Raw genomic sequence first — 72089 nt, 5'->3', positions numbered from 1 at the left:
GGGTGTAGCAAAAAGCCATTAAGTCAGATTAACCTTCATTTAACTGTCTGTGTCCTCTCTGATAAAATGGAGTCTGAATTGGAGAAACTGCAACTGGAGATTAAAGGAGCATTGTACAAACTGACTATCGAACAGCTGATTAAATTATGCAATACACTGCAGATTTCAGGACCAGGGAAAGAACATGTAACTGGTAAAACTCGCAGTCAAGTGATTTCACATGTAATAAAGTATCTTGAACGGGAAGAATTGGCCAACCTAGAGGATGAGGGTATGTCAGACCTTCTCAGTGTACACGACATAATAGATAAAATCAATACGGCAACTGACGGAAGTGAATATGAAATCTCCAGCCAAACTGAGTTACAGGAAAACCCACAGAAAGAGGTAGAGGCATTAAGGCTTTCGTTGAAAGAAAAAGAGAACGCAATGTATGACCTAATGAAAACAAGCACGAACCCCCCTGCCAGTTCCAGCAAGCCAGAGAAAAATATGGCCTCAGCATCCCTTAATGGCTCCATGTGGCGCAAAGATTTTAAGATATCTGACCAGATAGGTGAGCCAGGGCAAAAAGATAAGCTAACATTTTCTAGCCTGGCCAAACAAATTGAAACTGGGCTCAGCAAAGACTATCCAGAGTCAGAGATTATTGATGCTGTAATCCGTGCTATCACACCAGGTCTGCAGTTACGAAGTTACCTTGAAGGGAAAGACAAATTAACACTGCCTGCCCTTTGTAGGATCCTCAGGTGTCATTACCAGGAGAGAGGCGCAACAGAGTTATATAAACGACTCACTTCTGAGGTTCAAAATAGTAAAGAGACCCATCAAAACTTCCTGCTCAGGGCAATGGATTTGAGACAAAAAATCCTGTTTGCTTCTCAGGAAGCTGATTCAAGTCTAAAATATGACCCAGTATTAGTCCAGAGTCTGTTTATGCATACAGTCCTAACTGGCCTCCAGAGTGACAATATTAAAGGTGACCTACAGCCCTACCTCCTCCAGACAGATACCTCAGATGAGCTGCTGTTGGAGAAATTGAACATTTCATGTGCCAATGAAAAAGAGAGGCAGGACAAAAAGAAACATGCTGCCCCATCAAGTGTAACTAATGTGAATACTGTACAGTCAAGTGAAGTTCCGATGGAAAAGAAAACCGCCACCTCACAAAGTTCAGCTATACTTCCCCCTGATCTGCTTGCAGAAATCAAAGAAATGCGCTCTGACATGGTGCTATTGAAAGACTTGAAAACTGAGATCTGTCAAATCAGGGAAACCATACAAAGACCCACAACTGCACCGCCACAGTGCCTCTCACCAAGCAGAGAACCAGCAATTGTACCCTCCCCTTACCCAGTGTTTTCACCCTCACAATCCTCACCTTATAATGCTGATTCAAATGACATGCCATTTTACCACCAGCAGGCACCAACGGCAGTGCAGGAATATCGACCAGCATTCAGCCCTGGGCGGATGAGAGAGACAGCCCAGTTCCAGCAGAGGTTTGCACCACAGAGGTTTTACCCAGCACGACGCCCTCAGCCAAGGTGTCTCTCCTGTACTCAAGCAGGTGAGGAGTACTGTCAGCACTGCTTTAGATGTGGAAGCAGTGAACACTTCAGAGCAGGTTGTAAAGCACAGAGACCAGTGGAGCCCGCTCGGAGAATCCCTTTAAACTAAGAGGGGTTGCCCCCTTGGGACATGGAGCAACCAGTGATATCGATAAGTCCCAGTTTTGTGCAGGCTGTAAAGAAGAGAAAGGATGTAGGGAATTAAAATGTTGTTCAGTTTGTAAAATCACTCTATACTGTTCAAAAGAGTGTCAGGGAAACCATTGGCCCACACACAAAAGACTTTGTAAGCCATATGCATGTTCAGTTATCAAGAAGCAGGCAACTCAGTCACAAGATAAAGTAAAGTGCAAGGAAAAGCTGGGTCCAGAGAACATACCTACTGTAAGTGAGTTAGTGGGAAAGAAGTGTGTCATCTGGTGTTTCCTGCACAAACAGAAAACCCAGGCACTTTGGGATACAGGTTCCCAAGTTTGTGCTATTGATGAGGTATGGAAAAACAGCCATTTACCTGATGTTCCTCTCAGAGACGTATCAGAGCTAGTTGACCCTCTTGACCCTTTGCAAATCGAAGCAGCCAATGGAACAGAAATGCCGTATGTTGGATGGCTCGAAGTGTCCTTTAAACTAACTGCTGGTAACGATGAGCTGAGAATACCCATGTTAGTGTTAAAAGGCAAACAACAACAATGTCCTATTATTGGCTTCAATGTCATCGAGCGTCTTGTCCTAGATAATCTACTAGGTCAAACGAAGCATGTGGATAAAGACAACCTTGTGATGGCAGTAAGGATGGCTTTTCCTCATCTCAGGAAAAGGAAAGCCAAAATATTTATTAATGCTGTGAGTGTAGGACAGACATGTGACTATAATGTGAAAACAGCCAATGAGAGAGTCAGTGTGCCTAAACGTACCTCCATCCAAATTGAGTGTCGAGTACAGGCCCCAGTTTTCAGAGAGGATAAGACTTTTATCTTTGAACCTGATGATAACCCACGTTGGCCTGAAGGACTAGAGTTTTGTGAAACGCTTGTGTCAGTAGAGGCAGGGATGACCCCAAAAATTATTGTCACTGTGCAAAACCCTACAAGTCATGACATTATTCTGTCAGGAAGGACTGTTATTGGAACTGTACAGTCAGCCGGGTCAGTGTATCCTGCAAACATATTTAAAACAGACAACCTACCAACCGCATCCATTCACCATGTCCAGGCTCAAAATTCTATTGGAAGTACCCCTACCGAAGAACAATGGGAACCTCCTGTTGATTTGACTCACCTTAATGAACACCAGAGGCAGACAGTCAGTCAGATGTTAAAAGAAGAGTCAGAGTCATTCTCCAGGTCTGATAATGACATAGGCTGTGCAGAGAATTTTCAATTGGACATTTCACTAAAAGACAGTGATCCAGTGTCAAGAACTTACCTCTCTGTTCCAAAACCTTTATATAGAGAGATGAAAGACTATTTACAGGACTTGATAGCACAAAGGTGGGTTGAAAAGTCGACCTCTTCCTACTCCTCTCCAGTTGTTTGTGTCAGAAAAAAAGATGTTACTATGCGCTTATGCATTGACTACAGGGAGCTCAACAAGAAAACCCATCCAGAACGCCACCCCATCCCCAGAGTGCAGGACATTATGGACACCCTTGGAGGAAACACCCTCTTTTCACTGCTGGATCAGGGTAAGGCGTACCACCAGGGATTCATGGCAAAGGGAAGTAGACATTTAACAGCTTTTGTTACCCCATGGGGCCTATATGAGTGGGTTCGGATCCCGTTTGGACTCATGAATGCACCTGCAGCATTCCAACGTTGCATGGAACAGTGCTTAGAAGGCTTAAGGGATGAAATCTGTGTGCCATATCTCGATGATGTTCTTGTGTTTAGCAGAACGTTTGAGGATCATGTCAGTGACGTCAGAAAGGTGCTGCAACGGCTGAGGGAGCATGGGATTAAACTGAAACCCAGAAAATGTGACCTGTTTAAGACAGAAGTGCGGTACCTTGGGAGAATTGTGTCTGCTGAGGGAAACAGAATGGACCCTGCTGATACTGCTGCGGTAAGAGCCCTAAAAGATAAGCAACCAGGTACTGTTGGCCAGTTGAGAGCAATTTTAGGACTGTTGAGTTATTACCGGCAGTATATCAAGGATTTTTCACGTATTGCCAGCCCTTTGTATGACCTGCTCAAAGCACCTGTTGAGATTGAGACCCTGAAAAATAAAAAGAGAAAGTGGCGAACAAAACGAAACAGTAGAGGAGTTCCATCCAACACAGCAATTGAGTGGTCTGATGTGCATCAAACCATATTGGAACGGTTGATAGAATGTCTTATTCAGCCCCCTGTTCTAGGTTTCCCAGAATATTCCCAGCTGTTCATCCTCCATACTGACGCTTCCAATCAGGGGCTAGGGGCGGTATTGTATCAAAGACAGAATGGAAAGCTAAGTGTGATTGCTTATGGGTCCCGTACTTTGACTGCGGCAGAAAAGAATTATCATTTGCACTCAGGCAAGTTAGAGTTTCTAGCCCTAAAGTGGGCGATCACAGAGAAATTTCGCGACTACTTATACTATGACCAATTCTTCACTGTCTACAGTGACAATAATCCACTCACCTATGTGCTGTCCACTGCTAGACTGAATGCAACAGGCTGCCGCTGGGTAGCAGAGCTGGCCGACTTCCATTTCACAATAAAATATCGCCCTGGTAAAGAAAATATTGATGCAGATAGTTTGTCCAGAATGCCTTTGGATGAGGAGACGTTTATGAAAGAGTGTTCAGAGGAAATGTCGTATGATGTGATTGGAGCAGCGACACAAGCAGTGGAAAGTCAGGATGAGTCAAGCGTATCTTGGTCCATGGGTATCTCAGCTGAATGTGAAACGTTAACTACAGACACATTACTCCGTCCACTAACATCAGGACAAGTTAAAAATGACCAGAGGAATGACCCCACTGTGGGACCCGTGGTTCAGTTCAAATTGACAGGAGATAAACCATCAGGTCACAAACTAAGACAGCTCAGCCCACAGATTACAAGCCTTCTTAGAGAGTGGGACAAACTGGACATGAATGAAAACGGGGTATCGTACAGGAAAACAACAAGTAGAAAACAACTGGTTCTTCCAGAAAAATATAAAAGTACTGTGTTAAAGGAACTTCACGATGAAATGGGCCACCAAGGTGTAGACAGGACTACGTCACTGATCCGAGACCGGTTTTACTGGCCCTATATGCAAAAAGACATAGAAGACTATGTCACAAGGAAGTGTGCATGTCTCAAACACAAGAAGCCAAGCCGTGAGACCAGAGCCCCGATGACGAGCATTGTCACCACTCAACCATTCGAACTTGTCTCAGTAGATTTCTTGCATCTTGACAAGTGTAAAGGTGGCTATGAATATATTCTTGTAATCATTGACCACTTTACACGTTTTGCCCAGGCATACGCCACAACTTCAAAATCAGGAAAAACAGCAGCAGACAAAATATTTAATGACTATACACTGAGATTTGGCTTCCCCACAAGAATACACCACGATCAAGGTGGTGAATTTGAAAACCAACTGTTCACACAACTGAAAAAGTACTGTGGAGTTGCTGGGTCAAGAACTACTCCCTACCACCCCCAAGGGAATGGACAGGTAGAGCAGTTTAACCGAACACTACGTCAAATGTTAAAGACCCTTACAGAGAGACAAAACAATAACTGGAAAGACTCCCTAAACAAACTGACCTTTGCATACAATTGTACTCGCAGTGAAGTGACAGGATTTTCCCCCTTTTACTTACTGTACGGACGCTCCCCACGGTTGCCAGTTGACATGTTATTCAACTTGACCTCAGAACAAGGAAACTGTAATCACCATCACTACATGGAAAAGTGGAAGGAGGGCATGGAAGAAGCCTATGAGATCACAAGAGAGAATGCTCACAAAGCTACGATTAGAAGTAAGAAACATTATGACAGTAAAACTAAAAGCTCAGTGTTACAGCCTGGAGATTGTGTTTTAATCAGGAACATGACACCTCGTGGGGGTACAGGAAAATTGAGGAACCATTGGGAGGATATTATCCACACAGTTGTGCGCCAAGTGAATCCAGATATTCCCGTTTATGAACTCAGACCTGAGAAAGGAAAAGGGAGATCAAGGGTTTTACATCGTAACCTTCTCCTCCCATGTGACCACCTGCCCCTTGAAACGACAGTGCAGCCAAGAGCAAGGAAAAGGAATGTGAAGCAAATAGAGGAAGCAGAGCAGTCAGACGAAGAGGATGATGGAGAGGAGTATTATCCAGTGTCACTTCAGCAGCAATCTGAGCTTTGCTCACCTAAGACAATGAACCCTGTGTGTAGTACACCTCCGGAGATCGAATGCACACAGGCTAAGGAAAACATGCCACCTGAGCCAGATAGAGAACAAGTAACGACAAACCAAATGGAAACCTCACTGGAGGGAGAGGACAGTTTTGTTGAGGATATGTCTTTAGAGGAAGCTGTCCCCTTGCTTGTTTCAAGTGGTGAGATGCTTCAGCGACCCAGACGACAGCACAGACGGCCGAGAGTTTTCACGTATGATAAGCTTGGATCACCAACCTGCCAAAACATTAGGACATTACAAAAACCAAATTGGAGGGTTCCGTGGACATACATTGCACAGCCACATCACTTACAATACTTATGTTACTAAGCGCATGAAAGATAGAAACTGAACTGAGTAAATGCATACACATTACACTCAAAATGGACAGTTCAGCACAGAATATACATTCAAATGGACTGTTGAACAAAAGGTGGACTGTGGTTACACCCTACACTCACATTCATATGACACTGTTGCAGTGAATCACACCACACTCGTGGACCTTTGTAAAAGGGAAGTGTAATTTACTTAAACATGTTGCACAAACAGAACTGTTAACACGGCAGTCATGTGCCTAAGTGGACATGAAATAGAGACCAAAACAGGGAACAAAGACATTGAAAGATATTGGGTACTTACCTGTGCTTGAAGGAATGTATGAAAAGAGTTCCAGTCTGTAATATTGCACTATATAAGATACGATGTAGCAGAAGTGTTCATCTGAAATAACCGTACATTGTGTGTTGATTAATAGAGTATGGTTTAAACTTTATTTTTTTATTTTTTGCACTAAAGGTCAAAGGTTACATTCGGATGTTGGGGACAACATCAATTTTGAGGGGGAGTATGTGACAAGTGTTTCTAACTCATCTAATTTACAATAGGTTTACTATAGTCTGTTATATTAATGGTTATATTAGAATACATTTTAAGGTTGTCAAAGTTAAAAACTGTACTAAGGTTGTCACTGTTAAAAACTAGACGAGTAATATTGAGAAGTGGAATGTAGATAATTCTGATCCTTCTATTGGTTGATTATTCGTCGACCTATTGGTAATGCCTCAGGGCTTCTGTAGGGGGATTGCATGCGCGCGCTTCTCTTCCTCATTCAATACAGACGAGTGAAGGCGAGAGCTGCGTCATGTGTGTTTCTTAAACCTTCTCCCGTTACTTTTCCCCTTTTTAAGGTACTTACCAATCACAAAGCAATGTAGATAATAACATATGTTTATAAGGCATTTCGTTATGGTGTTATGGTTTTATATGGGTAAAATAGACACTTTTGCGTTATTTAAAGAGTTTCGTGCTAACTGCAAAGATGTGTAGCTTTATTCTAGCAGTTGGAGACCTCGTGGCTCCGTCGTGACTGAGTCTCGACATATATGAGTGTGTACTGTGTCGTTTGTGTTTAAGCTAGTTACTACTACATACATGTACACATATTTCTGCTGTAAAGTTATTTTGTATTTATCACTACAAGGGTGAATCCATGTGATGCTGAGATACTGAATACTGCTGGATGCTGTTAAAAGTACAATTCATTTTTGTGTTACTTGAGAACTCATTTAAAAAGGAGTATTAAAATGTATTTTGATAACTTTAAAACAATTAACATTTTATATGGTAATTAAGTTAAAAAGATAATTTAGAAAGCATTAAAAATGTCGTGACTGTGGTTGATGAGTGCACAAATGTTGAAATTTATGTTTTCTTGTATACATTGTTCAAAAGCATTCAATACAGACGAGTGAAGGCGAGAGCTGTGTCATGTGTGTTTCTTAAACCTTCTCCCGTTACTTTTCCCCTTTTTAAGGGTACAACATGTGCATATTGTCATTTGGTGCAATCTTGCTATGTGGTCACTGTCACAAAATAAACTGATACAAAATATGCAAATCAACATGACTGTTTATTGTTTGAAAGCGCCCAGCGTATTTTACTTTTATTGTGTTTTATTAAACGTTGACTGAACATTCGATTGAAATCAACCATGACCAATGCGAGCAGAGCCTTACGGGGTAAAAATATTGATCTGAGAAAACCATACAAACATATTAAACCATACATAAAGGTTACCTACCAGCTCTTTGTTTGGTGTTTTGTGTCGAATCTTTAATGTGACTAGGGAAGAACGAGTCGTCTCTATGACATCACTTTGAAGTTTTTTTTTTTTTTTTTTTTTTTTTTACAGTGGATTGTAATCTTCAAAAATGACCTTGTTGTATGATTTATGTCTTTTGAGTTCACCCTTCAGATTAGACTATAGAACTGTAGTGTTACTTGTTTAGGATTCAAAATGTTATTTGCTTTTAATTTATGTCATTATGTCCTTTTTGAGCAAGCATCTTATACATATATAAGACCAATTTAAGCAATTATTATACCAGCAAACTCAGAATTGGATAAAAAATTTAACTAGGCTATAAATACTTGGATTATTATATTATTATATAGCCTAGTATTTATTTACTGAGAGACAGTCAAAAAGACAAATTAATCAATATTTTATTTATAACAAGGTTTTATTTATTTATACAATAATACCACACCACAGATCCTCAAGAAACAGTTACAAAAAACACAGTGACAGAAATGTCAGAAATAGCGTATGTGGCTGTCATGTGATTAAGGAAAGATTTGAACCCGAAAACTTGTCAGACAAGAGGTGAGTTAGTCACAGACTGAAGACCCAGGTAAAGAATTAATTAATCTTTTCTGTATCTTTATAGCATTTTATTTTTGTATTGTTTGTAGTGTGATCAACGTTTGCGTAAGTACTAGATGTGTTTGGAAAGTAACACGTAATATTTTAATTACATTTTGGTAAAATGAACGAAATGAATCGGAAAAAGATTCGTTCATTTTGCTGAACACGACTCAAAAGTTCGAGTCGGTAAAATGATCAGAACTTCCCATCACTAGTGTCTCGACTTCCCACACTTGATAAAGTAAAAGTCCAAGTCCGCGACGAGCGGTTGTTTCTCTGACGACGTCACGCTGCGGCTGCACTTCTTTGAATCGCGAACTTCAGTACAGTCTATAAAATGATTGGCCATAAAATGAACCAATCACAAGACATCTTATAGGGGGGGCACCTGGGGTGGCCAATCGAATTTCAGGGGGGGCCGGTGCCCCCCCTGGCCACCACGTAGACCCACCCCTGCTGGCAACAGCTCAGCTCGACCAGCAACATACAACGGCTGCTCAGAAAGACCTGGTAAACAGAACAGCTACTGGAGAAAGCCAAGCTAGACATCAGAAACAAGAGTTCTGAAATCAGTGCTTTGAAAGACCTCCTTGAAAGGTACAGAACTGAAACGGACAATCTGACCCAACAACTAGACGATACCAACGATGAGCTCTACATGGTCAGAAAAGAACTCCAAAATGCTTACAAGCACAAACAAGAGCCAAGGAAAGAGAAACATCTCTTAGCCTCATCACTGCTGTCATCACTCATGACCCCCATTAGACCATGGACACGCCCTCATCCAAGCCAGGGATGCAGAGAGCCAGTCTTCAGTGACATGCTAGAAAAAGGGGGAGACAACACAGACTTGAACAGATCTGACCACACATGCACTACACCATTAACACACACAACATTACCTACACCCAGAGGTAAACACATCTACTGATAACACATTCAACAAACATATTCTTCCCACAGGTAGAATATCCAACTTTTAGCGTAACAAAGTTACACATACCCACCATGAAGAAACGTGCAGCCATCCTCACAATAGGTAGAACACCTGACACTAAGTTAAGGTTCACGACACACTAGCTGCACCTGACATCCTAGCTCAATAGTAGTTGTAACACATGCTAGGAAAACCCACAGCAGCCTTGTTTTGTTTTGTTCTTCTTTTACCTATCCTTCTCCTTCCCCTCTTTCCTGAGTAGGTGAAACGCCTAGACACCCTGCGAGGGTCGAAGGTCTGATATTAGGATTGACTCGCAACACCTAATATTCGCCAGCCACTCTAAACTGAATGGAAGCCAGAGAGCTCCATGCATGATAGGTCAATTCATTGAATTGAAAATGAAATTACTAGAAAACTAACGGTAAATGTGTAAAGTAAGACAACCTAGAAGAACCAAACAAAGTTAACCACAAATTTGATTGATGAATCAGAATAAAACAACAATTTCCAAGACGGTCTAAACTATCCTCAATGTGCTAAACTACATTGAACACACAAGGAACAAGGAACACAACCTTGGGCCTACTCTCCCAACGCCCAAGTCGCTCCCTCCGGAGTACGTAGGCCCTTCCAGCCTGCCAACGAGATGACTTCTCAGAAACCAAATCAGCCCCCGCCAGTACTCTTTGCATTTTTATGGGGGGCATTCTTTAAACTGGCAGCTGTAAGCGTATTATATGTAAGCGTGAACTAGTGAAATGTAATTTATTAATAAGATTCGGGAGGAGCGCGTCAGATACTTAGCCTAATCAACACAGGTGGACCGTAATCAAGTAATCAATCCCATAGTATAAATATCGCTGACTTACCTCTATCCATTGACGGTTTATCAGCATCCCTCCTCCACCCCATCTCCTCACTTCAAGTTCACTTTATAAATAGACGGGGAAGGGGGGGTACTCTAGGTTCGGGCCATTCCCGAGCTCGGAGCCCTTCCCCGGACAGCACGCCAAATACGCATACCATACCTCAGCTAATTATATGTAAGCGTGAACTAGTGAAACACAAATAATCGCGCCACTAACTGCCTTTAGCCAGTTTCCTTCTGGCTTTTATACTGCCTCCCAACACCAATCAATGCAACGAGACCCATGTGTTAGTCATTTTGCACTTGACCCAGTTACTACCGCTCGCCTACTCGCTTTCTCTCAAGTCGCAGACCTCACTGAACCATGCCTCACCTGCCACAATAACGCTTTGAGGTTATCACCGACCATGCAGCTTTATTTTGGGTCTTCAACCATCCAAAACCTTCCTCCAGATTAACACGATTGACCATTCAGCTCCAGAGTTTTGATTTTGAGGTAAAGTATCGGAAAGGGCAATGTAATATCATACCTGACAGCAATGCTTATTGTATGCAAATCCCCGAAAGTTTTGGATGATCATGCAAGCCTTCAGATTGACTGAAATGGATTAGCTGAAGGGCAACAGAAAGACCCTGAAGTCTTGAAAGAAATGATGGCCAAAGTTACACCTCAAACTGACCGTGACCTTTCAAAAATACATTACACCAATGAAAACGGATATTTATTCCGTAGTGTGCCAAGCCAGCAGCAGGGACATAACTTTCAGTTAGTCATTCCGACATGTTTCCGGGAGGAAATTTTGAAGTCTGCTCACGATAATCCTTTGAGTGAACATCTTGGAAGGTTGAAAACTCTCCTACAGCTGTTCGAAGTGGTGTACTGGCCAAGTATACGGAAAGATGTCTGAAAATACTGTAGAGACTGCCAAATATGCCAACAATACAAACCAATACAATACATACAAGAAAGTACAGGATTTACTTCAGCAGAGATTGCTCTTGGGCATCCTCTCAAGGTCCTCTTGAAAGAGCTATACCAACACCACCTCACCTTGACAGCTCTACCTATGAGATATTGGAGAAACAACGAAAGCTTGTGGAAACCATGAAAGAGAATGTTGAAAGAGCTCAGCATAAACAGAAGCTGAACTACAACCAAAGAAGGAACGTGGAGGATTTTCAAGAAGGAGATCTGGCCTGGGTTAGGGCTCACCCTTTGTCCAGGGCAGAAGAAGGTTACATGGCAAAAATGGCAGCAAAATGGAAGGGTCCTGCCAAAGTTTGTAAACGGTTGGGTGCTGTAAATTATTGTATTTAATTTCTGGATACCCCTCTGGTTGTTGAAAAATTTCACCTACAAAATTTTAAACCTTTTAATGGTAAGGTAAACTCTTCCAATGAGGGGGGAAGTATGTAACAATTACCCTCTTACAAGGATGAAAGGGTTCATCCCTGCCTCAAAAGGGCAATAAAGAGAGGAAATGGTTAAAGTTGTGGTAGCATAGAGGGAGAGGGAAGGAAGCATGGTGATGGTTTGGGTTGAATGAGGGTGGATAGAGGCTGGAACATATTGTGTTAGAGATGTTTGCAGAGAAGCTCACAGGGGACTCTGTAATGGGGCTTCAGAGGAGAAAACGATAGTTGTGATGATATATACTTATTACCTGTGTTGGAATATGCTACCTGTGTCAGATTACACCAGTGGACTTATTTAAAGTTATTGCCCATCTTCACTGCTGGGGCATTGCAAAGACTGGGACTTTCTACAACATTCAGATAAGAAGATTTGCATTACAGACTGTATTTCTTCTCTCATACTGCAGTTACACCTTCCATACCTCATTTAGCTTGTTTTCTTTTTTTTGTGTTTTGACTTTGATATGTTTATTTGTCTGTTTTCAGTATTGATCTTGGTTATGTGAAATGTGGTTTTGGGTTTTATCAGTATGTTTATTGTTATTGGTATTACTCAGTTTCAATATATACTATGTGTTTTCACTCCTTTATTGAGACTCTTAATTAATTTAAACACAACCTTTGGCAAAAATGAATTCCTTCTTGGTAACTTACAGTCTATGAAATAAAAGGACAAGATAGTTACAACTTACAACAGAAATCCTATAACATGTGTTCACTTGTGTTGATCAGTAGACCTATCCCTAAACACATATACAAAGTTGTTACACCCTTGTGTAGCTTTCACCCGTTTTTTTTTTTTTAAAACATGACCATGTATTTTATATTTATACAGGTATGTAAGTAAATGTCATTTATGTAATGCATTCACCACATCTGTTACTCAAACTTTTAACACAGAATCAGATGAAGTCTTCATTCAGCAAAAGCAATCTTCTTTTATCTTTGAAATGAAAATATTGAGAGTGAGGAGTTGTTGTCACAGCACAGAGCCCCTCCCCTCGATATCTCCCTCTCCGCCATGTTGGCAGGATACCAGCGGCGAAACATTACTGTTTACATGTGTTCAGCAGCGGCTCGCCCGACCTCCCTGTCAGTTTTTATTTTTATTACATTTTTTATTTAATAATAATAAGTTTGTAATAATCTCTCATTTTGAAAAATAATCTGTGTTAATGACATGCTATTAATGGTTTTACTTTAGAATGTATTTAGAACTCTCCAGAATGATATTTACATTCACTTCATGTTGGTGTAGTAGTAGCCAATAGGCTGTCTTCCCTGGGCTCCAGTTCGCTCAGCCCTACAGTGCTGGAATTTAAGCCAATGGATACCCTGTTGCTACGCAAAAAAGTTTATATTTTGCCAATCATCGTCGTCGAATTTTATGGTTTGGGGGCTCTGAAAATATCGCCTGTGATTAGAGCAGTGCACCTGCTGCACCACGGGATATTTACCTCAGAAGAGTACGAGTGCAGTATGGAGGCGCCGATGAAGTCGAGTAGCATTCATGAAGTCGTGGGAGTTGAGCTAGCCCCAAATTCAGTTAAATCTCTACACCTGTATCCATTTGAAAGAAGAACATTAGCGGAAAAACTAATTGTAAAAGAACTCGGACCAGACAAGCCAGAAGTGAATATAACCCAACAGGCGCGAGAAAAGGAGAAAACCTACAAGAGATCATTTTCCCGAGGTTGGTTCAATCGAAAGCTTTGGCTTACTAGCTGTGGTTACGCCAATGCAATCTTTTGCTTCCCTTGCTTACTGTTTAAAACAAGTGCTTGTGATAGCTCGTGGACACAGACAGGGGTAACAGACCTGAAACATATGTCAGAACGCATTAAGAAAAACGAATGGGCAAGAGTGCATATGGACAACTCTGTGAAGCTAGCCATGCTAGGCCGAATTAGCATAGCCACACAGCTAGATGAGGGACACCGCGTTGCGATAAGAAGGCACAACGAAGAGGTGGACAGGAATCGGCATATTTTGTCAAAGATCATTGATGCCGTGAAATTTTGTGGTGCCTTTGAACTTGCTTTGCGTGGTCATGATGAGAGTGACGCATCAGAAAACCCTGGCATCTTCCTGGGTCTAATTGATCTCATGGCCTCAATCGACCATGAGTTGGAGGTGCACCTGGAGAACGCCACTGTTTTTAAAGGCACTTCGAAGACCGTGCAAAATGAACTGTTAGACTGCATGTTGTCAGTTCTCAGAGACCGCATTCTGGAAGAGGTGAAACAGTCGGACTATATTGCCATTCAGACAGACGAGACAACCGACATATGCACTCATTGTCAGCTTGTGCTTGTGTTACGGTACATAGATGGCCACAACAACATTCAAGAACGCTTTTTTGAGTTTATCGCGCTTCCAAATGCGACCGCTGATACGATTGCCACTGCATTATTGGAAAGGTTCCTGCGGGACAAGAGGGGAAATTAATTGCCCAGGCCTATGATGGTGCCGCAGTGATGAGGGGTGCTACTGGTGGAGTGCAGCGTAAAGTGCAAGACGTCTACGGGTGTGCATACTACGTTCACTGTTATGCGCATCAGTTGAACCTCATTATTCAGCAGGCAACGTCCCACATCCCAAAGATCGGCCAGTTTTTTTCAGATGTAGGGGGGTTTTCTGCATTTTTTTCCAAGTCATTCAAACGAACAGCAGTGCTGGATGAAGTGGTGGCACACAGACTTCCAGGTGCTTCATCAACGCGATGGAACTTCCACAGTCGAGCGGTTAACACTGTTTACGAGCACAAAGACGAACTGGTTAAGTGCTTCCAAACCATTCGAGACAGAGGAGACTTTGATGCCATATCGAAGAGAGAGGCCGGGGGTTGTATGAGAATGTTGGAAGATGAGGTTTTCTGTTTCATCCTGGCGTTATTCCACAAAATCATGCCACATGTAGACATGCTGTTTAACCATCTGCAGAAGAGGAACATAGACTCACAGCATTCAGGCCATCAGGTAGGCTATGATTTTGCATATTGGCTGAAAACATGCTTATGTAGCCTAAACAATAAATCATAAATCCACATGGCTGAGTACAATACAGCCTATAATAAATATCACAATTTCACCAACATGTTAGACTAGTGAATTTATTTGTGATGAATCTAGATAACATTGACTAGGCCCAACACAACAATAGCACATATTTTAATACAGTTTTATTAAAATTATTTTTATATCTCCAGCAAGTTGGGAGAAGAAACGCAACAGCATCTGGAAATAGAGGTAAGCAGTAACAGAAATTCTATTTCTGTATTCTATTAGCCTATATGTGTTCATGTTTGTTTGAACATTTTTGTATTTTGAATTGTCATTATTAGACATATCTATCTACTGGAGAATGCAGAAATTATAAAAAAAAATTCACATTTGTGCTTTTATTAATTATTGTGTATATGTTGTGTATGTTTGAGAATGACACAGACAGCCAATAAAGCTTAGAGAGAGAGAGAGAGAGAGTGCGAGTGTGTGTGTGTGCGTGTGTGTGTGTGTGTGTGTGTGTGTGAGACAGAGAGACTGAGTGGATAAGAGAATGACAGCTAGTGTGTGTATTATAATTATAATTAATAAAACTTACTTGTTCATAACAAAATTGTAACTGCTGTGAATATGCTGATTTTATTGTATTGTTGAACTGAGAAATGTGAAAACTTAATGTTTTGTGCTTACTTTTCAACAATTATGTATCGTTGCAAAGGTATGTGATACCATTATGAGCCATGCCAAGGAGAGGTGTTCTTTCACCAATCATCTCATCAGTGCCACTCTGTTGCAAGGAGACTTGTTTCCACAACACAGCAGAAAGTTCCCGGATTCAGCTCTAGGAACCACGGTGGATGCCTATCCCATGTTGGACAAAGCCAGACAGAACGGTCCCTGATCTATGAAAATGAGGACTTCCAGGGTTGCAGTGGTGCACTGGCTCTCTTTCAGGTTGTAATGGAAAATAACCTTCAAGACACATTCACCGAAACTGTAAGTCTTCTCAAGATCCTCATCACCACACCAATGACAGCCGCAGAATCAGAGAGGTGCTTCTCTACTTTAAAGAGGATACAGACTTTCCTTAGGAACACGATGGCACAAGATCGCCTCAACGCTCTGGCTATGCTCTCTATAGAGAAAAACCTCACACGGGACATTCCAGATTTCAACACAAGGGTCATTGAGAGATTTGCCACTCAGAAAGACAGACGAGCAAAGTTCCTGTACAAATAAGAGTTCTCCATCCCCTTCACTCTCACTCACACATTCACTCCATCTACTTCTCTCATACACAAATCTAACTGTCACAGACACCATAGTCTCCCTCTACTCTTTACTCTCTCTCTTTCTCTCTCACCCTCCCATCTATCTCTCCGACAGATTACAAGCAATATTATTGATTAAATAAAAAAAAATTCGGTTTGTGGAGAGTTCCTGCCTCAAGTGGAGGAGTTCAGGTATCTTGGGGTCTTGTTCACGAGTGAGGGAAGGATGGAACGTGAGATTGACAGACGGATCGGTGCAGCTTCTGCAGTAATGCGGTCACTGTACCGGTCTGTCGTGGTGAAGAAGGAGCTGAGCTGTAAGGCAAAGCTCTCGATTTACCGGTCAATCTACGTTCCTACTCTCACCTATGGTCATGAGCTGTGGGTCATGACCGAAAGGACAAGATCCCGGATACAGGCGGCCGAAATGAGCTTTCTCCGTCGGGTGGCTGGGCGCTCCCTTAGAGATAGGGTGAGAAGCTCGGTCACTCGGGAGGAGCTCAGAGTAGAGCCGTTGCTCCTCCACATCGAGAGGAGCCAGCTAAGGTGGCTCGGGCATCTATTTCGGATGCCTCCTGGACGTCTTCCCAGGGAGGTGTTCCAGGCACGTCTCACCGGGAGGAGGCCCCGGGGAAGACCTAGGACACGCTGGAGGGACTATGTCTCCCGGCTGGCCTGGGAACGCCTCGGGGTCCCCCCGGAAGAGCTGGAAGAAGTGGCTAGGGAGAGGGAAGTCTGGGCGTCTCTGCTTAGACTGTTGCCCCCGCGACCCGGCCCCGGATAAGCGGAAGATGATGGATGGATGGATGGAAAAAAAAATTGAATTTAGTCATTAAATTAATTCCTTAAAAGTTAACAATTTAAAATGAGTAAAATGTACACTTTTTTTTTTAAACACAAATATCTGAATTAAAAATTCTTTCTTTTTTATTGCCAACATTGAAGACACCTGATGTTAATGAGCAGAGTTAATTAACTTCTGAGTTAGTTTAACTTTAGTAATTATAGCAGCACTGGCCTAGTACGACATAATATTTTTAACTTTCACAATGTAATCCATTTTACGATGTTATAAAGCAACATGCTTTATAATTGTCACCATTGTTGAGATTCACAGGCTGATTCTTGATGTCTGTGTCTCTCTTTTTTGTATAAGAGAAACTTTTTAGAAATTATTTGAATTACATTGTAAATATAGCGTATTCATATTTATGCTGTCATTCTCTTACTCACTCAGTCTCTCTCTCCCTCACAGTCACACACATCATATTTCACACACACTTCCCATTAAAATAGTGATCTCAATATGAAATGTAACCGTATGTTTGCTTTTTTTGTTTTGAAGTTCTGAGCTGGATTACTGTGTTTCCATAATAGTTAAAATGTTGAAATCTTCTCTCTTCTCATACTTGGTGTTCTTCAAGGATGTTGCCCCACCCTTTCTTTGAGAGCCTTCTCTCTTTCTCTAGTATCAACACAGACTGTTATCCATTATCCAATTTGTCTACAGTGAAGTTTTAAAGATATGTAGTCTACAGCTGGGGATTGATTAAAGAACTAGATTGTTGTATTCCCTATTATAATTTATTGTTATGCGTTTGCACTTTTTCTATCTGGACACGGAGCATAATAAACTTGCAACTTGTTCATTATCATTACCTGTGAAACTGTTGATTTCTACATGGCAGTTCAATTAATATTGTCTTTTTAGACCATTGGTATTGACTGGTTTGAGCTATAAGCAAGGGACATGGGTGGCCTAAAATGCACCAGAATGCAGGAAATCACAACTATGAAATAAAAAATTTCTGGGGGAGGAGCCCCCAGACCCCCGCTCAAACAGCCCCACCTAAAATATTTTTCACCAGCCGCCACTGAAGCTCACATTTGTCTCACTTGATTTCGTTGATTATTTTCGGTTTACAATTCTAATGTTAATTTAGTATAACTGTGACATATGCATGTAATGTAATTTGAATGTACATTCAATTAAATGTAGTTGTTTTATTGCTTTCTCTGTGTTCAATCCCAGCATTTTTTTTCTTTCTTGTGTCTCAGGTCAAAACACAGCTCATTCCCTTTGAAATACTGGGGAAAAAATCGAAATAATACATCTTTAAACACGAATAATTTGCTATTACTGAGAAAATTGAATAAAACTTGTACATACAAATCAAAAAGTGTCACACTTGTAGTCTGCTTTTCATTTGATAGCACTCCATAATCTACAGATGAACTCCACAACAAATAATAACACATGTAACTGATGAGCCTTCATGGATAAAGTGAAAATTAAAATATTATGCACTGATACAGTGCACAGTAAAAATATAGTAAAAGTGATATGTTCTATTAAAAAGTATATGTATTACAACTTAAAGTAAAGTGAATAATATGAAAAGCGAGTACAATATGTCGTGGCAAAATTTAAATCAACTCTCATCAGCATAAGAGACAGACTCATTCTCAGGTATAATTAAAAAAGAAAGCTTTTATTCTTTGCAAAGAAGGTCAGACAGTCATACAGCAACACTGAGTTCCTGCAGAGTGAAACCGACCCCTGAAGAGGGCAGTCCTCCTCCTAATATACCTCAGCTGCTTCCAAGGTTGCACACACACTGAACAGCTGAAATTTCCCATAGATAACATCATAAAACACATTCTCTGTGAATCCCTTCCCACACATTTAGGACCTGGGTGACCCCCTCAGGTCATCCCTAAGCACTGCTCCCCCACTATATGTCCCAGTGACCCCCTCAGGTCACGCTCAGACATCTGTTTTCCCCCAGGTGTCATTCCCCTGAGCCCACAGTCTCCGTCAATCACCTGCTTGCCATTACTCTTAGGCCATAAACATTCACATAAGAACAGAAAGGAAAAACACATGCATATATGGGTATACAGAAACAATGTTAAAATGAATTTTTCCACCACAAATAATATACGTGATATAATAGATTTATAATAGCAAACAATTATATGTATAATATGAATAATACCATAATAAATAACAGAAAAACAATAGATTAATAATAGCAAGAAGAATATGTAATATCAAGGGTGGAATAATACAGAATAGACAAAATGAAGAATAAATTAATAGTTAATTATAGAGTAAAATAAATAATTGTGAAATGTAATTTAAAAATACTATTTGTGTAATAATTATTAAACAAATTAAGACACAACTAATGACAGAAAACAAAAAAATTGTGGACATGAGTTCCAAATTGTGTTTAATTAATGAGCTCCTTAAGTATAATATATACATGTACTCACACACACACACACACATATATGTATAAAATTAATAAATAAAATAATAAAATAAAAAATCCTCAGAGAATTCCTCAAGAAACACATTTTATTTCAGTTTTCAGTTCTGTCTTCCTCTGACAATAGAGTGGTTTAGTTGTGAAGACAAAACCTGACTAATAAAGATTAATTCCCCGCCGCTTCCCTCAAGATTTTATTCAATTAATGAGTCAAATAATGTAAAAGACTTGCATTCAGAATATGTGTGTTACCCAAATAAAATTGACAAACAGTAAGTCTTTGAGAAGGGGTTTATCTAGCTAGGTGGTGCATTAGAAATGTACATCTCCTGTTTCCAAAATGCATCACAAAGTGCTTGAAAAAGCTGTAAACTAATGCCACATTGCACAAGCTGGGACCCGGTGAAGGGTGTACCAGTGGGCCCTGTTGAAATTGTCTAATTTGTATGTTCATTTATTTTTATTTATTTGTGCTTTTTACACAATGTTTAAGTGTTTTTTCAAGTTTGTAGGTGTCAAGGTACAGAAACTAAATAATTAAATGTAAAATAAGACTCGATAGTCTTCAAAGTAAAAATGAAATATACAATGAAACCTACATTTATTTAACATTTCTCACATTATTACAGTTTTGCTATATATATCAAAAATTATATCTGGTGTCTGGATAATTTTTGGTTTGACTGTTAAAACTACAAAGTAATTCAGTAAAGAGCAGTGAGTGATTTTCATTCATTTTCTTGGATTAACATTACAGCAGCCAGTAGCTAAATTATACGCGGTCACTTTAAGAGACGATGAACGCATCCAATATAATACACATCTCATTTTTTTCCTTAACTGTTTACCTTCACTTAAGAAATAACTGACAGTTTTTTCGAGCATAATTTCCAAGGTGGATATTTTGACATATTTCGTATGTATTTGTCGGCACAAGAGCAAAAATAAACAAATTCAATGTTCAAGTGTTTTGATCAAAACACTTGAAAATGCTTATTTTTTGCGTCTTGAGACGCCTTTCTCTGCGTGAGCCTGAACACCAGAACACCGCGAGTACTGAATTGGGCTCTTTCACATCTTTTTGTTTGTTCAAACTGTGATTTGTATTTGTTCGTTCCGGTGCAGGAGGGACTTCGAGGAGAACTTCGCAGAAGAGAGCTCGGTTCAGTGTGTCGCAGTCCATTAGGCTAACCTCAGCGAGTCAGTTATATAAAAATCAAGCTGAAAGTCATCATAGCTTGCTTAGTATAGACCCAGCTCCCAACCCAACTTTGAGAATAGATTAACGGCGATATTTTTTTCATCGCCCGATAAGAGTCTCACGTTAACGCAGCACGTTAACGCCGATAACGGCCCACCACTAGTAAAGACACACGCAGTACATGATCAGCATTAAACAGCCTGTGCAAAGCTTCTTAAATGCAGTCTATAGTATTAGAATATGAGCTGGTCATTCTGTCGATTCATTCAGGGCTGCTCTGGGTTTAGTACAAACACAACACTAGTCTGTGGAGGAATAGTCTCGTCTCTGAGAACAGCTTTCCTCAGCTTTCCTTAAGACTGTCCTTGTACTGTTTGCAAGTGGCTAAAAGAGAAGAAAACAGAATACATAGAATAAGTTCACAGTTTTATGAAAAGCAATGAAATCCTTATAATCAAGTGATGATAAACTTAATCTGTAACACTTTTGAATAACGGTCAATTAGTTAATATTAGTTAACTACTTTAGTTAACATGATCTAAGCAAGAACAATCCTTCTACGGCATTTATTAATCTTAGTTTATGTTCATTTCAACATTTACTAATGCATTATTTAAATCAAAAGTTGTGCTTGTTAACATTAGTTAATGCACTCTGAATTAGCATGAACTAACGATGAAAAACTGTATTTTCATTAACTAACAGGAACAAAGATGAATAAATACAGTAATAAATGTATTGTTCATTGTTTGTTCATGTTAATAAATGAATTAACTAAAGGACTAGTATTCTAAAGTGTTACCACTTCATCTTTGTAAATAAGTAACGGTAGTGAAATTAAAGAGAGAAGCTTTAGCTCCATCATTAATCTAGACAGTCAAAGGGCTCACTCTGTATATTGTGCATAACACCATTTAGTTTATCATATTAAAGGCAATAAAAGTTAAAACGAAATAAGAATTCATTTAAACTTCATCTAAACTTTTTGAATTCTTATAAAGTCTCAGCTTTCACTGCTAACTACGCTAGTGATATCGCTATCTTTAATTAATAGTCTGACACTGGTGGTTAATTAAGCTGTCAACATAATGTTAAAAATGACCAAACATCGAGAAAGAACAGCTGAGTCTTACCTGTGAAAGATAACACCCCGAGAGCTGTTTTTATTATCGTGTGACGGTTTGTAGGTGTCCAATCTGTCGATGAGTCAGGTGTGTTTTCTTCTGTCCTGATGTGAGAGTTATAGTGATGTGTCGTTCTGGAACGATTCGTTCATTTTGAACGAATCTTTAATGTGACTCTGGAAGAACGAGTCGTCTCGGGGAGTGATTCGTTCAGTCGCGCATGCGCATTATTCAATAGGTTCTGTTATGGTATAAACCATAGACAGTAAAAGAAATGGACACAGCGACCCCATTGGAACTCAATTGAGACAAATGAAGCCCATTTTTAGCGTTTTTTAGCACTTCCGTTTCTGACGCGCAGACTCAAACGAAGCGTGATGACGTCAGCAACCTGTCTGACAGATGTAAATCTTCTAGTAGCTGTGCGTGCAAACTGCCATCGTTAATCTTGCAGAGACGGCGAGCTTGAGCGGGGAGTTCTTTGTCGTGAGTGAGCAGGAGTAAGTATTCTGATTAATTATTTTGTATAGTATTTTAAAATGTAAAGCCAGTATGCCATATTAACTTAATGCATACTATTAAGAAGTTATGTAAAATTATGTTCAATAACTGATATGAATTCATACCCGATAGTTATTTAACGGCCCAGGGATCAAATATGTTAAATATAATTTAATTTTTGATGCACATGATGTTGTATAACGTTAATGGCTGCCGAATATAATCACAAAATGCGTTAACTGTTATCTACACATCTACATCGCAAGAGAAATGTACGAATCAGTCATATAAAAAAGTTATTCAGTAAATCGCTTGGACAAAAGCGTCTGCTTTGGCCTGTTAAATAACATATAGATAATAAATGGACAATAACGAATGTCACCAATAACATCTATAACTAATGGTTGCCCTTTTCATTTTTCTTTCTTCATAGGTAAATACAAACTACAAAAAATACACAAAAGAAGAACAATGGCTAACTATGCTACCAACAAAGGTAAGCCATATTAAATAGTATCATTTAGAATATATAGTATAAAATATGCAAAGCAACACTGTAAGAGAGAATAAAATAATAAAATAACCTTGTGTAATACCTATATTGTTATTATTATTTTAATGAACAGATAAGAGCAATTAATTTGTGTTTTATTGTATATTTGCATAGACTTTTTTTCTGCTTTGTTCGGATATAAATAAATCAATGGCCAGAGACAAGTTACTTGTGTGTTAAATTAATATGTTTACTCATACTAACAAAACAGTGTTTTGATTCTGATTGCTGTATGCAGTGATTTGGATCATCGGGAGTAGCTACATTCGTCGTGGGGAAGAGAGGGCCAGAGAGACCATCGGGGCCAAGGTTTACTGGTTTGGCTGGGGTGGACTTCGATGGCACGGACTCCTTCCTTTCTTCTACCGGTCCCTCAGAGGAAGAGCTGCCCCGGATGTCCTGCTGATTCACTGCGGCGGAAACGACTTGGGATGCAGGAAGAGCATCGATCTCGTTGCAGCGATGAAGCAGGATCTGCAACATCTCTATCGGCGTTTCCCTCAGATGACCATTGTGCTGTCTGACATCACCCAGAGACGTCGGTGGAGATCAGGCCTTCCGGGGAAAATTGACAAGTCCCGTAAATGGGTGAACAGTGTCATGGCTACCTTTGTCTTGGGAATGCAGGGGGGTATTGTGCATCACCCTCAAATTGTATTTAACAAGCCTCAACTGTTTCTAAGAGACGAAGTTCATTTATCACCTAGGGGTAATGATATTTTTTTAAATAATTTAGCTGAAGGCTTGAGAGTCTTAATGCAGTAGGGGTGATGCTGGATTAAACCTCTCAACATGTTTTAAACATGAAACAGTTGAAGTCTGTTAAATTGTTTTGGGGTTGTGTATGTGCCTTTTGTCTTTAGTTTAATACATGTTCACATTGGTAGACATAACACTGTTCAACAGTCACTGCTCTTTTTCCCCCCACCCTTCTTTCTCCCCTCTGTGCCATTCATATATCACCCTAGCCATCCACCCCATGGCCTCTCACTTTTCTTCCCCACGACGAATGCAGCTAGAGAGGAATTGTTTTTGTGTTTCAATAAATAAATATTTTTTAATGAAATGATTGAATATTTATTATCAAAACACACAGTAGACTCTTCAAGTAGACATACTTTGACAGAAATGTCATGTGGTTTTATTACTTATGGTTTAGAACTTCGTAATGATACATATTCAGTCAGTAGCTTTCACAGTGAATATTGATAAGGGAGATGTCAAGACACCTTTAGATTACATTAGATTTATCTTTTATTGTCAATGTGTAGAGTACAATTACAGAGACAATTCAAGGCAGTTAGTGTCTAACTAGAAGTGCAAAAAAAGTGTGGTATAGACGTAGTGTATTATAAACAGTAAATGACATGAAAGTAGTATAAAGTTAACCTAGTGGTACGGTTTACAGTAAGGATGTTCATTTCAAATTTATTTTTATAGCGCTTTTCACAATACATATTGTTTCAAAGCAGCTTTACAGAAAATGCATTTCAGAAATGTATTAATTTAGTGCATAACATATCGCTGGCATTGAGTCGTCTCTTCACAGGTGTTGGGGCATCTGAAGTTTCCATGAGAGGCTGGATACAAACTGGAGCTGACATAGTCTATAACATAGTCTATAACAAAAAAGCAGATGGGAAATAATTAGCATAGCTGCTTTTCATAATATTAATGCATTTGGTCCAATTTAACTGTAGTATAAAAGGTATGAGATGCATTATGTCAACGCTTGGCTAAAGAGACGCGTCTTTAAACTAGTTTTAAACTGGGACAGCGAGTCTGAGCCTCGAACAATATCAGGGAGGCCATTCCAGAGTTTAGGAGCTAAATGTGAAAACACCCTCCCTCCTTTAGTGGACTTAGATATCCTAGGAATGACCAGCAGCCTCAAATTTTGTGATCTTAAAGAGAGCGATGGATTGTAGGGCAATAGAAGATCCGTTAAATACACAGGAGCTAAACCATTTAGGGCTTTACAAGTCAGTAGTAATACTTTGTAATTGTTACAGAACTTAATAGGTAACCAGTGTTGTGATGATAAAATTGGTGTTATATGATCATATTTCCTTGACCTAGTGAGAACTCTAGCAGCTGCATTTTGGACTAACTGTAGATTGTTTATTGAGGATGCAGGACAACCAGCTAATAAAGCATTACAGTAATAACAATTGTGTTTCTTAAGAAATAATATTTAGATTTTATGGTTTAATCACAATTCGATTTTTCATAGATCCCACAGTGGATTTATTGTTTGACCTAACTAAACGAGGAATAGACACAGTTTCTATAATATTCTACACTGGTACTTATATCAATTAAGTTGGGGAAGCAAAGAGTGTGACTTGGACTTTGACTTACTAGTCATATGGTGTGTAATGCCTTGGAGATGTTGTCCGACAGAAGAGCCGCTCCGATTCTGCTGGGGTGAAGGACATCAGCACGGAAGAGCCTAGGTCGCTCCCAGAACAGATTCCAATTATTTACAAAGGGCAGTCTCTGTTCATTACACCATGACATTAGCCATTCATTTAGAGCAAATAATCTACTGAACCTTTCTTGTCCTAGTCGGTACGTGGGAAGCGGTCCAGACACGATGATCGTTGTCTCAATCAGGCTCCTGTAGTCCTTCTTCAGAACCTCCATCTGCCGCAGCCTAATGTCGTTCGTTCCCGCATGCAGCACAACAGCTCCGACGCGCTCGTCACCGTTCAGGATCTCGGGAACCTGGCAAGCAATATCTAGAACACGAGCACCAGGAAAGTAGTGACTGCGCACCTTACCTTTACCTGAGGTAGCGTGGACGTGCCGGACGATGGAATCGATATGTAAAGTATATTAACGGTAGCATAAGAGCAGAACATTGGGTATGCACTGCAGTATGAACAATATAGACAAATACAAATAATACAATATAAACTACAAATGTTGTCTGAGTTATCTAACTTAACTTGGCTTAACAGCCAGGTGACTAATTATAACTAAACTATGTATGTGTGCTTTGTATGTGTGCTGCTCTTCACTGTCCTCAATCTGAGTTAAAGTTCTTTCTTACTTAGCAGTTTTCATTAATGGAAAAACTTGTAAACAACAATCACCAGCATGTCTGAAAAAGAGAAAGGATGAACAGCATCTTGGCTTTAATTCTCAACATCTAGCCTGTCTTAGTTAGAAGCCCACTCACCACGTCAAGGTGCAGGCTCAGAGTGGGAACACAGGACAAGACAAACGTAACAAACAGATAACACTGAAACAACTGAACAATTGAACATTTGTGACCCTGGATCACAAAACTGTCTTATGTTGCACAGGTATATTTGTGGCAATAGCCAACAAAACATTGAATGGGTCAAAATTATACATTTTTCTTTTTATGCCAAAAATCATTAGGATAATAAGTAAAGATCATGTTTCATGAAGATATTTTGTAAATTTCCCACCTTAAATATATAAAACATTTATTTTTGTGAATGGATACAGCACTATCAACGATAGAAATTGACAACTTTAAAGGAGATTTTCTCAATATTTTCTGGATTTTTCTTTACCCTCAGATTCCAGATTTTCAATAGTTGTATCTCAGCCAAATATTGTCCTATCCTAACAATGCATCAATGGAAAGATTATGTATTCAGCTTTCAGATGATGTATAAATCTCAATTTAAAAAAAAAATTACACATAACACTGGTTTTGTGGTCCAGGTTCACATTTCAGTGAAACATTTGAACAGAACGTACTGTATAATAACAAAAAAATAACAGTTCAACCTTATAACCTCATGTAACTTGTTGATAGCATATGTGTAAGCAAAGCAAGTGTGAGTGAATTATGAATGTATTTAAAGGAAGGTTTCTCACAGCAAATACTTATGCCCCGTTGATGCGGGCTCTAAGCAAAGCAAGTGTGAGCGATACACAAAAAGTGCTGTAAACATTATTCTAACAGGAAGATGTGCACTAAAAACACCATACTATTGGTGATGGAAAAGTATTAATTTGTTCATCCTCCTTCTCACAAGAGCCCCTGTTACTTTCTCAGTTTCTCGCCTTGCCAAATGATGAAGGCGTATCTTGCAGTACATGGAGGCTGCCATCTTAACCAAGGTGTGTACATGATTGTCCTCAACACTGGTCTCAAACATGTGGTTGTGCAACTCTGAAATAATATTCTTGTCAGCACAATCACTCAGAGCCTGAATTGTAATGGCAGCTGTCACTCCTTTTCTTTGAGGAAGCTTTCCTCCACTGGTGGTCAGAAGTCTTTGAAAGCACCTTTCAGAGGCTTTACACACCTCCACAATGTTTGTTGATGGATTCTGTAAGCCTCCCCTGTTTTTCAGGGCAATGAAAGTGTGCATGCTGGAATCAGAATTCAGTGCAAGAGAACAGGGCATGCACAAGATTTTCTCCTTCATCTTTTTCACCACAAATCCAGCAATGTAATGGATAGCGGCGTCCTTGAACTCGGATATTGACTCGACATAAGGTAAGATGCTGTAGTCGTGGTCAGAATCCAGAGTGAGTGCTGGTGTGACATCAAATTGACGAGAAGCTGGAACAACTGTCACTGCCAACATGTTGGTTCCATCTCTAATGAGACAGTTCCCTGTTCCATTTTTCACTTGATATCTCACTAGGAGGCGTTTGTATGCAGCTTTAAACTGTCGGGCAGTTGGGTTGTTGTTGTAGCCTCCGCGTGCCCTAACTGCAGAAAATAACAGCTCAAGATGATCCTGACTGAGTTTGTAAGTAAGAATATACTTACAAGGGGCCTCCTGTGCTTCAACCAGCTCTTTAAAAATGTTGGAAATGCTTCTGGAGCTGGCAACAAATCCAATGGGACCCGTTTTCTTAGGGCCTGCATGAAGATGTTTCCCAGAGCTATCTCTGAGCTGCAGAAGGAAATTTTCAGCTCTCTCCAACAGACTTAGCATGTGAAGTTTATTACAACTTCTCAAAGGAGCTTTGGAACCCTTTGCCAGAGGATTCCTGCTGTTGAGAACATCAAAAGCTAAATCGATTGTTCTCAGAAATTCAACGGTTTCCTCAGAACCATGAAACTGAGGCAAGTGGAGCTCCTTGTTGCAGAATTCAAGAGCATCTGCAACACTGCTGCTGAAAACTTGAGCAGCAAGATTTACCTTCATTTTCTGATTCCTCCACTGAATATGTGCCATCTTCAGCTTTTTACCCAGCCTCAAGCCCTCCGTCTCCTGAAGTTTGTTGAGGTCTTCTAGGTATTTCCACCTAATCTCTTTGCCACTGCCTGTGTGGAAAACACGTCCATCAGCAAAAGCATTCCTCAAGAGTTTCATCATGTGACACACGTCAAAAACCACATGTACAGCCTGCTTTGGATTTGCAGGGTGAGGAAAGAATGGCCTCATGTTTCCAACTGTGATATTGGCTCCAAGAGCCTGCATCATGGTGAAGTGACAAGACGGTCCATCACATGTCAGGGAAACAATGCGCACTCCAATGTCATGCAGCTTGTAAAGACACTGTGTGACAATATTTGCTCTCTCTGGTCCGCTTAACCCATCAAGGAGAAAGTAAGCCACAGGGATTTTCCAAGATCCATTAACAGCTACAACCATAAGGACCAATGCATCCTTGGCTACTGGTAAAGAGTCATCAACTTTGCCACATCCTACATCAACATACCCATGGAATTTCCCTTCAGCATATTCAACATGCTTTCTAATGGCCATTTCATCCATCATAAGGGCACAAACAGTCTCCTTACCATCTTTCCTTCCGTCCTCCACATGGGATTGTAGGGCAGCGAATGATGCTTCTGTAAAGCCTGGGTCTGCAGGAATACTGCTGTACCAAGACCTGATTGTTTCAGGATGAGGCAGAACACAATCAAAGCTTTCACGAACAAACTGATAAGCTTTCGGAGAGTAGAAATGGAGAGTCATGGCAAAAGATCTCAAATTATCAGAGATTCTTTGAGATTTAGTCTTGCACTTGGCCCTTGTAAGAATTTCTTTAGCAACACCGCTAAAGGAAGCCTCCAGCATATCAGCACAGCTGGTGGAAATAAGCAGCTTCTCTTTCAGATCAGTGACAACTGAAGAAAGAGACTTCACTTTCTGTTTCAGTCTTCTGACTCTCTGCGTTTGAAGCTTCAATTTTTTCTTGTAAGGACGCGAGCTACTTTGACCAAATGACGCCTTCCTCTTTAGAGGACTGTGGGATTTTTTCAGTGAGTATGCACCATGATCTGCAGAATGGCTATGGCTGCAGCTGGCTACACTCATCTCGACTGTCAGTGGTTCACTGCGAGTGCAACTGATGTAATCATGGTCATGACTGAAGTTCCTGCATTTAACAGCTTGTGTGTTAGAGTCAGTCTTACTTATTGTGTATCCACTGCTGCAACCTTTCTTTGTCATTGAAGGGGAACCTGACAAGAAAAAAGCATATCACATTGTTAATATATTGAACTGTACTTACATTTAAATTACTGCAGTGTAAAATGACAGATAGTTGCTTTCCTAGGACTATTAGGCCATATCAGGTGGCACGTACCTAACACTAAGTGCAATTATTAGATTTATTGTTGTTTTATTGACATCTTTCCTGAAGTCTTTTAAATATTGAAAATTTGCACAATATTTATGATGCAAGTACAACAGTGACACTCCTACAGTGAAGTGCACTTAAACAATAGATAGAACACAGTGTCTTACACTGCATACACACACTATTAAATAACTGTATTCAATATTGTTAAAATAGGGAAAAAAAAACCTCTGCATTCTGTGTGTTATTACATAAAATTGTCATTTTAGGCCAATAAAGTCAGTAAAGGGGAGGCCGTGGCCTACTGGTTAGGGCTTTTGGGCTTGTAACCGAAGGGTTGCCTGTTCAATCCCGACCAGTAGGAAAAATGTGAGTGGGGGAAGTGGTACAGCACTGCTCTCCCATGCCCACATCCACGGCTGAAGTGGTCTATCTAAAAAAATAAACTGAAAATGTGTTTGTTTGTGAAAATGTTAACTTTTTACATTTCAAAATATATTTCAAATGAAACAATTTGCAAAAGTTAAAACATATATGAAAATATATGTAAACATTGTTACATATATTTAACTTAAATATATTTATAAAAATAATATATTAAAAATATATTTCAAATATATTTATTTTGTGTATTGGATATGACACACACCCATATGAATATGCAGGTACACACATGTGCATGCACAAACACACACATTATGCACATACACTCCCTATATTAACAAATATATATGATTGACACAGCCATTCATTTAAAATAAACCTGTTGTTGTGGCATATCACTTAGAGTACAATTAGTTTTTGGGCTTGGTTTCTGAATTGCAGGTGTTTGAGTTCGTGACCTATGGTCATGACTGCAGCTGGCTGCTGATGAGGCCGAAACCATCACATCCAGTGCATTTAATTTTAATTTACACTATTTTATATATACTCTATATTGACAAAATATAATCTATATTTTACTTATATCATTTTATAGAAAATAAACATGATTGAAATCAGATACTCTTACTGTACTTACTTAACCAAGGTAACGTTACTCTCAGGTAACGTTACTCTTTACACCACTGCTTAGGCCTACATAATGATGATGATTCAAAAATTCATAATCTTGCATTATACAGATGGAGAAAGTGTACTTACCTGAAAAAGCTTAACTCGGAAGAAGAGACTTGCCTCTTAGAACACATGTATGCTACACAGCAAGACATTTTCGCACGAGGGAAAATATGCTAGCAACAAGTAAATTGAAGTAAATGGGAAGATGAAATCACGAAAAAAAAAAGGCAACAAACAGTTAACACACTGAATTAACAAAATACCATCTATAACACAATACTTAGATGTCTTGAATGATGACCAGAAGTTTCTAAGGTCGAAGTATCACTGCTTTCCAGAAATAAGCGCTCAGACTAGCCAGGTGTATATAACGTTACGTTAAGTGCAAGCAAGCTGAACTCGAACGCTCAATGACGCATCAGAATAAACTCACATATTTTGGAAATCAAATCGTATTGTATAGTAATAACATAATATAATAACGTGATACAATATATTAATATTATAATAATTATATATCATATCATATTACGCTATATGTAATTACAATATGACATCTTACATTAAAACATTATAGGCCTGACAAAAGAAGTGGCTAAAATCGACTTTTATTATTATTATCGACTCTGAAATTATAGCCTATTTTTGGATTGTAATCGTTTTCCTTTCTGCAGTACTTAGTCATTTTAGTTAGTTTAATCAGCCTTTTTTGAACACACACACACACACACACACTCACAATATATATATATATATATATATATATATATATATATATATATATATATGTGTGTGTGTGTGTGTGTGTATATATATATATTAGGGGTGTAACGGTTCACAAAATTCACGGTTCGGTTCGATACGATACACTGATGTCACGGTTCGGTTCGGTTCGGTTCGATACGTTTTAGATACAGCAAAATGTAAAAACATCTCAACTTTTCAGAATGCCGCAAGCGCACCGCGGGTCATGTGACAAGAACCAACCAATCAGCTTCATCCTTTCCCGTAACAACGTTGAGAGCTCAGCCAAGATGAAGGAACAGCTGATCATAGTTGTATATGGATTGCAATTTTGAAATAAATTCAGTAGCAGAGCTACTGCAAGCGATTTTTAGAGCTGCAAATCCATTTATCCTTCGCTGAAATTTCCGCGTCTCATGGAGAGAGCACGTCATTGTTGCTTAGCAAAGACAGACGCCTCATGAGCGCTTCTGCCCGAGCGCTTTGGAAAGGAGGACAAAGACGCGCTTAGCGTTTTCCATGCGTTTTTAGGCACGATATGTGAACGGCCCCTAAGGCGCTCGCTCACTCAGCACGCGCTGAAGGCTCGTTGCAAAATGTCTAATGCATTTAACAGACCAGAAATATAAGATCCTAAAATAACCAACAGGTCTGGTGTTTGGGTTGGATTCCCTGTAAGCTATAGTGTCTAAATGCTGCAGGGATAGTTTGCTGCGTGCATGTTTCTCCTTTTTTTCGTCTTTTCCCAGATAGTACTGACGCATATATCCCAGATATTCCCGCTGGTTTTTTTTTTTTTTTTTTTTTTGTAATCCCGCTGGCGTACCCTGTCATGTTGCAGATGCGACATACCGTTGTTTTTTTATCCACCACTCTCTTGCCATCACCATTATAGCTTAAAGGGAATCCAAAGTGCACCCAAACACCAGACCTGTTGGTTATTGGAGGATCTTCTCATTTCTAGTCTGTTAAACGCATTGGCTATTTTGCAACGAGCCTTCAGCGCGTACTGAGTGAGCGAGCGCCTGCTGAGTAGCCTAACATAAACATATAAGATGGTGTTTTTTTTCTTCTTCGGGAGTGTCAGGGGCGTTGCCTGTTACGTTGTTTGGGTTATTGGGCTACCTTGTTGAACGCATATCATTATATTTCTATCTCTCTCTTTTTTTTTTTTTTTTTCCAAATATAATTAATTACTCCAACGAACCGTTCGGTATACATAATGCGTACCGCGTACCGAACCGAAAGCGTCGTACCGAACGGTTCAATACGAATACGCGTATCGTTACACCCCTAATATATATATATATATATATATATATATATACATATAACATATAACAAAGAACATGTACAATCATCCAATATTATTAAAATTGATTCAAATAGCACATGCACACATACATGCATAAACGCACATATTTAAAAAAATTTCGTTTCCTTCTATCTACATCAAACCGAATAGTAACCCATCCAAAATAGACATATATAATCCAGGAACCATTCTGTCAGTATACAATATCCCCTCGAGTCATTTTCGTATCGATTTTTCATTTATAGTCTCTTAAATTGCTTATTGTTCTACATGATTTCATTTCTACATGATTTCATTTCTACACTTAAAACATTTGCCCATAGGCTAATATTCAAATAATTGTGAGCTAGGTGTTAAATCATGTAGTTTTGGCTAATAAATCATGGTCAAAAACACTTGAACAAAAAACTTTTTTTCTTTATTTCACGTTATGTAGGCTATGACATTTTGTAGATGACTTCCGATCAGGATGAAAGGGATCACATTCATCTTCAAGCGTAGATCTGTAAATAAATAAAAGAACGTTAACCACGATTGACATTGAGATTTGTCTTACACTGCCTGTATAATTTCCTGATCATTTCTCCATTCCCCGGCCGTTACCCATACTTCATTATTTAATGAAGTAGATAAATTATTAGTTCGTGGATAAAGCTACTTCATATGTATTCACTTGCCACATACCGAATTATTTCCAATTCCCCAAAAACGTTGTTTAAATATTGTGTCCCGTTGCTTTTATGGACTCTATATCTATGGGCTTCTCTCTTGACGTATCCCCGATTGCCTGCGAGCTTCTCCGGCTTCTCCTCCTGTCTGTACGGTAATCTCTCTACTGTGCGACAGAGAGTCGCGTGGTTATGACGCAATCGTTAGCCTATTTTAACAAAAACTGTTTCTACGGGGCCATAATGTAACATAGAAGGTAATGGAGCCCTTTATACATTGTCGTGTTTCTGTAGAAATAAATAATGGCCAAATGGAGTCTTTAAACGCCTCAGATGTAAAGTTATTCGCTGTCAAAGTGACGCCAAAATGAATGGGATGTCAATGGGAGGCTAACGCAAGTGAAGTTCTGCTACAAGATGGCAGCCCCCAGCTGACTTCAACTTCCGGTTGACTTCCTTGCCCCATGGTTTTTTTTTTTTGTTTTTTTTTTTTTTTTTTTTTTTTTAATAATAAACCTTTATTAAACAACAGGGCATTACAAAATGTAAAATAACAGAGCACAAACAAAATGCTATGTAGAACAGTACAGAGTAGCACAAATCTTTTCAACATTTATAAAAATATGAAAACAATGTTCAAAAACATAAAATAAAATAAATAAAATATATAAAAATACGAGCACATAAATAAATTAAACATAGTTATTAAAGTATTACTAAAATAAAATCTCTTAACAGCCGGGCTTTAGAAAATTTGCATTTTTCCAATGCACTATTAATCAAAATTAACTCGTTTTTGAAAGCTTCAAAGATGGGAGACATTTTCAAAAACCGACATTTATGAATAAAAACTTTTGCCAATAAAAGAAGATTATTATTTCCAAATTCTGTAGATTTATCATCCAACTGAAAACCATATTTGATAATATCAAAAGTTAGAACTGGACAAAAAGTTTTACAGGCTAACCAATTCTGGAGAGTTGACCAAAACAATTTGGTGTGAGCACATGAAAAGAAGAGATGTTCCACCGTTTCAATTTGAGAATGACAGAAAGTACATGTATTAATACCGATATTGAATCTATTGTGTAGGAAATCATTTGAAGGATAAATGTCATTCAGTAATTTAAAGTGAATTTCCTTAACTTTCGGTGAGACTGGATAAGAAAGATAACTAGTTCTTATCTTTGAAATGGTTTTCGGAGTGAAATTCTTGAGAAGAAAATGCCTCTTTAGTTGAGCTGGAAAGTAAGTAGCTGTAAGGAGAGACCTTAACAATTTGTTATTACATTTTTTGTCAACAAATTGGACACCATCAAAAGAAAGACTAGGTACTTGTACTACAGGTGATATATACAGTAATGTCCCTTTAATTAACTGAATTAGTGCTGAAGGGATAGCCTTAATTATTTTGTTATATTTGGTTCTAGAACATAAAATGTTGTATTTAACAATAAAGTCATTATGTCCTAGTAGGTTACCACTGCAGTCAAATAAATGTAACAGTGACCACACTCCCTGATCCATCCAGTCCTTATAATAAATTGACTTTCTATTAATCAAAATGTATCTGTTGTTCCATATTGAAGTTGTATGTGGCGAAAAGTTATGTTTGTATAACATCTTCCAGTATTGGAGAGCCTGTTTATGAAAATCAGCCAATTTGAGGGGTAATTTAGAAATATCAAAATCACATTTAAGTAAAAAATCTATTCCGCCAACACTCTCAAAGATCATCTTAGGGAAAGAAAACCAAAAACCATTACTATTTTTCAAAAAAGACTGCAGCCATTTGAGTTTAATGGTACCATTCATTGATTCAAAATCAATCACATTTAAGCCTCCATCTTGAAGAGATTTCACTATATCGTTTTTCCTAATGTAATGATATTTATTTTTCCAAATAAAATTGTAATGATTTTGATTGATTTTTTTCATCATATTGTCCGACACCGGTAAACAATATGAAGGGTAAATAAGTCTGGAAAAACTTTCCATTTTAGTTAAAAGAATGCGTCCAAAAATAGAAAGATCCCTCTGAAGCCAGCTATTCAATATAGTTTTACATTTGGTCACATTATTTTCAATGTTCAGAAGTTCTCTTGAATTTTTTTCTTTGGAAATTCTAATTCCTAAATACTTAACTTCAGTTTTGATCGGAATATTAGCTACAACCACTTGTGACTGGTCATGAATAGTTAAAACTTCACATTTATTTTTATTCAGATTCAAACCCGAGGCTTTTGAGAATAGTGAAATCTCAAACAAGGCAGGAGGAATTTGTGAAATGTCTTTTAGGAAAAGAGTGGTGTCGTCTGCTAGCTGACTAATGATCAAAGAAGTTCCCATCACAGTCAAAGGTTTTATATTTTGATTATGTTTTAAGAAAATTGCCAAAAGCTCAGCAACTATAATGAAGAGTAGCGGTGATGTGGGGCATCCTTGACGAATACCTCTTTTAATCATAAAACGTTGTGTAGTCCCAAATGGCAAGGAAATTGACCTATTGATGTCATAATAGAGGGTAGAAATTAATTTCAAAAATTTATCGCCAAATCCAAAATATTTCAGAGCTTGTAAAATAAAAGGATGTTCAACAGTATCAAACGCTTTGTAGAAATCTAAAAAGAGAATAGCTCCGTCATCTTTAATGAGGTGATTATAATCTAGTAGATCCAATACAAGCCTAATATTGTTAAAAATAGATCTATTTTTTAGAAAACCTGATTGTGTCTCACTGATTACTTGCGGTAAAACCTCCTTTAATCTGTCTGCTATAACATGAGAGAGTATTTTATAATCAGTGTTTAGCAAAGTAATTGGACGTAAATTATCTACAATCCTCTTATCTTTCCCTGCTTTTGGAATAAGAATAATAAGACCCTGTTTCATTGTGGATGTCAACATCTCATTATTAATAACATCGTTTATGGCTTTAAATAGAAAGTCTCTTAAGTCCTCCCAGAAGAATTTGTAAAAAGCAGCAGTTAAACCATCCTGACCGGGAGCTTTACCAGTTTTTAATTTCTTAATCACCCTATCTAGATTATCGATAGTTGTGTCAGAATCACAAATATCTTTACTGATGGAATCAATCTTTGGGATGTGTCTTTCCAATAACTTAAAAAAATTAGAAGAGTCAGTAGCAGAGTACTCCGAGGTATACAATGTAGAATAATATTTGTAAATTTCTACTGATATGATCCCTTCTTTTGTACATTCATGACCGTCAATAATTAGAGCATTTATAGATTTTTTTTCCTGCCTTCTTTTTTCTAAATTGCTAAAATAGGAGGTACTTTTCTCTCCTTCCTCCAACCACTTAGCTCTGGATCTAATGAAAGCTCCATGTGCTTTTTTCTTGTACAATAAGTCTAATTGAGAGTGTAAATTTAAAAAAGTTTTTTTTTCCATCTCTGTGGTACTAGTCTTAATAGAGTAGCTATTTATATCTTGGATCAGTTTATACTCGTATTCCTTTTGTTGTTTAATTCTCTGTTTACCAAATGCAATGGCAAATTCTCTGATCTTATATTTTAAATATTCCCATCTTTTCATGTATGTACCAATACTGACATCATTATAAATCTTTTTAATCAAACCCTTAACAGTGCTTACAAATTCGTCACAGTTCAAAAGATCTGCATTCAATTTCCAATAATCCTTTTTGAAAGTTGGTTTGTTTTCAGGACTCAACTGCAGGACTAAAACACTGTGATCAGTTAAAGGAGCTGTAGAAATAGAAATATCAGAGCTGCAGTTAAATATATCTGAAGTACCTAACCACAAATCAATTCTGGACTTATAATTCCCATTTGGTTTTATCCAAGAGAATTGAGTGGACTGTAAATTCCTTTCCCTCCACAGGTCGATTAAGCTATTAGAATTTAAAAAATCAAAGATTATTGGATTCCACTGATCAACATTGTGTCTGGGAGGACTTCTATCCAGCCATTCATTGGGCACTAGATTAAAATCCGCACCTAATAAGATGTTACTGGTATGGTATTGCTGCTTTAATTCAAATAAAACATCAGATATTTTCTCTAGCATGTTCTTATTTTGAGAGGGTAAAGCATAGCCATAAACATTAACCAAAATCAAGTAAGAACCTTCAATATTTAGCACTACTGCCAACCAGTGACCGAACTCATCACTCTGAGAAGTCACCACATTTCCTGGACATCCATTAAAACAAATAGCCACCCCGGCGGAATAATTAGTACCATGGCTGAATAACATTTTTCCACCCCACTGGTTTGACCAAAACGTGGCATCAGCAGCAACAGAGTGTGTTTCTTGAAACAAAGTGCAATGAGCCTTTAGCCCTTTACAAAACAAAAATAATGCTTTTCTTTTTAAATTGTCTCTAATACCTCTTACATTTAAAGATATGAAGGATAGACTTGTGCTCAACATTCAGAGAAAACAAAATCAAGTAGAACAAGTCAAACAAATATGTAAAAATGAATACAAATGAGAAATAGAAAGATACTGCTTTCTCTTTAAAACATAAATAACTGGTGAAGACACCTCTAACTTATATTCTTAAAACCAATCCAACCCTCTTATCTATTTTAGACCAAAGGAGAAAAAAAAAATTCTTACGAAGAATAATCAGTTTTGTGAAACTATCACATTTAAATCTCTTCAGTTATCCGCAAGAATGCGACGGCCGTCGATATAACCGTAGGCACCTCTGTAGTATGCTTTTTGTCCCGCGTTTCTGGCCTGAGAAATCTTTGGCCAAAGTTTCTCTCTTTCAAGGCGATCTTCCTTGGACAGGTCTTCAGCAAAACGGATGCCTTCCGTTTTACAGATGGATGATTCCTTGGACTTTCTCCATATTCCGTCACGATGTAGGCGTCTGGTGAATTGGACAATCACCTGACGATTCCTCCCGTCTTCCTGTCTTCCAAGCCGATGAACTGTGTCCACCGAGTGCTCCATAACACCTGCCCATTCGGGAGCGATCCTACCGAGGAGTTTGACGACAGCATTTCTAATATCTTCTCCCATGACCTCCTTCAATCCTTTAATCCTTAAATTCCATCTCCTGGAGTAACGATCCTTCTCTCTCGCTTTCTCTTTCAGCATATCAACTTCTTTACGCAGGAGAAGAGCCTCATTCTCCAAACCGACTATCTTTCCTTTGCATTCTTGTACTTCCCCAGCTTGAAATTCAAGAGACTTTGCCAGACTTGCTATCATCACAGAGTTTTCGGTAAGCTTTTTGTTTAAATCCGCCATCTTGTCATCTTGTTGATCGAATCTTATGTGAAGAGCTTGAACGGCATTCAATATATCAGTTGCAGTTGGACTCTGTTTGGGTAATTTCCTCTGGTGCTCTCCTTTCGAAGGAGTTTGAGGTGGAGAATCAGACGTATCCTCAAAACTCCTCTTTCCTCCGCTGCCATTCTCCGTCTCCATCTCTGACCCGCAGTAATCATGTTCAGCAAGGGATGGGGAATTCCCCTCCGTTTCTTCTTCATTTGGCCTCTTGTCGTTTTTGTCTTTCTTTTTTTGTTCCTTTGGCATTTTGTAAAACCACCGTCACCTTTGGAGGGTATCACAGTTCAATTACCACTTAGAGGTATCTTTAGCACCAGACCTTCGGCGAGTGTGACTACTCAGTACGCCATCTTGCCGATAATCCTTCCTTGCCCCTTGGTAGTAATGCACCTGTCAGTCAAAAAAGAGAATAGGGAATGTGAAGGTGACGTCACGCCGTGTTGCATTATGGGTCCTCCGCCATATTTGCAGGATCGCGCTCTATACCGCTGTATTTGAATTCGTGTGTTGGAGGCTGTGTTTGGATTTTCTGTCGAGATTTTCATAAACGTCGATATGGTTGGGCAGTACTGCTCGATCAAAAACTGCCATAGCAGGTCACACGATCGTTCAGGGAGGAAACTGAACAACGGAATACGTTTTTTCAGCTTTCCTTCCTGGAAAAAACAACAAGGGAAGCAGGTGGAGCTGACGAAAAGACGCCGGATCGCGTGGGTTGCCGCAATCAGGAGAAAAAAAAATTAACTTTCCAAAACATGCCTGCATCAGCGAGAGTGTGTTCGCTGCACTTGGGTAAAGTTGGTTTTATATTCAGACATTCGGACTTCCGCGTTCAATAACTTTGTTAATATGCACTTGAAAAAGACACTTTCGGTCAAGTATCATTACCGACCATGATGAGTACATATCAGAACACATTTTTATGTCGAACTCGACGTTTTAAAGACGCTGATAAACACGCTTACCTCTATGGAGTGTCGTGACGTCATCGCCTATCTGAGGGACTATCTACAAATTACGTGTTTCTATTAAAAATAAATAAAAACACAACTGTTTTTATTTATTTGCCTGCAAATAAATAAGAACTGTGTTGATTTGTTGGTTTTAACAATGATATGATTTATTTCAATAGGTTTTGAAAGCATGGGTCAACTTCTCTGAAGCAAGTTGGAACATCTAGTCTGGACACTACAAAACATACTAAAGCCCATGTCTTGCTGTTTTATTCACCTCTGTTTTTCTGATTTTAAGTATGATAAAGACTTAACAGTGAAACAGTGTTCTCCAGGTGTTGAATGAAAATGCAAAAAGGCTGAACTCTTTTATGTTTTTCTGTTTTATGACATCTTTGTTTAACATTAAACTCACAATTCATGTGCATTGATTGATGTTTACATTCCTGCAGAAATGTCACTTTGCATGGTACTGAATCCATCAGATTATTGACAAGTACTCAGAAATCATGACAGCAAACACGATGTTGATTTTGGATGAACATTTCTAAAACTATGGCAAAACTTTCCTCAAGATGGTTTATAAGAATTTGTGCTTCACATATATATTAAATTTGTACCATCAATGTTTTTATGGGTTTCCACAATGACTTTTCCACAATCCACTTCAACAGCTTTTGAAAGAAGGAACCTAGTGCTAAGTTGCAAAATATTTATTTGACTCTCAATTACATACATTAAGTCTTTAATGTACAAGTATTTAATATAGATGTTCAAAAAGTACAGTACCATCACTGTATTCAGTTTCTCTATTTACACACCTTCAGTTCAATAACTTTTTAAAGGAGTCTCAAAACAAAACAAGCTGCTAAATAATTATCTGACCCTCTTCGTCATATCAGGAGTACTGAAAGTACAATTATTTGCTCTAAAAGATACATTTGCAGCGTCCCTGTATTATACTGTATGTTTTTCTTCATAGAGACACCCCCTTCAGTTCAATAACTTTATTAAAGAGGCTCACACTGTTACAAAACAAGTAGCTAAATAATTATCTGACCCTCTATAACATATCAGAAGTCTTGAAAGTAAAAGTGTTTTCTCTAAAAGATACATTTACAGCATCTCTGTATTATACAGGTCCATCACAATACATTAGAATTTTGTGGAAAAGTTCATTTGTTTCAGTAATTCAACTCAAATTGTGAAACTCGTGTATTAAATAAATTCAATGCAGACAGACTGAAGTAGTCTTTGGTTCTTTTAATTGTGAAGATTTTGGCTCACATTTAACAAAAACCCACCAATTCACTATCTTAAATTAGAATACTTCATAAGTACACATTTTTAGTGAATTGTTTGCCTTCTGGAAAGTATGTTCATTTACTGTACATGTACTGAAATACTTGGTAGGGGCTCCTTTTGCTTTAATTACTGCCTCAATTGGCGGGGCATGGAGGTGATCAGTTTTTGGCACTGCTGGGGTGGTATGGAAGCCCAGGTTTCTTTGACAGTGGCCTTCAGCTCATTTGCAATTTTTGGTATCTTGTTTCTCATCTTCATCTTGACAATAGCCCATAGATTCTCTATATGGTTCAGGTCTGGTGAGTTTGCTAGCCAGTCAAGCACACCAACACCATTGTCATTTAACCAACTTTTGGTGCTTTTGGCAGTGCAGGCAGGGGCCAAAAATGATTGTGTATCCTAGTGAACCAAACTGAGAGACCATTTTGAAGGCTCAGGAAACCTTTCCAGGTGTTTTGAGTTGATTAACTGATTAGCATGTCACCATATTCTAATTTGTTGAGATGAAACAAGACCAAACAATGCAGATGAGGTGAAGGCCACTGCCAAAGAAACCTGGGCTTCCATATCACCTCAGCAGTGCCACAAACTATTCACCTCCATGCCACAACGAACTGAGGCAGAAATTAAAGCAAAAGGAACCGCTCCCAAATATTGAGTACATGTACAGTAAATGAACATACTTGTTGTACTAATTTATTATTATTGTTATTGGTCCTATTAAGAATTCTAATTTGTAAAGCTAGTGAATTGGTGGGTATTTGTAAAATGTGAGCCCAAATCATCACAATTAAAAGATCCAAAGACTGAAACTACTTTTATTTTATTTATAAATGTAATTAATACACAAGTTTAACAATTTGAGTTGAATTACTGAAATAAATGGACTTTTCCACGACATTCTAATTATTGAGATGCACCTGCATGTTGTGCCTTTAGAGAGACACCTTCCAGTTCAATAACTTTCTACAAGAGGCTTAGACGGTTACAAATTCTTGAAATACAAGTATTGGTCATAAAACATACATTTGCAGCATACCTGTTTCTTCATAGACACACCGTAACTTCAATTCCAGTTCAATACCTTTCCAAAGAGTTTCACATGGTTACACCACAAGCTGCTAAATAATTATGTGACAATCTTCAACATATCAGAAGTCAGGAAATACAAGTATTGGCCATAAAACATACATTTGTAGCATCCCTGTGTTGCTTCATAGACACACCATAACTTCACTTCCAGTACAATATCTTTTTCAAAAAGGCTCACACGGTTACAAAACAAGCTGCTAAATAATTATGTGACAATCCTCAACATAGAAGAATCAGGAAATACAAGTATTGGCCATAAAACATACATTTGTAGCATCCCTGTGTTGCTTCATAGACACACCATAACTTCACTTCCAGTACAATATCTTTTTCAAAGAGGTTCACACGGTTACAAAACAAGCTGCTTAATAATTATGTGACCCTCTTCAACATATCAGAAGTCAGGAAATACAAGTATTGGCCATAAAACATACATTTTCAGCTTCCTTGTGTTTCTTCATAGACACACTATAACTTCACTTTCAGTACAATATCTCTTTCAAAGAGGCTCACACGGTTACAAATCAAGCTGCTAAATAATTATGTGACCTTGTAGAACATATCAGAAGTCTTGAAATACAAGTATTGGCCATAAAACATACATTTGCTGAATCCCTGTGTTTCTTCAAAGACACACCATAACTTCACTTCCAGTTCAATACCTTTCCAAAGAAGGCTCACACGGGTACAACACAAGCTGCTAACTAATTACGTGACCCTCTTCAACATATCAGAAGTCTTGAAATACAAGTATTGGCCATAAAACATACATTTGCAGCATCCCTGCTTCATAGACACACCATAACTTCACTTCTAGTACAATACCATTTTAAAAGATGCTCACACGGTTACAAAACAAGCTGCTACATAATGATGTGGTGATCTGGTGACTGTGGAGGCCATTACAGTTAAGTGAACTTATTTTCATGTTCAATAAACCAGTGTGAGATAATTTGAGCTTTGTGACATAGTGCATTATCAGAAGATGGGTACACTGTTATCAAAAAGGGATGGACATGGTCAGCAACAGTAATCAGGTATGGCATTTAAACAATGCTCAGTTGATACTAAGGGGCCCAAAGTGTGCCAAGAAAATATCTCTCTCACCATTACACCACCACAGTGTATTTTCGTCCACACAGCTGCCGCTCAATGGACAATCTCTGTAAACTCTAGAGAAGGTTTCACGTGAAAATCCTAGTAGATCCACCTTTTTTTTTTAAATACTCAGACCAGCCCATCTATCACCAACAACCATTCCACGTTCAAAATCACTTAAATCCCCTTTCTTCCTCATTCTGATGCTCGGTTTGAACTTCAGCATGTCGTCTTCACCTCATCTAGATTCCTAAATCTATTGAGTTGCTGCCATGTGATTGGCTGATTAGCAATTTGTGTTACCATGCAACTGAACAGTTGTACCCAATAGAGTGGCCTGTATATGTACTGAATGTGTGTGCTGTCTTGCATGGAGATTATGTGCCACTACTGGAAAAGGTTGGCCATAGACATTTTGCTGGCATCAGGTATAAAGCACTTTGAACAAACAGTTTATTTCCATGTTAGACACACAGAGATTAATTATAATCCTATCTACCTTCTAATAATTGCAGTGTCAAAACAGGTGTTTTGCTCTGTATGTGGAAAATCAGAAAAAGGCCAAACAGAGGAGCAAAGCACCAGGGTATTCACTATGCCATTTCTGCCTGTTGACTTCATATGTAAATTGAAAACAAGCGTTTTTTGGTAAGCTCTTATAGGAGCTTATGCTGAAAGTGTGTTTAAACAGCAATAAAGGTGTCTTGCGTATTCAATATGTTATGGAATTACTTTTGTAGTGTTTGGTTTATGTTTGATATTAGTCTTTTGGTGTACTCAAGGATTACTCATTTATATTATTTATATTCTTCAGTTGACACATAAAAGGTACATTTTCTTATCATTAAGTAATGTTTCAACAGGATGTAGGATAAGAAACCACAGTTGCATCTTTATTTTTAACTGAGCTTATCTGTATCACCTCATTGTCATGTCATATCAACCCTGCGCTGACCTTTACGGGTGGGGGGGTGGAATTGTTGACATAAGATATAAAAACATTTTACATGTACCAATCAGACAAAAATTGTGTGGTGTATTCAGATGATGTAACCCCGAGTCTGTTTTCCTGTTCCTTTTATTTTAATATTTAATTCTTATCAATTATAATTATTACTTATGATTCAGGTAAACCGGAACCGGGAACACTTCCCATAACACCCGATGTATTTGCTACATCGGTAGAAGAATGGCATCTACGCTAATATTTGTCTGTTTCTCTCTTATTCCGAGGTCACCGTAGCCACCAGATCCAGTCTGTGTCCAGATCAGAGGGTCACTGCAGTCACCCGGATCCAGTACGTATCCAGACCAGATGGTGGATCAGCACCTAGAAAGGACCTCTACTGCCCTGAAAGACAGCGGAGACCAGGACAACTACAGCCCCAACTGATACAGATCCCCTGTAAAGACCCTGTTTCAGAGGACCACCAGGACAAGACCACAGGAAACAGATGATTCTTCTTCCAATCTGGCTTTGCTGCAACCTGACATTGAACTGCTGGTTTTGTCTGGTCAGATGAGAACTGGCCCCCCGACTGAGCCTGGTCTCTCCCAATGTCTTTTCTCCATTCTGTCACCGATGGAGGTTTGGTTCCTTGCCACTGTCGCCTCTGGCTTGCTTAGTTGGGGACACTTCATTTAAAACAATATCGTTGACTTGATTGCAAATGATTGCACAGATACTATTTAAACTGAACTGAGATGATGACATCACTGAATTAAAAAAAAAACATCACTGTCTGGGCCAACCAGAAACCGTGGATGACAGGTGAAGTCTACAGACTCCTGAAGACATGGAACACTGCCTTCAGAGCAGGAGATGAGGTGGGCTTGAGAACAGCCAGGGCCAACCTGTCCTGCGGCATCAGAGAGGCTAAGAGACAGTACTCCAGGAAGTTAGCCCATCAATTCAGTGACAGCAGAGACACTCAGAGCCTGTGGCAGGGGATACAGACCATTATGGTCTACAAGCCCCCACCACAGACCTGTGACAACAACACCTCTCTGCTGAATGAGCTGAACACCTTCTTCCCTATCTTTGAGCAACAATCAATCAATCAATCAATCAATCACCTTTATTTATATAGTGCTTTAAACAAAATACATTGCGTCAAAGCACTGAACAACATTCATTTGGAAAACAGTGTCTCAATAATGCAAAATGATAGTTAAAGGCAGTTCATCATTGAATTCAGTTATGTCATCTCTGTTCAGTTGAAATAGTGTCTGTTTTTATTTGCAATCAAGTCAATGATATCGCTGTAGATGAAGTGACCCCAACTAAGCAAGCCAGAGGCGACAGCGGCAAGGAACCGAAACTCCATCGGTGACAGAATGGAGAAAAAAACCTTGGGAGAAACCAGGCTCAGTTGGGGGGTCAGTTCTCCTCTGACCAGACGAAAACCAGTAGTTCAATTCCAGACTGCAGCAAAGTCAGATTGTGCAGAAGAATCATCTGTTTCCTGTGGTCTTGTCCTAGTGCTCCTCTGAGACAAGGTCTTTACAGGGGATCTGTATCTGGGGCTCTAGTTGTCCTGGTCTCCGCTGTCTTTCAGGGATGTAGAGGTCCTTTCTAGGTGCTGATCCACCATCTGGTCTGGATACGTACTGGATCCGGGTGACTGCAGTGACCCTCTGTTTTGGACACAGACTGGATCTCGTGGCCACGGTGACCTCGGAACAAGAGAGAAACATACAAATATTAGCGTAGATGCCATTCTTCTAATGATGTAGCAAGTACGGTGTTATGTGAAGTGTTTCCGGTTCCGGTTTACCTAATTAATGCAGCCTAAAAATCCTTTAACGGATTTGGATATTAAAAGCATATTAGTATGTTATGTGTATGCCAGGTTAAAGAGATGGGTCTTTAATCTAGATTTAAACTGCAAGAGTGTGTCTGCCTCCCGAACAATGTTAGGTAGGTTATTCCAGAGTTTAGGCGCCAAATAGGAAAAGGATCTGCCGCCCGCAGTTGATTTTGATATTCTAGGTATTATCAAATTGCCTGAGTTTTGAGAACGTAGCGGACGTAGAGGAGTATAATGTAAAAGGAGCTCATTCAAATACTGAGGTGCTAAACCATTCAGAGCTTTATAAGTAATAAGCAATATTTTAAAATCTATACGATGTTTGATAGGGAGCCAGTGCAGTGTGGACAGGACCGGGCTAATATGGTCATACTTCCTGGTTCTAGTAAGAACTCTTGCTGCTGCATTTTGGACTAGCTGTAGTTTGTTTACCAAGCGTGCAGAACAACCACCCAATAAAGCATTACAATAGTCTAACCTTGAAGTCATAAATGCATGGATTAACATTTCTGCATTTGACATTGAGAGCATAGGCCGTAATTTAGATATATTTTTGAGATGGAAAAATGCAGTTTTACAAATGCTAGAAACGTGGCTTTCTAAGGAAAGATTGCGATCAAGTAGCACACCTAGGTTCCTAACTGATGACGAAGAATTGACAGAGCAGCCATCAAGTCTTAGACAGTGTTCTAGTTTATTATAAGCAGAGTTTTTAGGCCCTATGATTAACACCTCTGTTTTTTCTGAATTTAGCAGTAAGAAATTACTCGTCATCCAATTTTTTAGATCGACTATGCATTCCATTAGTTTTTCAAATTGGTGTGTTTCACCAGGCTGCGAGGAAATATAGAGCTGCGTATCATCAGCATAACAGTGAAAGCTAACACCATGTTTCCTGATGATATCTCCCAAGGGTAACATATAAAGCGTGAAGAGTAGCGGCCCTAGTACTGAGCCTTGAGGTACTCCATACTGCACTTGTGATCCATATGATACATCTTCATTCACTGCTACGAACTGATGGCGGTCATATAAGTACGATTTAAACCATGCTAATGCACTTCCACTGATGCCAACAAAGTGTTCAAGTCTATGCAAAAGAATGTTGTGGTCAATTGTGTCAAACGCAGCACTAAGATCCAATAAAACTAATAGAGAGATACACCCACGATCAGATGATAAGAGCAGATCATTTGTAACTCTAAGGAGAGCAGTCTCAGTACTATGATACGGTCTAAATCCTGACTGGAAATCCTCACATATACTATTATTCTCTAAGAAGGAATATAATTGTGAGGATACCACCTTTTCTAGTATCTTGGACAGAAAAGGGAGATTCGAGATTGGTCTATAATTAACAAGTTCTCTGGGGTCAAGTTGTGGCTTTTTTATGAGAGGCTTAATAACAGCCAGTTTGAAGGTTTTGGGGACATATCCTAATGACAATGAGGAATTAATAATAGTCAGAAGAGGACCTATGACTTCTGGAAGCACCTCTTTTAAGAGCTTAGATGGTATAGGGTCTAACATACATGTTGTAAGTTTAGATGATTTAACAAGTTTATACAATTCTTCCTCTCCTATAGTAGAGAATGAGTGGAACTGTTCCTCAGGGGGTCTATAGTGCACTGTCTGATGTGATACGGTAGCTGACGGCTGAATGGTTGCAATTTTATCTCTAATAGTATCGATTTTAGAAGTAAAGTAGTTCATAAAGTCATTACTGTTGTGGTGTTGGGAAATGTCAACACTTGTTGAGGCTTTATTTTTCGTTAATTTAGCCACTGTATTGAATAAATACCTGGGGTTATGTTTGTTTTCTTCTAAAAGAGAAGAAAAGTAATCAGATCTAGCAGTTTTTAATGCTTTTCTATAGGATATGCTACTTTCCCTCCAAGCAATACGAAATACCTCTAGTTTTGTTTTCCTCCAGCTGCGCTCTATTTTTCGGGCTGCTCTCTTTAGGGTGCGAGTATGCTCATTATACCATGGTGTCAAACTGTTTTCCTTAACCTTCCTTAAGCGTAAAGGAGCAACTGTATTTAAAGTGCTAGAAAAGAGAGAGTCCATAGTTTCTGTTACATCATCAAGTTGTTCTGAGGTTTTGGATATGCTAAGGAATTCGGATACATCAGGAAGATAACTTAAAAAGCAGTCTTTTGTGGTAGAAGTGATGGTTCTTCGATACTTGTAACAAGAAGTAGAATTTACAATTTTGGCTATATGAAGTTTACACAGAACTAAATAATGATCTGAGATATCATCACTTGGCTGAATAATTTCAACACTATCAACATCAATTCCATGTAACAGTATTAAATCTAGAGTATGATTTCGACAATGAGTAGGTCCTGAAACATGTTGTCTAACACCAATAGAGTTCAGAATGTCTATAAATGCTGATCCCAATGCATCTTTTTCATTATCGACATGGATATTAAAATCACCAACTATTAAGACTTTATCTGCAGCCAGAACTAACTCGGATGTAAAATCACCAAACTCTTTAATAAAGTCTGTATGGTGCCCTGGTGGCCTGTATACAGTAGCCAGTACAAACATAACAGGGGATTTATCATTTACATTGGTTTCTCTGGATAATGTTATATGAAGCACCATTACTTCAAACGAGTTATACTTGAAGCCTGCCCTCTGAGAAATCCTGAAAACGTTGTTATAAATTGAAGCAACTCCTCCCCCTTTGCCTTTTAGACGCGGCTCGTGTTTATAACTATAATCTTGGGGGGTGGACTCATTTAAAATAATGTAATCATCAGGTTTTAGCCAAGTTTCTGTCAAACAGAGCACATCTATATTATGATCAGTTAGCATATTATTTACAAAAAGTGTTTTCGTAGAAATGGATCTGATATTCAATAAGCCAATCTTTATCATTTGTTTATCCATATTGCATTTGTTTTTTATTTGTTGAACCTCAATTAAATTGTTAACCTTAACTTGGTTTGGACGTTTTTTGTATTTTCTAGTTCGGGGAACAGACACAGTCTCTATAGTGTGATATCTAGGTGAAAGAGTCTCTATGTGCTGAGAATTAACTGACCTTATCAACAAAATCAACAAAACAGCACCACTGCACAGAAGACTCCACCTCCTCCCGGCGACCAGGTGATGACGCTGACCCCAGATAGCGTGAGGAGATCCTTCAGCAGGATCAACGCACGCAAAGCTCCGGGTCCAGACAAAATTCCTGGGCATGTACTGAGAGACTGTGCAGCAGAACTCACTGATGTCTTCACAGACATTTTCAACATCTCACTTAGTCAGGCTGTTGTTCCCACAAGCTTCAAAATTACCATCCTTAATTCCAGTCATGAAGAAGCCATCTCCATCCTGATTCAATGACTACCATCCTGTTGCACTTACTCCCATCCTCATGAAGTGCTTTGAAAGGCTAGTCATGCACCACATCAAGTCTGCCCTCCCCCCTCCCTGGACCCTTTCCAGTTTGCATATCGGTCCAACCTGTCTACCGATAATGCCATTGTCACTGAGTCCACTCAGCACTCACACATATAGACAAAAAGGACTCATACGTCAGAATGCTGTTCATAAACTTCAGTTCAGCTTTCATCACAATCATCCCTCAACAGCTCATTTACAGTACAAACTGGTCCAGCTTAGGCTTAACACTTTGCGGTGCAACTGTCTGTTGGACTTTCTGACTGGAAGGCCTCAGGCAGTACGGGTCGGCAGTAACACATCCAGCACCATCACACTAAATACTGGGACCCCCCAAGGATGTGTGCTGAGCCCCCTCCTCTTCAAGCTGCTGACCCACGACTGCATACCATCACAAAACTACAACCTCTTTATTAAATTTGCAGATGACACGACTGTGGTGGGTCCCATTAGACAACAAACTCTCTCTGAATGTGGAGAAGACAAAGGAGATTGTTGTTGACTTCAGGAGAGCACACACTCAGCATGTTCCTCTGACCATCAATGGTGCGACTGTGGAGAGAGTGAGCAGCACCAAGTTCCCGGGTGTGCACATCACAGAGGACCTCTCCTGGACTGAAAACACAGAAGCACTGGCCAAGAAATCACAGCAGCGTCTCTACTTCCTCTGCAAACTGAGAAGAGCCAGAGCCCCACCCCCGATCATGTACACCTTCTACAGAGGCACCATCGAGACCATCCTGTCGAGCTGCATCACTGTGTGGTATGGCGCCTGCAACGCGTCCTGCTGAAAGACTCTGCAACGCAAGTGAGAGCAGCTGAGAAGTTCATTGGTGTCTCTCTCGGTTCACAAAATTCACGGTTCGGTTCGATACGATACACTGATGTCACGGTTCGGTTCGGTTCGGTTCGATACGTTTTAGATACAGCAAAATGTAAAAACATCTCAACTTTTCAGAATGCCGCAAGCGCACCGCGGGTCATGTGACAAGAACTAACCAATCAGCTTCATCCTTTCCCGTAACAAGGTTGAGAGCTCAGCCAAGATGAAGGAACAGCTGATCATAGTTGTATATGGATTGCAATTTTGAAATAAATTTAGTAGCAGAGCTACTGCAAGCGATTTTTAGAGCTGCAAATCCATTTATCCTTCGCTGAAATTTCCGCGTCTCATGGAGAGAGCACGTCATTGTTGCTTAGCAAAGGAGGAGAAAGACGTGCTTAGCGTTTTCCACGCGTTTTTAGGAGCGATATGTGAACGGCCCCTAAGGTGCTCGCTCACTCAGCACGCGCTGAAGGCTCGTTGCAAAATGTCTAATGCATTTAACAGACCAGAAATATAAGATCCTAAAATAACCAACAGGTCTGGTGTTTGGGTTGGATTCCCTGTAAGCTATAGTGTCTAAATGCTGCAGGGATAGTTTGCTGCGTGCATGTTTCTCCTTTTTTTAGTCTTTTCCCAGATAGTACTGACGCATATATCCCAGATATTCCCGCTGGTGTTTTTTTTTTTTTTTTTTTTTTTTTTGTATTCCCGCTGGTGTACCCTGTCATGTTGCAGATGCGACATACCGTTGTTTTTTTATCCACCACTCTCTTGCCATCACCATTATAGCTTAAAGGGAATCCAAAGTGCACCCAAACACCAGACCTGTTGGTTATTGGGGGATCTTCTCATTTCTAGTCTGTTAAACGCATTGGCTATTTTGCAACGAGCCTTCAGCGCGTACTGAGTGAGCGAGCGCCTGCTGTGTAGCCTAACATAAACATATAAGATGGTGTTTTTTTCTTCTTCGGGAGTGTCAGGGGCGTTGCCTGTTACGTTGTTTGGGTTATTGGGCTACCTTGTTGAACGCATATCATTATATTTCTTTCTCTCTCTTTTTTTTTTTTTTTTTCCAAATATAATTAATTACTCCAACGAACCGTTCGGTATACATAATGCGTACCGCGTACCGAACCGAAAGCGTCGTACCGAACGGTTCAATACGAATACGCGTATCGTTACACCCCTAGTATATATATATATATATATATATATATGTATATATATATATATATATATATATATATATATATATATATATATATATATATATATATATATATATATGCATAGCTGCTTTTCAAAGTCAACTAAATGTATTACATAAGCCAATCCCCATGGTATGTGTTCTACAAGGTCACATAATTATTTAGCAACTTGATTGGTAACAGTGATAGCCTTCTTTGGAAAGGTATTGAACTGGAAGTGAAGTTATGGTGTGTCTATGAAGCAAAACAGGGATGCTGCAAATGAAGGTTTTATGGCCAATAGTTGTATTTCAAGACTTCTGATATGTTCTCCAAGGTCACACAATTATTTAGCAACTTGATTGGTAACAGTGTGAGCCTTCTTTGGAAAGGTATTGAACTGGAAGTGAAGTAATGCTGTGTCTATGAAGAATCACAGGTATTCTGCAAATGTAGGTTTTATGGCCAATACTTGTATTTCAAGACTTCTGATATGTTCTACAAGGTCACATAATTATTTAGCAGCTTGTTTTGTAACAGTGTGAGCCGTCTTTGGAAAGTTATTGAACTGGAAGTGAAGTTGTGGTGTGTCTATGAAGAATCATAGGGATGCTGCAAATGTATATTTTATGGCCAATACTTGTATTTCCTGACTTCTGATATGTTGAAGAGGGTCACAAAATTATGTAGCAGCTTGTTTTGTAACAGTGTGAGCCTCTTTTAAAAAGTTATTGCACTGGAAGTGAAGTAATGCTGTGTCTTTGAAGAATCACAGGTATGCTGCAAATGTAGGTTTTATGGCCAATACTTGTATTTCAAGACTTCTGATGTGTTCTACAAGGTCACATAATTATTTAGCAACTTGATTGGTAACAGTGATAGCCTTCTTTGGAAAGGTATTGAACTGGAAGTGAAATAATGCTGCGTCTATGAAGAAAAACAGGGATGCTGCAAATGTAGGTTTTATGGCCAATACTTGTATTTCAAGACTTCTGATATGTTCTACAAGGTCACATAATTATTTAGCAGCTTGTTTTGTAACAGTGTGGGCCTCTTTTAAAAAGTTATTGAACTGGAAGTGAGGGTCAGTGTCTCTATACAGAAATAGAAAGATGTTGTAAATGTATCATTAAGAGCAAATACTTGTTGTTTTAAGACTTTTGATATGATGAAGAAGGTCAGATAAATATTTAGCAACTTGACTGGTAACAGTGATAGCCTTCTTTGGAAAGGTATTGAACTAGAAGTGAAGTAATGGTGTGTCTATGAAGAATCACATGGATACTGCAAACGTAGGTTTCATGGGCAATACTTGTATTTCAAGACTTCTGGGATGCTCTACTAGGTCAGATAATTATTTAGCAACTTGATTGGTAGCAGAGTTAGCCTTCTTTGGAAAGCTATTACCCTGGAAGTGAATTAATAGTGTGTCTATGAAGAAACACAAGGTTGCTGCAAATGTAGGTTTTATGGGCAATACTTGTATTTCCAGACTTCTGGGATGCTCTACCAGGTCAGATAATTATTTAGCCACTTGTTTTGCAACTGTGTGAGCCTCTTTTAAGAAGGTATTGAATTGCTTGTGAAGTAATGGTGTGTCTATGAAGAATCACATGGATACTGCAAATGTAGGTTTCATGGGCCATACTTGTATTTCCAGACTTCTGGGATGCTCTACCAGGTCAGATAATTATTTAGCAACTTGGTTTGTAACTGTGTGAGCCTCTTTTAAGAAGGTATTGAACTGCAAGTGAAGTCATGGTGTGTCTATGAAGCAATAGAGAGAAGCGGTAAATGTATCATTTAGAGCAAATCCTTGTTCTTTTATGACTTCTGATATGATGAAGAAGGTCAGATTAATAGCAACTTCATTGTTAACAGTGTGAGCCTTTTTTGCAGACGTATTGAACTGGAAGTGATGTTATGGTGTGTCTATAAAGAAACACAGTGATGCTGCATATGCATGTTTTATGGCCAATACTTGTATTTCAAGACTTGATATGTTCTACAAGGTCACATAAATATTTAGCAGCCTGTTTTGCATCAATGTCAGCCTAACCTTTAAGTTATTGAACTGGAATTTGTGTCAATGGACAAGTGCATAGGTATGGATCTTTTTCAATATCTACACTACATACATCTACAATACAAGACTGGATTTATGTTAACTTGGGTCCCATAAATATATCGCTACTTTAGCATGTTCCCTTCTTTCAAAAGCTGTTGAAGTGGGTGACTTGTCATTGAGGAATCCCATAAAAACAGTGATGGTCAAATTAAATATGTGAAGCACAAATTCTTTATAATCCATCTTGAAGAAAGTTTTGCCATAGTTTTTAAAATGTTCACCCAAAATCAACATTGTGTTTGCTGTCATGATTTCTGAATACTTGTCAATAATCTGATGGATTCAGTACCGGCAAAGTAAAATTTTTGCAGGATTGCAGACATTAATCAATGCACATGAATTGTGAGAGTTTAATGTTAAACAAAGATTTCATAAAACAGAAAAACATCAAAGAGTTCAGCCATTTTTTCCAATCAACACCTGGAGAACACTGTTACGTCTTTATTATACTTAAAATCAGAAAAAAACAACAAGGGTGAATAAAATGCAAGACACGGCTGTAGTATGTTCTGTATGATCCAGACAAGATGTTCCAACTTGCTTCGGAGAAGTTGACCCATGCTTTTAAAACCTATTAAAAGAAATCATATGTCATTGTTAAAACCAACACATCAACACAGTTCATGTTCATTTTGAGGTAAATAAATATATAAAAATGTTGTTTTAACTATGCCATTAACTATATGTTCAAGAGATTACACTTGATTTTCCACTTGTCTGAATTGTTAAATTATACAATAAATTATACTTTATGTACGTTTATTATTTTTTAATTCTTAAACATATCTTCAAACACCATCTGTATAATTTCTATTGTTGCTCAAGGAAAACCTATAGCATTAGAAGACATCATGTAAGTGATATTTGCTGGCACATTTGTGGTTGGCTCTTGAATACTTGTCTGTTCGCACACAAAGAAAAAAAAACATCGAACTTTTTAGACGGTGCCTAACGAATATACAGCACTACGTTGGACATTCAGCGGACATTCGCTTCTAAATATGCCATAAAAACAATATTTGGACATTTTGATCGATTTTGAAACCATTCTGTTTGGTTCACAATGATGTCGCTGATCAGAATATGCCAAGAAAAACTTTCTTGCACATATAATTTGAAAGTTATTGAACGCGGAAATGTGGGAAAAGTGGCGAATGTGCGAATATAAAACCAACTTTACCCAAGTGTTCGCTGCATTTTCAGTCAGGTGAGTTCTGTGGTCTCTAACTTTGACCTAAATACAATATTTTCATTTTGTTCTTATTGTCTTTAACATCGGTGTGTTTTGACTTCCAGAGCAATGCATAATTTGTGGCTATCAACAGATAATGTTCCATTTGCAACAACAATCACAATATCTAAGAAGTTGATTTTATATATATATATATATAGTGTCACACACTGTCAATAGTTTTATTAAGATCACTTTAAAATTGTTAGCTTTTGTTTATCTTCTGGTCCAGTTTCTACTAACATAATTATGTGTGTGTGTGTATATATATATATATATATATATATATATATATATATATATATAATGTGTATATATATATATATATATATATATATATATATATATATATATATATATGTGTGTGTGTGTATGTGTGTGTGTGTGTGCGTGTTGAAAGTATATGAAGATGTCCATAATTATCTATAACCTACAAAATTGCTGTATTTACAGGACAACCAGCATTAGAAATGCTGGATACTCATCCTGACTGGGCACCATCTTTGCTTCTGGGCCACAATGAAGTGAAAGGGATGAACAAAGAGAGGTTTGCACGTCAGTTAAGAAAATACCTCAAACATCAGGTAATTCGCAAGAGGCCAGGAGAGGAGAAAGAACAAGAAGAAAGTTGTCACAGTCTGCTGTGCTCTTACAAACATGTGTCCAAGTGTTGTGCAGTGATTGCTAAATCAACTGGTTTGTAAAAACGTTTGTTAAAAGTTGTACAAAGCAAGAGGTGTTGTGTATTGTATATTCCTTGATGATTTGTAGGATAGCTGATGAATGATGTTGAATTTGTGGTTTATGTTAGCAGATGATAAAGACAGGCCACATTGCATGAATCAAAAATTATTTATTTTTTCAATGGACAATTTGCTTTGATATTCTGTACATATTTTTACATGCCTTTTTAAAATGTTTATGACTCAAGTTTTTATATAACTGCTTAATAAATACATTAAGTGACGTATCTGTTTCTGTACTGATTGTATCCACAGAGACCCTTTAAAGGGATAGTTCACTTTAAAATGAAAATTCTGTCATCATTTATTCACCCTCAAGTTGTTTCAAACCTGTATGAATTTCTTTCTTCTGCTGAACACAAAGGAAGATATTTTGAAGAATGTCAGTAACCAAACAGTTACCTGGAACCACTGACTTCCGTAGATTTTTTTTTTTCCTTCTATGGAAGTCAGTGGTTCCAGGTAACTGTTTGGTTACTGACATTCGTCAACATGGGAGCATGTCTCTGCGACTCAAGGCATACACGTACAGTGGGCTGAGGAAACTTCACCATTGGTGTTGATGATAACCCAAGCCTTCAGAGGAACTTCACTAAGGCGCTGGGAGTGCATCACCTGTACATAAAGACAGAAATGTTAATCAATGACAGATACATTTATTATCTGATTAATACAAATTAAATGTAGTTAATTTGCGATTAATAAAAGCAGAACCACTTAAATTATCTTGCTTTTATGCTTACACAGTCAAACTAATTTGTAAATGTTAATTATGTATTTCAATGTAAATATAATGTAATGTAAATTATTGATTGTAAATTATGTATTCATTCATTTCTAATCAACATAATCACGTGTTACAAAAATAAATCTGCCCACCACAAGCAAAATAAAACTGGGTTTTTAGACAATTTTGACAATTATAACCAATATTTTTTTAAATGCAACTGCTCAAACCCACTGCTTATGACTCTTTAAAATAACATAACTTCAGCTGAATATTTAGCATTTTGTTTGTTTTAATAACTTGGCCAAAAACACAAGTGCCTTCTTATGAACGTGTTGATTCATTGCACAAAATACAACAGAGAAAGAATCAATTTTACAGAATCATTAAGATACTTAGGTATTAAAACATTGTCAGTAAATAGCATATTTATTTTAGCTGGTTTGCCAACTGCCATAAAACTCCGACAGAAGAAGAAGTGCCATCTTACCTTTGCCAGTACGACTGTGCTCTTGCAGTTATGCGGCCTGTGAATGAGGAGGTCTTGTACCCAGCCGCTGCAAAACTGTTCATGGGCTTGAAGGGATTTATAGCTCTTAAACTCCTGCAAAGTGTACGCACTCAATCCTAAAACGAGGTAATTGACGATGTCCATATATGTGAGCGGAGGTAACGGTTAGTGCGTCTGGATCCGTAATCCAGTCTTGGGCTGCTAAATCATATGGATCTATCTTGTTTATATCGGACAGTTTGTCTAAATAACGTTTTTTTTTTGGCAGTGGCATTTAGTTTCTCCCGATAAGGTCCCTTCTCTTTTTCTTTCAAATCCTCCATTTCTTCCGTTCTTCAATTTTACCTCGTTTTAGCCAAACACACCCACAATTAAATGTCATACCAATGGTTGGCGAAAACGTAAACAGAGATCGTGCCTCTAAACATGGCGCCCACGTCCCATAATGCAACACTGCGTGACGTACCTTCACATTCCCTATTGACTAGTTCATAGTTCGGGGGCCTGTTGCACAAAAGTAGGATAAGGGATTAAGCCAGGATATCTTGGTGATCCTGGCTCAATTGATCCCTAATCCGGTTGCACTAAAGCTGGATAGGGGGCAGGAGGATATGTTATGGTATAAATTACCATGGAGATTTATTCTGTGGAGCTAGCCTGCTCCAGACCAGGCTAAATTCCAGGATCTATTTAATCTCATCCCTAATGTCAGTCAGCAGTCGCCACAAATGGAAACCAATAGTTATTTCACTGCTCACTATACATTGTTATCACATATAACTAGACCCACTGTCATTATTTGAACGTTTGTGATCATTTCAATCATTTTGGATAAATAATGATTTTTAGATGATGTTGCTATCATTAGATAATTTACAGTTTCCCATAGACTAAAAGGCTATATATAAAATGATAGAATATTAGGGCCACAGAGGGGAAAAAAAAGACAAGTCATAATATTGTAACCAGTTGTTTTAAAGGAGGACAGTTGTTAAAATGACAGATGTGGGGCATTTCGTGAAATTGTACTTCAGTATGGTTTCATAAACAAAGACATGCTGATGTGCCAGAATATGAAGTATCACATTGTCATAACTATCAAAACTGTAAAAAGAATATGTTGCTTTTCTGCAGAAAGAACCAGCCTCATAAATTTATGACTTTATCCTTTTTCCTCAGTGGGACCCTAGTACTCTGTCATAGAAACAAATACACATTCCTTATGAATATAAAAACACAATGTGTAACATTATGTTCCTTTATTGAATAAGGACAAAACAAAGCAGGTAAACTATCAGCTCCTTTCGAAACTGAAGTCACAGTGACTCTACAAGATGGAAAGCACAGAATCAAAGCATATTATACAAAATGATACATACACATTCAAAGGTCTGTATATAACACACCCTGCATGTCTGCACACTAAAATAAATGCAGGACAAATCCATACACATCAACTGAACAGACAAATGAATGGATGCAGTAGCCTCCCTGCAGCCTTGTATTACACACAGTATACCGCACAAACATCATAAGAGGCCAAATTCGTAAAAAAACCAACCCAAAAAAACCCTATTTCCCCTGCCACAGCAGGACATTTTTTACCTAAATTGAAAGCACACATACTAACTAAAATAATTCAACACATATTGGTCCCTCAGCAGCCGACCACTGTCGTCATCAGGGAAGATTGCCGGATTGTCCCAGTCCATGGCTGGTGGCACTCTGGGGGCCCTCTCCTTCCTCAGGCAGGACACATTGTGGAGGACAGCACAAGCCACAGTAATATCACATGCCCTAACAGGGTTGACCCTTAATTTGTGAAGGCAGTGAAAGCGTGCCTTCAGGAGGCCAAAGGTCATTTCAACTCTGGCCCTGGCCCTGGCATGGGCATGGTTGTAGGCCTGCTGTGCTTCCTGGGGGTCTGTGAAAGGTGTGAGGAGAAAAGGCTGGCAGCCATACCCCCTGTCTCCCAGCAACACACCAGAGAATTCACCCGTCAACACAAAATCTCATCATTACTACCTCATAAACACAGTGATATTCTTGACACAGCCATGATGGTTATAAATAGGGGTTGTGTGGCTTACCTTGTGATAGGCACTGATAGATTTCAGAGGCCCGAAAGATTCTGGAGTCATGGACTGAGCCAGGCCATTTTGCCACAACATTGCTGATCACACAGTCAGCATTGCAGACCATCTGAAATCATAAGATGAGGAATATTACACCAATCAATGCACATCATTGGCAATGCAGAGTGTTCGTCAATGGACAATATCAAAAAGTTATGTTCACCTGAACATTAATGCTGTGAAAGGATTTCCTATTCACAAAACTGGCCTCATGGGCACCTGAGGGGGCTTTTATCCTTATGTGTGTGCAGTCCACTGCACCAAAAAGCGCAAGGCCACACAAACCATTTGCTCCACACTCAGTGCATGGCTCCATGCAGTGCGGTGCTTAATCCTGGGACCCAGTAGTCTGCATAGATACCTGATGCCATCTGCAGAAAACCTTTATCTTTCATATAGATGGTCATCAGGGAAGGCCAGTGGGTCCAACCGGTCCCTGAAGACCCTTTCTCGCCTGAAGGCTCTCCTCAGCACAAGTGCTTCTTCATCCACCACATCTCGCAAGAATGGGCATGCCATTGTCAGAGCAGAAAGGAACACACAATTTTGGGCCTTCATATAGGCTAGTGCCACACCTGGTGCTGGGGGGGTGGGCAAAAGAGGCCGGTGCCTTATAACGATGACTTGGTTGTACTGATTGCTGTGAAAATAAAAAATACCTTAGAAAGATGCCACCGTCCTGTGTGCTCACAATAAGAGCTCATATGTCATGGCTCACTTGACTTTACGAGAATATACCTAATTTTTATTTTGAGCTGTGTCATCTTCTTGGAGCTGGGGGAGGAAAGAAAAATAATGATTAATACATTTGTGTTACAGTTAGCATACAGTGTACATTGAAGGCATATCTCACCTCCCGCTCAAGTTTTATTATTTCAAGGTTCAGTTTCCTAATTGTCCTCTTTTTTTATTTCGGACTCCAGTGCAAGATTTTCTATCTTTTTCTTCTTGTACTGAATGTCTATGTCTGCCAGTTCTATTTGGCGCCGGAGGTGGTTGCCATACAACTTTCTGATAGCTTGTGAGCTCTGTGAACACAATACAATTAGCGCAGCTGGAATTTGGCAGGATGTGGTGTCCTTTTATTAATACGCACTATGTTGCCAGGCTGGTTTTCCCACTGTATAGCATCTGGGTCCTGTAAAAGAAATTAGATTTTTTGATTTTGATGAGGACTCCTCACCATTGTAGAGTAAATAGTACTTTCACAGTCTTAACATGATACCTCATGCCTTCTGGAATCCAGAGAGATGGTCTCCTCCTCATCATCGTCTCCATCATGTGCTGTTGCTGCTGCACTGGGGCTTTCACCCTATCACATTTAATCGGATTCATATTGAAGCCAGTAGACAAGACATGCCAGGCCTACAGTATGCCTTTGATGGAGTACTCACTGGATCAGCATCGTCTGGTGCTTGTGCTGGTGGCTCTAACAGGAACACAGTGCTGCCAGACACTGCCAGGCAACAGGTAAACCAAAGTCAGACAGTCCAAATTGATTCAATATGAATGTGGTTGTATTCCATGTAGAGATGGAAGGACATACCTTGAATGAAGCGGGTGGCATCTTGGGAGGAACCCATGCTCGTCTCTTTCCCCCCAGGGATCCCCTCTAAGACGGGCCTGCCTTTATTTAGCTCCAAGGCCATGTCCTCTGCTGGGGTAAGGTCAGCCTTTGGTGACCCACCACCCGTGCCTTGTCTGTGGGGATTCTTTTTCACTGCTAAAACAGTACAGACAATGTGTGAGCAGGCACCTTCTGGGTACAATATATGCTTGTGCTTTGTTAAATATTAGTCAGGGACCATACCATTCTGCAGAATGTTCTTGTATTTGATTTTGACCTGCTGCCATGTCCGTTTTGGCCCGTTCATGTTTAATCTACATCACACGCACACACACACACACACACACACACACATATTCTTTATCACAAGAACATTTAATGGAGTCACACTGACAAAAATGACTTGGTATTTTTGTATTGTTTTCAGTAAAAATAATAAAAAATACAATAAAGATGTATTTTCTTGATTTTCTAAATGACCTAGCAAAATAAGTATAGGTTAAGACCAAAAATATAAACTTCAAGTAAATGTGTGCTTAAAACGAGCAAAAAATTTAAATATTGGTCAATATAATAAGAAAAATTCTCTTGAAATAAGTTTACTTTTTCCATAAACACTTACTTTTAGAAAAGTTCTCTTGTTTCACTGGCAGAGTTTTTTTGCTTATTTTCCTAGGTTATTTTGCTCTAGAAAATATTTAAGATTTTTTTTAGATTTTTTTTTTTTTTACTGAAAACAAGACAAAAATACTAAGTAAGAAATACATTTTTGCAGTGCAGTGAGCAACCGACCTTGGGTCCTTTGAAAGGCGCTATATAAATTAAAGTGATTATTATTATAGCTCATCTATGTATTCAAGAAAATTTTATTTATATAGCACTTTTCACAATTGTTTCATTCTGTCAAAGCTGCTTTACATTAATAAAAGCAGGGGAAACAAGCAAAAAAAAAAAAAAAAACCGGTGGACAACATAATAAGCAGAGTACAACGGCTAATATTAAACCGTACTGAGCGTACCCAGCCGGCATTTCAACGTTGAAACAACGTCAGGTACCAGGGTTGAATCAACGTTGAAAAACCTTTCGATTTTGCAAATTGGATCAACGTTGAAATCACGACGTGGATTCACCGTTGAAATCGCGACGCTGTTTCACCGTCTTACCTGCATTATGGGTGAATTATGGTCGTGCTGCAGCCCTGGGATGAAAGCTGAATGAGGTGTTGATTTTGAAAAGTTAATCAGCGTTGATAACACGACGTTGTTTCCCCGTCGTACCTTGCACCGTGTGTAAATACACCTAGATCCTAGTGGGCATTTAGATCAACAAGGTACATGCAAGGCTAAAAATCTAATGACTGGCAGCAATGGCTTTACAAACAACTTCAATAAACTACCACATGCTCAAAATTGTCAAACAGCAGGTAAATTTTGGAAACATACTGTATAAAACAGATGAAAATAATCCCACACTTTATTATGCAGAGTATGCATGGAGGTAATGCTAAAAACAGGTAGTAGAACAATCCAAATACAATAATATTTAATATATTTTGTATTTTATATTTTATATATATTATATTTTATAATATTTTGTAAAATAATTCGGCACAAAAAAGCATATTTTTTTCAGCACTTACAAGACAAACCCTTGTACCTTTATGACTGAAACCAGTGGATCTTTTATTTTGGTGGAAACCTACAGTTTCTGTCAAAAACATGTTTTAGTAATGTGTCTCATTACAAGAGTTGTGTACATTTGTGCAGTGAAAATGTGTTGCACAGTTCGAGCAGGGAACCTTCCACCAGTTGATTTCTAATGGGAACCCCCCCCGGACTGTGTCTTCTTTACCGTGGGGCATGCAGAATGAGATTTCTACCGCAGGGCACTCTAAAATGTTAGAACCAGCAGCCTGAGTGTATACAGTGTGGTTGTGCTTCGGGTGATCCTTGAAAGTGTCCCAGCGCTAGGTCCTTTCTGACGCCGTCCCCTCCACTCTCTCCCACTTGTGCACTTTCTGTACCGTCCTGTATAAACATTTACATTTAATCATTTAACAGACGCTTTTATCCAAAGCGACTTACAAATGAGAAGAACAGAAGCAGTCAGGTGTACAAGCGAACAACAACAGTATACAAGTGCCATGACAAGTCTCAGTTTAAGTCTAGTACAGAATGCATAGCCAGGTTTTTTTTTTTTTCTTTTTCTTTTTTAATATGAAAGACAAGAAAAGAAGGAAAAGTGCTAGCATTAGTTGGTTAAGTTCCGGTGAAAAAGATGAGTCTTAAAATGTTTCTTGAAAATGAGTAAAGACTCAGCAGTTCGGATTGAGATTGGGAGGTCATTCCAGCAGCTGGGCACAGTCCAGGAGAAGGACCGTGAGAGTGATTGTGAACTTCTTTGGGATGGCACCACAAGGCGTCGTTCACTTGCAGAGGGCAAACTTCTGGAGGACACATAAGATTTAACCAGTTTGTTTAGGTATGTCCACAATGTTTCACAATAACTTTGATATTGTGAAATATATTTAACTGAAAACTGAATGCAAAATAAATCACACAATATTTTCACTTTACAGTTCACTAACAGTGAGGTTGGAAACAAAGTGGACAACACTATTCATTAAACACTTATTTAATGTATTCAGATGAAAATTTACAATATTAACAAATTATTCACAAGCAGTGTTTTCAGAGCCCCCAGTTACACTGTTTTAATCAGAACACTAGCAATACAGTGTAGTAAAACAAATAAAATCTAATTCAGTAAATTTTTAATAAACTAAGTACAATCAAAACCTATCACAAAAGGTCAAAGCATCTCTAGCAGAAGTGACAGTGCAATGTAGCAGATGAACAATTTCTTACCAATGTTTCAAGAACAAGCTGGATCCTCGATGACTCTACAAGGGGAAAGAAGAAATGGTTTACTGAAAAGTTCTTAAAAAGCAGGATTTCATATTATACCATTTCTTTAAACCACTGGTTCTCAAACTTTTTATACCAAGTACCACTTCAGAAAATATTTGTTATTAAATATTAAGTTGCACCATAATGACCAACATTACATTTCAGCAGCGTAGTAGGCCAAACTATTCAGCTACAGGTCTACAGTTAAAAAATGAGGCAGTTTTATTCTAATAAGAATATTAATTGTTGTCAGACACTTTACCATGTTTGAACATTAACACTACAACTGTGCTTACATACACAGGTAAATAAAAAAAAAGTTTAAATTAAAATGTAATTTTAAATGTAATTATGTAACAAAAGTTACAAAACTGTACTGTACTTTAACTCTAACATACTTAAATGTGCAACAAAAAAAAAAACTTACTCAAAGATTAAGTTAAAATGTATTAACATTAATTAGTTTAATTTAGTGATTCACCTGCATAACAACTAGAGGGGGCCTGACACTTTGAGAACCATGGCTTTAAACAATCCTTTTATTTATTTATTCATTTTCATTAATTCATTAAAATTATATTATTTAAATACCGACATTTGCACTTATATGTTTCAGAAAACACTTTGAAACTATTATAAGAATAAATACAAACATATATAACACACCTAATGCATGGGATACATATCAGGAAAATATGGGAAAATCTCTAAACCATCTCTAAATCTCTCTTACCAGCAACACAATAGGTGAGCACCTAACTTGATCAGCTGTGATAAAGCAATGCAAAAATAGACACACGGGTATTTATTTATCTGCAGGTTACATGTCCTTTAAACTACCCATTTGTAAACTCTGGTAATACTTTACTATTTTCAAAAGATAATACAGATAACGTTAGCGATTTTCTTACCTCATTTTGCCAGGATGTTTTCAGGACCTCGCAGAACACCTGACCCTTCTTGTGTTCACAGTTTTTGTTCTCCATTGACATGTCACGACTCAAATTCGCTCAAAATAAATAAAAAATGTACAGGCAAATATGAAATAATTCGGGACCGATAGAGCAGTCAGTTATAACGAGCAGCAGCTCACTGTTAGCCGCCTCACTCACAGAAAGACGACAATAACGGTCATATTTTTAAATGTAGAAAGGCGCGAACCGATTCATTGTCCAGTTTCCTGAATGACAGCCAGATTAACCAATCAAGATAGAAGTAATAAAATAAAACTACCAATGGGAGTTGTTTCAGTGTGATAAAGCAGCGAAATGTATATAGTTTTATTGTTGTTAATGATGATAATATTTAACATATACCTTTAGATTTTAGAATAGGTATCATGACTAAAATATTTTAAAATGATATTAAAATAATTAATTAATTTAAATAATTTAATATAAATAATTTAAAAGCTTGTTAACCTTTTTCTACCATTTAGCATTAAACATTTTTAACGTTGTTTCATTAAAACAACTGACCTTATTTCAGCCATATTTCAATGTTGAAAGTTGGTCATGTGCTGGAAGTTTTTCAACAGTTCATCTTTAAACGTTGAATCAACGTTGTTTCAACGTTGAAACCACAACTGACCTTATTTCAACCATATTTCAACATTGAAAGTTGGTCATGTGCTGGATGTTTTTCAACCATTCAGCTTTAAACGTTGAATCAACGTTGTTTCAACGTTGAAACCACAACTGACCTTATTTCAACCATATTTCAACGTTGAAGGTCGGTCATGTGCCGGCTGGGTAGTAACGTAAAATAATAATGTAAGGCTTTAATAATAATATATCATAGCTTTATACAGTGTGATGGAGTTACGTTACACAATTTCACTCATATATGCAGTGCATTTCAATGAAAAATGTAACCGTTTCATAATTACAGTACAACTGCGTTTTTGGAGATGTGAATTAAATATTTGGTTTGTATTTGTGATGTTTCAGCGGAGCGGTTAGTGTGTATTTACGCATTCAGGCGGTCTGCAATACTTTGCCACGCTTTTTCTCTTTGCTTTATCACTGTGGCGGTGTTGCCTTTCTTCTTAATTATATCTTTTACCTCCTCGTATGCCTCCATGAGGATTTGTGCTTCCGACGGGGAAAAGTACGCGGCTCTAGTTGCCATGGTAAATCAGTTAATCTGTGATCTGTGGCGGGGTCTATTTGAGTGAGCTGTGAGCGCGCACCTATCCAGGATTGGTTTCACCTGGCTTAATGAATCCGTGTCTGCTCATCCTGGCTTGGTCTTTGTGCAACCAATTAAGCCTGGACGCACATGTTTTGGCTTTATTGAGCTCAGCTCAGTTATTTATCCCGGATGTCTTAATTCTACTTTTGTGCAACAGGCCCCGGGTCTATCGGGTTTTTGACTCATTCCTCAATCACGTGACAGCCCAATACGCTAAGCCCAATGCAATATTAGGCGGAAAGGATATTGATTAGTTCATCTCATGAGTCTTCGGGTCGAGTCATTCCTTAATCACGTGACAGACCCATGCGTATGGAGCTTTTATTATGACAAAATGATTTGAATTTGAATTGTGTAAACTTGAATTATTTGCAAGTGTAATATAATAAAATTGAATTTTAGGTGGTAGTTTAAATAGATCTGAATTTGATTTTTTTAAACGAATATTGAACATTTGAAATTTAACAAACTGAAATGTTTTTATGGCTGAAATTTATAGACATGTATTTTCAAACAGTTAGATTTTTTGTTCTGAATTCTTATACTGCAAATATTCAGTTTAAAAAAAATCAGATTCAAGTTTTCCAGATGAAGAAATTCGGAACTTCAAATTCAGTTTTCTAAAATTCAATGTCAAAAATTCAAACTCAAAAATTCAGATCTTACAGAAAGTAGGTCACAGGTCATCCACAGGGAAGAGTAGATGATCTCAGAAAAGTTTTCCAGCGCGATCGTGGTGGTTGTTCAAGAGGTTGACTCTGACTCTGATCATGAATCGCCCGGGGTTAAGTGTTAGATTAGCTTTCTCAGCACGAGAGACATTTTGTCTAAGCGATCTCTGGTGTTTGTTTTGAAGTATATTTTATATAAAATTGATTAGAACGCGACCGTGTGTACTAGGCCTAAGTTACACAGACAGGACGCGAGCGGCGCGACGCAACTCGGTGCTTGAAGCGACTGTTGCAAAGAGCTGGGACTAGGTCAGAAATAGGAGGGGAATCCGTGTGCGGTTGGGGATTTCACGGGTCGCGTCGCACCGTTCGCGTCCGGTGTTGTGTAATATTCGGTTCCCGTGAAAAACTGTTCCCGTGGGTGGAGTTTACATGAACATGCATTAGTTCCCTGATCAGTGTACGCTTCTCAAATCGCTATTTGGATTATTTTGAAAAGGTAACGAAGTGTCTATGTTATGCACAGAAGCATTGTAACAGTGTCAAAACAATGCAGTTTGTGTAATATTAATCGTCTGTAAGCTGATTTGCTTGATTGATTGAAGGCACACAGAAAAACACACAGATATACAGTTTCTTAATCATTTTTTTTATTTGTTTAGCTTTTTATACATTTCATTTGCTGTTTGAATAGTATGATTAGCTAAGTTAGGCTACTGGTGACTATTACTGCAATGTATTCATGACGATGCTTGAAACAAATATAAATGCCGTCTTCTAAATATATTTATAGGCTTGCTATCCTGTGTCATTTATGAAAACTTTAGTTTGTATGTAGCCAGTGCTTCTGTTACATAAATAAATCACATACATAGGCTATTGAAAACACTTTTCATGTGAAAAAATCATGTGTCTCATCATCACCAATGTTATAATATGGCTTTGATTTGCTTTTGTGATGTTTCCACATATATTGATCATCATGTAAAGTCCCTGTCTGTTTCAGACTGGATGAGAGAGCTGAAGTCACTGGTACAGTAGCTGATCATTGTATGAACTGGACATACATGGAAGCTGTTCTCAACGAGAGACAATAAATATCTCAGACACTCACCTCATTTTGCATTGCTTCATTCCATGCTTACTTTCACACAACTTTCCTTGTCTTTTCTATTTGTGTTAAATTCATGAAGCAATTACTTCTGTACTTTTCACAGTAACATTTAATGAATGTAATATTTGTGATCTACAATATTGTTTTTTGAGTATAATTTTAAACAGTAAACATACTTAAAGATAGCATGTTATTTGTTAACCTGCATGCCATGTTACTATTAATACACAGAGAACTGTCAACATTAAAGAGTGTTGTTTAATTATTGAAATATTAACTTTAATGAATCTCAGAGGATTTTAATTTCGGTAAGCGACAGGAGAACAGAGTTTGGCTGACAAAGAAACATTTGGGTTTCATTGTATGTAATAGTTGTAAAATGTGGAAAACCATTTTGAATAAGATGTTCAAATGTTAAACATTATTTACACAATGGATCACTATTCACTATTCTTAAACATGACATGATGAGGTTGTTGTTCAGTGCCTATGGTCAAAGAACAGAGACAATGTATGCTTATGATATTCATTATTATTATATTTATTATTAGTTTTTTCTCAGATTGTCTTAACCGTTAAGCTCTGTATTTGACTGTTAACTCAATGCAATAAAGAAAAATGTGTCCATTTTACAAACTGTTCATTTAAATATAAAAAATTAACTCACATGTTTCAATGTTGCATGACTTTAAAATCTTAGTAATAGGATAAAATATGTGACAGAATAAATTTGCATTTATAATAATAAATACACTGATGGGGCTGTGAAGGCTGGTAAAAACTGGTTATATATAAAAAAAAAGATTAAAAAAGGCATGACACAGGACGCTCACCGATTTTATTAAGACACAGATAGATTTGTAATGGTTTGTTTCAGGTTTTGTATTCAAATTGTACTAGTCTCTCTCCAATGACAACTAGGTAGTCTAATCAAAGCAAACTATTATAAATAAAAAAAAGCCCCACAAATGAAATATATAAAAAGCGAAATACACCAACAAGTAAAAATTTGGTAAAATAGGTTAAATTATCTTATTAGTTGTTTTTCTGTGTGCCTGTAATCAATCAAGCAAAACATGAAAGACAATTAATCATATTACACAAACTATCCATTGTTTTGGCACTGTTGCAGTTAATGCTAATTAACACTTAACATTGACACTTCGTTACCTGTTCAAAACAATCCATTAAATCAAATAGAAATTTGACGAGCGTGCACTGATATTTTCAGTTCCATTCATTTGCACGTTGTTTCAAGGACACGCTCACAATAAGGGAACTAATGAATGTTAATGTTAACTCCCCCAACGGGAACAGTTTTTCACAGAACCGAATATAACACAACACCGGGCGATTCATGATCAGAGTCAGAGTGTGGCAACCTCTTGAACCACGGTCCGTGTACAATCAGGGTATCTTCCGTCCATTCCAAATCCGTTTTAAATTAAAAAACAGAAAACGAAAGACTCAAGAGGATTCAAGTGAGAGAACATGAATTAAATAACGAGAAATGGAAAAATGGCTCGTTTATTCGTTATTCCATCTAGGTTAACAAACGGAAAATGAGTTTTTGACTTGATTTCTCATTTTGTCGTTTGGGGTTTAAAAAACGGTTTATGGCTTCAATATTTCATTCGCACTTGTGGGCGGAGCTGAAACGCTCCTTTCATCTGATTGGTCGGATCGCTCCGCCTTCAGCTCGGGCTCCTCAGTCTTTCAGAATAAGAGTCTTACAAGAGCAATATCTGAAACCAGATGTAGACACATAATTCGCGTTGTTTGACTTGCAAGTCACCCCTTTAAATTATTTCTAGGTTATAGTATTGTATGAATATTGTCCCACTGTAAATACAGTGCAAATAGTTCTGTCTCCTTGGATAAAAGTGAAGTGGAAATAAAAATCAATAATAGACTGAACATTCCCATGATAATATGTCTGTAACATTTACCACTCTCATCTTTTAAGTCTAATGGCATTAGGTAGGTGTGTGTGTGACATTAATAATTAATTGTGGAAATTAATATAGTTAAATTTATTAAATAAATTAGAATTATTAGTTTTATTACAGACAAAATTGAATGATGTTTCTCTTTTAGTCTTCTTTGTTGGCCTTGACAACGACTAAAATTTTATTGTTTCACCAAATTCAGCTCAGATCTTCAGACTTGTTTGACTCATGCTGTAACTGGTCAGACTTTTTCCTTCTCAAAAAATCCTAGTGACTTTCATTATCTGAGCAATGAAGATCTTACACTTAAGGTCCACTAGAGGGGGAGACAGGATTTCTGTTTATGTAAGTTTAAATGACAGATAAATACATTAATTTCATGTGTACTACCATATGCCATATCTGTGTAACACAGGTTCTTCAATGATAGATGGGGTGGTAGGGGGGTATACCTTAGCTCAATGATAGCTGTATAATATAAAACTGCAAGTCTGTACTTGCACAAATGACTTGCTGTTACATAATACCCCATATGCGTTGTTGGGGACGTTTTCGTCCACTAGGGGGTAAAGTTGAGTCTTATTTTGGCCACAATTTTCTCTGTGTTGCAGCTAATGGAATGATTGGTGACAAATCTTATTTTGACACTTATTTTGGGAAAATGCTTGAAATTTTTCAAAAACTCAACAGTATACTGTGGGTAAATTCACTACCCTTTTGTTATGTTTGGGATGAAAACATCCACTAAATTAAAATGCTGTAAAAATGTCTCAGATAAAGATTTTTTTTTTTTTTTGCATAAATCTATTAATCACCCTCAGTCCTGATCAAACTACCAAATGTTTAAAAAAAAATCCAAGATTTTAACTCTTTAATTACCAAGTTCATAAATTATGTCACTGATTTGGGAAGAAAAAACACACACAAAATGACATATTTTCAATATAAAAAGTAATTGTGGACTGGATATTTTTTTTTACCTTTTATGACAGTCTTGGGCATGTCAAAGATTAGTAACTGTAGATTAGCTTTGATGTATTGTTAGTTTTGTGCAGCATTAGATTTTAATTTTTTCTCCCTCATTTATTGTTGGTGGCTGTTTTTGTCCCATTGACTTCCATTATAACGACATTTTTTGATTGCAAAGCCATGACACCATATAATCATGCACTCTTGGTTGTTGGTGGTTTTCCCTGTTGGGAAGAGGTAACATTTGTTATTTTTACAGTTGATCACTAGGTGGGACCATTAACCCTTTAGGCCTGTGCAAAAAAAGGCTTAGTTTCTGGTCTGTATATAGAGTTATATGGAGTTTAACAGCAAATTATAGTGTGTGTGTGTGTGTTTGAGAGAGAGAGAGAGAGTGAGAGAGACCTTTGTTTACCTTCCTTGATGTATCTGAAAAAATCCAAATATGCACCTCATGCTCTCAGAACTACATGGACTAAACAATAAAAAAAAAGAAGTGTGTTTATGCACCTGCTGACTTTTGATGGTGAAAAGAACGGAGGGCCTATGTATGAAATGCTTGTCTTTTCTTGATGGTGAAGCCAGTTTAAAACCTTTAAATCTTATAAAAAAAACTACTTTGAACATAATTGATTATGGACCAAAATGCAATACCAACTTCAAATAAGCAGCAACTCGCTGGAGGGGTCAAGCTGCATAATCATTTCTAAAACTCTGGTTCAAGTCAAGCCCTTTCTCGTATTGCTTGCTGCTCTTCTCACCATCAAATGACCAGAAGGATGGCATGTAAGTGTTTAAATCCATGTACTGTTTTTGTTTAGTCTATACTTATCACCACCATTAAAAGGCAGCAGGTGCATAAATAAACTTTTGTTTACTCCATGTAGTTCTGAGAGCTGAGGTGTACATTTAGATTTTCTCAAATACATCAAGGTAAGTGCGCAAAGGTCTCTCTCTCTCTCTCTCTCTCTCTCTCTCTCTCCTACACACATACACACAATATAATTTGCTGTTATACTCCACATAACTCTATATACAAGTCAGAAACTAAGCTTTTTTTTTGCACAGGCCTATCTAAAGGGTTGATGGTCCCACCTAGTGATCAACTGTAAAAAATAACAAATTTTACCTCTTCCCAACAGGGAAAACCACAAACAATCAAGAATGCATGATTATGTTTCATGGCTTTGCAATCAAAAATGTAATTATAATGGAAGTCAGTAAAAAAACATCCACCAACAATAAATTAGGGGGAAAAAATTTTATCTAATGCTTATAGCAGTTTAATTGAGTGAATGTTTTCATCCCGAACATAACGAAAGGGTAGTGAATTTGAACAATGCACAAGGGATACATAATAATTTTTATTTGGCACCAGCCGCAGTTAATGTTGACAGCTAGCAGGAGTGTGGTGGGGTGCGAGGTCTGTTTTGACCAATGGATGGAGACCTCAAGGCAGTGGCCTTAATGCTTATCTGAAGATTTGTCTTTATAGATTACAGTTTATATTGTACTTACTGAAGTACACCTCTGCATGCAGACACCCAATTGTACAAATTCATTTATAGATTTAAAACCCAGTCCTGAACCGGGAGAACCATGTTCTGCAGAGTTCAGTTCCAACACACTTGCTTGGACATTGCTACTGATCCTGAAGACCTTGCTTAGCTTAGGTGTGTTTATTTGGGGTAGCTAAACTTTGCAGGACACTGGCCATCCAAGAGGAGGACTGAGAGTCCTGACATTAGCATTTACATTCAGTGCATGTGATTTATCAACACTGAGTACATCTTAAAATGTACAGCTCATGAAAAATGGACAAACAGATGGACAAATGGACAAACATTAAATGCATAAACCAGTGTGAATAAAAAATATATTCAAATACATTTGGAGGTAGGTTGAAAAAGCCAGAATGGGAAGTTTTAAAGTACAGCTTGAAGCGTGAAGTTTATTCGTGTACACAGATATGGCATATTCATGGTAGTACACATGAAATTAATGTATTTATTTGCCATTTTACATAAACAGAAATCCTGTCTCCCCCTCTAGTGGACATTAAGTGTAAGACCTTCATTGCTCAGATAATGAAAGTCACTAGGATTTTTTGAGAAGGAAATTTGGTGAAACATTAAAATTTTAGT

General features: G+C 38.2%; 2 protein-coding genes and 2 long non-coding RNA genes across 4 annotated transcripts; 3 read left to right on the top strand and 1 right to left on the bottom strand.

Moving 5' to 3' along the window:
- Positions 1–22467: 22467 nt before the first annotated feature.
- LOC113096440 (uncharacterized) lies at positions 22468–23729 on the top strand. The gene is made up of 2 exons (XM_026261822.1): positions 22468–22740; positions 23036–23729. The coding sequence occupies exons 1-2, from the start codon at positions 22620–22622 to the stop codon at positions 23560–23562; spliced, it is 648 nt and encodes a 215-aa protein (XP_026117607.1). The 5' UTR covers positions 22468–22619; the 3' UTR covers positions 23563–23729.
- Positions 23730–53291: 29562 nt separating this feature from the next.
- On the top strand, positions 53292–55298 carry LOC113096437 (uncharacterized). Its single transcript, XR_003288509.1, has 2 exons — positions 53292–54432; positions 54910–55298. It is a non-coding gene; the product is annotated as an uncharacterized LOC113096437 (long non-coding RNA).
- A 2362-nt stretch (positions 55299–57660) lies between these two features.
- LOC113096438 (uncharacterized) lies at positions 57661–61008 on the bottom strand. Its single transcript, XM_026261820.1, has 9 exons — positions 60383–61008; positions 60119–60295; positions 59967–60028; positions 59798–59884; positions 59669–59710; positions 59426–59600; positions 59311–59346; positions 58528–59212; positions 57661–58402 (listed from the first exon to the last, which is right to left on the bottom strand). Exons 1-6 carry the CDS (start codon positions 60444–60446, stop codon positions 59463–59465), a joined length of 570 nt encoding a protein of 189 aa, XP_026117605.1. The 5' UTR covers positions 60447–61008; the 3' UTR covers positions 57661–58402; positions 58528–59212; positions 59311–59346; positions 59426–59462.
- Positions 61009–65761: 4753 nt separating this feature from the next.
- LOC113096439 (uncharacterized) lies at positions 65762–67193 on the top strand. The gene is made up of 2 exons (XR_003288510.1): positions 65762–66412; positions 66920–67193. It is a non-coding gene; the product is annotated as an uncharacterized LOC113096439 (long non-coding RNA).
- The last annotated feature ends 4896 nt before the right edge of the window (positions 67194–72089 follow it).

The sequence above is a fragment of the Carassius auratus genome, unplaced genomic scaffold, assembly GCF_003368295.1.
Source record: "Carassius auratus strain Wakin unplaced genomic scaffold, ASM336829v1 scaf_tig00215926, whole genome shotgun sequence".
Classification (NCBI taxonomy): Eukaryota; Metazoa; Chordata; class Actinopteri; order Cypriniformes; family Cyprinidae; genus Carassius; species Carassius auratus.
Note: the sequence above shows the minus strand (reverse complement) of the source record. Positions and strands in the feature narration are given on the sequence as shown.

Bases quoted from the DNA above. Each gene is read 5' to 3' on its own strand.
- LOC113096440 (XM_026261822.1), top strand. From the start codon at position 22,620: ATGTCACCAATAACATCTATAACTAATGGTTGCCCTTTTCATTTTTCT. The intron at 22,741-23,035 runs GTAAGCCATATT...TGCTGTATGCAG, and splicing joins TAACTATGCTACCAACAAAG to TGATTTGGATCATCGGGAGT.
- LOC113096438 (XM_026261820.1), bottom strand. From the start codon at position 60,446: ATGAACGGGCCAAAACGGACATGGCAGCAGGTCAAAATCAAATACAAG. The intron at 60,296-60,382 runs GTATGGTCCCTG...GTACTGTTTTAG, and splicing joins CAAGAACATTCTGCAGAATG to CAGTGAAAAAGAATCCCCAC. The intron at 60,029-60,118 runs GTATGTCCTTCC...GTTGCCTGGCAG, and splicing joins TGCCACCCGCTTCATTCAAG to TGTCTGGCAGCACTGTGTTC.